Raw genomic sequence first — 72,089 nt, 5'->3', positions numbered from 1 at the left:
ACAGAAGAGACAAAGATGTCCCCCCAAAAGCTCCTCTCCCACCAGCTTTTAAAGACAAAGTGTGGTGTGATCACCCATGAGACTCTCATGCATTGTGAGAATGTAAAGCTTTCAAGTGCACTCTGTTAGGGCAGGTGGGTCTGCTCCTATCTGTGAAGGAAGCATCTGGTTCCAGGAGACAAGGCTGCACCCTCCTATTCAGACTCCATTTCAGTCTCTGCCACCTTCATGCTCCCTCATTGGCTGATCAACCCCCATACCTGCTCCTTCTCTGAGGCTGTCTGCTCCACAGGAAGGTCAGAAAGGAGAGCCAGCCTCCCCGCTCCCCCTTCCAAAGTGTCCCCCCCTCTCCTCCAGCCCATGTTCCACCATTCAGCCTCCTTCTGTTTCTTTCTTCTCCTGTGTCAAAGCCTGCCAATCCAAGTCCAAGCCTGACAGTAATGTGGATCTCAAGACGCAAGGAAGCCTAACTGCTTGCAAAGGACACAGAGAGCATATACACAAATCATAACCAAAAGACTGAGTTTGTTAGTGACCTAAAAGAGTGTGGGTGGGTAGGTGCTAAATGGAAAGTGAAGAGTGGTGTGCAAATTATCTCATAGGAAAGCTTTCTCACCATTACCGAATGTTAAGGAACCCAGAGGCAGAAGCAGTTTTTTGAGTGGAGAGGAGCCACTGCACAAACTTCCCGGCAGGTGTTGTCACTGTTGCTTACCAGAAAGAAGAGGGGAAGAATGAGATGGTGGGGGAGTCAGCATGGTGCAAACAACAACAGAGCCAATCTGAGGCACCTGCTCATGTGTTTGCACCATGCTGTCCTCCTCACCCCCTTGCTCTTTCCCTTTTTTCTCCTGGTAAGCAACAACAACCCACCTGCCGGGAAGCTAACATAGCAGCTCTTCCCCACCCCATGACCACTTCTGCCCAGGAGTCACCAGAACTACTGATCAAACAAATCTGCAGTTGATTTACTTCACCCAATATAGCCTGGTCTGCCAGGCAGTTGCTCTCCAATATCTCCGGCAAAAGTATTTCCCAATCCTGTTGCCTGATGAAGGTGAAGGGATGTTGTGGGGCTCTCAGTATAGTGGTATCTTGGTTCTCGAACTTAAACCATTCTGGGAGTGTGTAGGCTTATGGCCTGATAGGAGCAACAAAGCTGCATTCTGTTTGATTCAGTTTGGTACAGTTAACTGGCTGCCACAGCACAGAAATAGGCAAACTGGACTTGCAGGATGAATATCTCACAAGGTGAGAGATTGAGAGATGACAGGAAGGCTCCCAGGTGAGAGCTGGGAGGGTCTGTCATTTTCTGTGGTGGCCGGGATTAAGAGCTACTTTTGGATAGAGAGAAGATCCTGCATTTGTGCACTGTTCTGTATTTTAGATATCCAGCTGCTGATTTTTCTCCTCCTTTATTTTTTGTATGCTGTCCCTGCTATGAGAATCTGTATTTTATTATGTACTTACTGTATTTATATAACTGTTTTGATTTTTACATTGTATAGATATTGTGTTATGTATTGGCACTTATGTTCTATGTTGCAAGCCCACCCTGCGATCAGTATACCTGAAGGAGTGTCTCCACCCCCATTGTTCTGCCCGGACACTGAGGTCCAGCACCGAGGGCCTTCTCACGGTTCCCTCATTGCAAGAAGCCAAGTTACGGGTAACCAGGCAGAGGGCCTTCTCGGTAGTGGCGCCCACCCTGTGGAACGCCCTCCCACCAGATATCAAAGAGAAAAACAACTACCAGACTTTTAGAAGACATCTGAAGGCAGCCCTGTTTAGGGAAGTTTTAATGTTTAATGGACTATTGAATTTTAATATTCTGTTGGAAGCCACCCAGAGTGGCTGGGGAAACCCAGCCAGATGGGTGGGGTATTATTATTATTATTATTATTATTATTATTATGGGCAGAATGACCGCTCCCCACATTAAATGGGAGTGGGTGGGCGCCCTTTGTGTGGTTGCGTGCAGCCCCCGGGACCCTATGCGGCACCATTAACACAGGCTTGGCTTGGCCTTCCCCAGGTGGGATACCTGGAGGCCTCCGCCTACCTCAGCCAGTTGCCCAATCCCACCAGGGAGGTGTTGCCAAGGTAATCAGGCCAGGTAGGGGGAGGGACCACCCTGCCCACAAATAAATAAACCCAATAGGAGATGCCAGGGATCAAACACAGGACACTCTCTATGCAAAACATGAGCCTCATGTGCCATGAATGATGCAAACTGCCACTCTAATCTTAGATTCATTTTTCACATCCTAAAAACCATTGTAAATACGACATACAAAATGACTTAGTTTCACCATCCTCTTGCAGTGCCCTGGAAGGTCGCACTCTGCTTTCATGTGAAGCTTCTAGTGGAAAGTTCTCAGGCGGCTCCACAGAGTCAACATAGTTTGGTATTGCAACAAAGGGTGTGAATCTGTGTGTGAGAAGGCGGTGGGTGGGACTTCAGAGGGCCTGAACACCTCAGTCCTTCCATCAGTTTTTATGCAGATCAATATCCTTTCAATACAATATTTTCACATTACTTTAAGACAGGGTTCACCAACCCTTTGGAATATGTGGGCATATTAGTAAACCAGGGAAAGTGTTGAACACATGCACATAATGCAACTAAGCACACACCACAATGTATTAAAAACTTGCTCAAATAGAATGTTTCTTTTGAGCCTAATTTCAGCATGGGAAGCAACTCAGAAACTCAGATCAAAGCACAGAGGGACTGAGAAACAAGTCCTTAAAAAAATAGAAAGAAGCACAGATCCAATGTTAAACTTGGAGCATCAGGACCCCTATTACATATATTAACAGAGACTATGTTGCTTTAGAAGCAGCTTTGATTGTGTGCACCCAGTGTGGAATAATGGACTCCAACTTATCTTTTGGAACAGCTAAGAAAAGCATTGGATAGAGTAAAAAGAAGAAACGTAACTATAAGCAAACAAATTGTCAGGCTTCAGGGAATTGGCTTCCTCTCCCCGTGGCAGTAGATAAGAAGATCAAATGAAAGGAACGTCTTACCAGTTAGAATCTTTAATAATCACAGTGAAAGAGCAAAGAACACGTCTCTTAGAAATGGCGGTGCTCCCAATTAAGGGTCACTCCCCCTACCATCCCTATTAATCTACATCACTCTTACATCTTGTAGACTGAGTTTGTACCCTCTGCGCTTTCTGTTCTAACACTTTCTGAGCTCTCCGTGTTTTTGGAGGAGGGGAGTGAATGCTGTCCAGAGACTGTGAATCTGTTAACTCTCTCTTCTAGTGTTTCTTTTCCTAGCTGTTCCCCATCCAGATTTCCCAGCTTCTGCCTTCTGAACTCTGTCCCTCTGCAAACCACTCTTCCAAATCTATGCTGCCCTCCTGCTCCTGGGAAGATTTAGGATCAGGATCAGAGGGAGGGGGTGGCTCCCACTCTTCTTCCTCAGTGCAGCCCTCCTCAGCATGGTCCCTGATACAAACATATCACACAAAGATTAGGAGTAAATATGAATACACTAATCATCAAAAGGCCTATTACTGCTGGGAGAATTTTATTTATTAACTTTATACCCTTTTATAAGATTTTGTGGTGTGCACTACTTAAGAAACTTTTGATTATGTGGCATGTACACTTGTATAACAGCAACAACATATTTTGCTATTTTAGGGTTTTGTGTGTGAGTTATTTTGTTTTTTGTTTTAAGACAATGGAACATAAAAGTACACATACAAAACAACATGTACTTTTATTTATTTTCATTTTCTTGAAAATAGAAAAAATCTGATTGGTTTCAATAGGACATACTTCCATGTACATACATGCTTAGGAATGCAAAATGAGGCAGCATACCTGTATAGAATTAATCTGTTTGGGATTTCAGCAGACTAACCTTGCACAGGATTCATCCCATGGCTAAGATCTAACACCACAGCAATGAACACTATAGGACTTCCCCTTTTTTCTCTCCTTCCTGTACCCACCTCTACTACAAAGGATCCCACAACCCTCCAGAGCAGATTTTGAAGGAAATGGGATAGGAAAAGAAAGGACGGATATGCCCAGTTTTAAACCTGGGACTCAGCTTTTTGGTAAAGAAAACGCATTTTATATTTACTGGATATGCATTATAACATTGTGACACCAGATGGTGCTGTGGAGTTCAGTTTTTGCCAACCTGATTTCTCATACAAAGTTTACAATGCGTTTAACTGAAATGTTTCTTTGATGTGTCTAGATCCAGCCCTGGATGTCAGTTGTGCAATGTGGGGCTCTGCAATTGGATATCACCCCATGACTATAAAGGGTGTTTAAAAGTCAGGCAATAATGTAAACTTGAAACCAGAAGCTCTAAAGAAGGCATGTTTGATGTCTGCAAACTCACTTTTGAAAAGTCAAAAGAAGGGGTGGGGGAAACTACCCTATTGAAAACCAGGGAATGATTGGTGCCTAAATTCACCATTTCTTTGAAAATCCACTAGTAAAGTTGGGAATTGGTGATTGTGCTAAAATTAAACTGGTGGTTCCTATATTTGCAGGGTGAACAGGAGACAGACTATTGTGTAAAGAGACTGGGAAATTTTACAACGCCTGTCATGCTCCTTGAAATAACTCGTCATCAGTGTTCTTTGTTTTATATAACTGCTTTAAGCAATCCCCTAGAATTCCACAGTAACATATCAACGTGCCTCTTTCTCTCATGCCTTTTCATTCTTTGCTGTCTACTAAGACATCTATATCTAGAAATTTGGTATATCAAATTCCATGTCTTGAAAGGTAACACAAGAATTCCCTATTATTCATCTTCTTAAAGTAATATGTCAAGCAATCTATTTAAAATGAGTTGGCCTCTCTAACGATGACTAATATTTTCCAATAGCAATACCCTTTGCATTTAGACACCATCAGTGGGATTTTTCTCTCTTAGCAAACACAAAATTGTTTTTCCTGGGAACTGGATTTTGTATATGTATGTCAAGCAAATAAATATGACTCATATTGATGTTTGTGTGTACATTCCAAGTGACTCTAGAAAGGCAAGTTGTGGTGTCTCCCTTTTCATAATCATGACCTATGAGCAATTTGGCCAATACGCTCTTTCTTTCCTGTGTCCATCTGCAGTCTTGAAGATCAGTGTTCAGTATGCAAAAGCTTTCCCAGGTTCAAACCATAAAAATATGTAGAAAGACTTTCTCGGTGAATGCTCTCTAATAACTCTGCAACTCAATGGCTCCACTCCTGCTTTAACTAGGTACAACCGCTAGTGGCCCTAAATGGAGATGCCCATTTCTGCCCACATCTAAATCCAGCAGGTTTAATGAGGTTCAGATGAGCAGAATGATGCAAATACACCCGTGTCCGTATCGACTGGGTACATCGATCTCTCTTGCTCAATGGGGATGTTGATTTTCCTGTATCATCATGTTCACCAGATTCAGAGCAATAGGGCGATAGAAGGTCCTGTTTATTTGGGCAAAGTAAGGATTTATTGTAGTGTTAGCTGTAGTTACTCTGTGTGTGTGTGTGTGTGTGTGTGTGTGTGTGTGTGTGAGAGAGAGAGAGAGAGAGAGAGAGAGAGAGAGAGAGAGAGAGAGAACACACATAGTTCACACATCTGCCCCAGACCAATACTACTTACATCAACTGGCTGCCACATTCAGTTTAATAAGCAGGAAAGGAATGTTTAGGAAATTTTTAATGTTTGATGTTCTATTGTGATTTTAATTCTGTCAGAAGCCATCCAGAGTGACTGGGGAAACCTAGCCAGATGGGTGGGGTATAGATAAATTTATTATTATTATTATTATTATTATTATTACATGGATCTGAATAGTGGAGCCACTGCATACATGCACGTTCCTTGTCTGCATCAGAGCTATCTGAGATGCAGGGCAGTGGAGTGGGCTGTCTGTTGGGTGTCTTCAAGCTGTGCCTCCACCTATGCTCAGTCTGTATATCTCTAAACAAACCTCAAATATCTAGGTAAAGTATTTGAAATAATTTCCCCATAATAGTGTGTTATTTAGCTAAGAGAAACTGTAAGCTAGAAGAAGCATAGTCAAAATTCATTGGTTTTGCATACAGTAATATTTATATTTATAGAAACAAGCTGGGAGACGGCTTGAACGCAAGTGGAGGAAAGATCCGAATGAATGCAACTGAACACTGGTGAAGGCTCATTATCGAGCCTACCTAGTGGCAGTGAAGGCAGCAAAGAAGGCATACTTTGCTGCCTCCATTGCATCCTCATTATGTCATCCAGCAGAGCTTTGCTGGGTTGTACAGGGCCTTTTGCAGGCTGGCCCAAAGGAGGTGACAGAACCATCAGGAGCTCGCTTTGACTTGTTTGCAAAGCATTTTGAGGACAAAATCGCTCGCATCCACCAAAACCTTGACTCTGCTGTTATAGCAGATGAATCTCATGGGGTGTCCAGAGCACAGTCTAGTCCTGTTGTGTTGGATGAGTTTCAGTTGGTAAGGCTTGAGGATGTGGACAAGGTGCTTGGATCAGTCAGGGCGACCACCTGCACTCTAGGCCCTTACCACTCTTGGCTGTTAAAAACCAACAGGGAGGGAACAGCTGGCTGGGCCAGGGAGGTGATCAATGCCTCTTTACGAGAGGGAGTGGTCTCTGCCTGTTTGAAGGAAGCAGTGGGGTTTTTTGGGGGGAGGGTTATTGGGTTGTTGTTTTTAATTTTGATTATATATTTTGTGGCTTTATATTTTGATTTTATTATGTGAACCACCATGAGCTCTCTGGGTAATATATTAATAGTAGTAGTAGTAGTAGTAGTATATCAGCAATACTTTTCTAGCAAGGGGCTTTCCTCATTCTTGGTTTGTAAAAAGTTCATGGTAGCATTCAACAGTGTCACTGGGGTTCTCCCTCTCTTATTTCCTGGTGAAAAATTCCGTAAAGACAAAATGGCATTTTAAAGTGTTACTCAGACAGTAAAACAAAAGAAAAGGGATAGTCACATACTTATATTTTCGAATAGCACATTTGAATGAGTAGTTTTGATTTCCCAAAGACTGTTTAGTTAAAAAGCAAACAAACCTGACCCACTGATTCCCAGAAAGAAGCATGCAAAGAAAGACCTAAGAATAAAGTTATGCAGAAAACTGTTTTGATGTTTTAGATAGCTATCTTTTATGTTCACATTTAGAACTCATGTAACAATGATGGTTCAGGGTCTCAAATGTAAACCAGGAAGTCCCCTCTTGAAACGTTGCTTCTGACACAATATGTCACTAGGGTTTCAGTGCTAGACTTCCTGTACATACCTGGAGGCAAGTCCTAAGTAGATATGCCTAGGATTACACTGTTTATAGCCCTAGATGAGCCCTTCATTCTCAGCTCCACCCCACCCTCCACCCACGGCCATGTTGAGATAATAGTACTGATCAACATCGTTGGGTTGATCTAAAGATTACTGAGGTGAAGTGCTGTGAATATTCTAAGGCTGCATGCTTTTGTGTACTTACTTGGGAGTAAGGTCCATTCAGCTTAATAAAACTTACTTCCAGGTATGCACAGGATTGCAAAATGCTATATAAATGTTAAATATTTTTATTTGTAAGGAGAAATTCAGCAGCCTGTACTGAATGGAACCCAATTATAATTTGCATGTGGCTTTTCCAGCACACTTACTTTTGCAGAATTAATACTGATTTCCGTGCTGATAGAGATGCTGGCCTCATTCACATGACACAGTAAGCCAAACTATGATCAAACCTTGGCTACAGCTTTTGGTTTGAGAGGAGAAAGCTTAACCACGAGCCAAGGTTTCGATGTTATGCTAAGCCAAACCTTGGCTAAGCTCAGCTGTGGAAGAGCAAAGCAGCTACAAGCTGCTCTCTGGGAGCCCACATATTTGCATGGTCCCAGTAAGCCCAAATTTGGCCTACTGTGCCATGAAAACCAGGTCTCTGTGATGTTAACAGTTGTGTAACAAGCAACAGTTTGACAGGTGCAGGTGTCCATGAAGAGCATAGGAAGCTGCCTCATGTAAAATCAGGCCATTGGTCCAGATCAGTATCTTCTACCCTAACTTTGGCTTCTTGAAATATGGCAACCCTACCTCCCAGTGGCTAGAGTATCACAAAATAGCGCACGATCATGTCATTGCACTTCATTAAAAGCACGAAGTGTGAGGATCAGTGTAGACCAGGTGTGAAATTGGCATATCTGGTTGTATGCTTCTTCTTTGGTATAAGAGCAAAAGAACAGAGAACACAGAGATTTCAAGGTTACAGATAGGTAGCCGTGTTGGTCTGCCATAGTCAAAATTTAAAAAATCCTTCCAGTAGCACCTTTAAGACCAACTAAGTTAGTTCTTGGTATGAGCTTTCATGTGCAAGCACACTTCTTCAGATACACTGAAACAGAAGTTGCCAGATACTTCTATATAGTGAGAAGGTGGGGAGGGGTATTACTCAGAAGGGTGGTGGGAATGGGAGATTGGCAGATAGCTGAGATGAGCCTGCTGACGACTCTTAACGACTGTAATAGGTCTTACAGGAAAAGGCAAGGGGTGAGAAGGTGAGAAATGGCTTAGTCATGTATAATGGGATAAGAATCCAATGTCTTTGTTCAAACCAGGTCTCTCCATGGTTTTAAGTTTGGTAATGAGTTGCAATTCAGCAGCTTCTCTTTCCAGGGTAAGACTATGAACACTCTTCCATTTACTCTGCATTCAGTGCATTCCCATTGCTGTTCTGGGAAACAGTGTACACATGACATTAGTCACAATTCACAGCTGTCCCATGTTTGTCCTGTCATATCTTACAAAATACCACATTTTGACGCACTCCCTGCCACCCACAACCAGCTTTTATTCAAATTGAGAAAAAGAACAACCTAGTGATGTTTCAACCCAGTAAATGTGTATACAGGGATGCGGGTGGTGCTGTGGTCTAAACCACTGAGCCTCTTGGGCTTGCCGATCAGAAGGTTGGCGGTTCGAATCCCTGTGATGGAGTGAGCTCCCATTGCTCTGTCCCAGCTCCTGCCAACCTAGCAGTTTGAAAGCACACCAGTGCAAGTAGATAAATAGGTACCACTGTGGCAGGAAGGTAAACGGCGTTTCCGTGCACTCTGGTTTCCGTCACAGTGTTCCGTAGCACCAGAAGCCGTTTAGTCATGCTGGCCACATGACCTGGAAAGCTGTCTGTGGACAAAAACCGGCTCTCTTGGCCTGAAAGTGAGATGAGCGCCGCAACCCCATAGTCACCTTTGACTGGACTTAACCGTCCAGGGGTCCTTTACCTTACCTTTACCTTTTATACAGTCTAAGCCAAAGGACACAACTTGCTTTGCCCACATCATGGTGGGACGGGTTGATTTAAATTTATGCTGTGTCCACAGCTATCAGCCACAGTCCCATCAGCTGAAGTCAGTGCACCCAATGGTCAAGGATGCTGGAAGTTGCAGTCCAACCAAATTTGATTAGGCTGTTCTTTGCAGAAGAGAGTGGGGGACTCACATCCCGTCATCTTTATTCCCTGCTCTTCCCACCATCTCAGGCCGAACAAGAGACCTTTAAAAAAATACCTTACCCAGCCTTAGACTCTGAACAAGGACTAGGAAATCAATATGCTAGGAGCTCATTTGAGAGGCTTGTGAGGGATGCAGAGGGTGGGGGAGAGGAAAGTGACTACAAGATGATAATAATAATAATAATAATAATAATAATAATAATAATAATAATAAATTTTATTTATATCCCGCCTTCCCCAGCCGAAGCCGGGCTCAGGGCGGTTAACAACAATCAAACAATCAAACATTGTAAAAACATTTCATTCTAAAAATTAATTAAAATCAAATTGATGGCATGTGTGACTGTTCCTACAGCCAGATCCCATGCATTTTCTTGGTGGTGTGGCCATGTGTCCTACATTATGGAGGGCGGTCCTCTATTTGTAGACATCCTCTCTTTAAGGGTTATCCAGTTTATGTCTGGTGCAAAGCTAAAGAACCATAAAAAGGGAGAAATTGCCCACCAACAGGTAGCAGTGCCTGGTCAGCAGACTGAGCAAGCATACAAGGCACCTGATGTCTTCTCCGCTATGGTGAGATGTACTAGGTGCTATTGAACTAAGTTTTACTCACCTATTGAACTTATTGTATTTTAATATTTTGTTGGAAACCACACAGAGTGGCTGAGGAAACCCAGCCAAATGGGTGGGGTATAAATAAATTATTATTATTATTATTTCATTTATTTATTTAAACAACCCATACAAATAAAGAGCCATTAATCTCAATGGGTCTACTCTGAGTAAAACTTAGTTGAATGCCACTCACTGTCTTGTTCACATTCACAGGACTTTTGGAGTTTGGGTGGGGAGTATATGATTGAGCAATCCTTGTTTGCATAATGCTTTCATGAACAGAAGTTCATGCATTTGCTTCAAAAGGTTGACCAGAATCTATGGCTTAGAGAACATTAGGTCACAAGCAGCCGTTAGCATCAATTTGACCTCAAGAACATAACTGATGCACACACTGTTATATGATCTTTGAGCTCCAGTGGGTTTATTTCTTTTTTGATAATTTTTTTAATTAGTTTTCAATTACAATCCAATATGAGCCTCATTGTAACAATACCAATATATAATACAATTACTAATACCAATCATTCAAATACCAAATTATATAATTCTAGAATTGATGGTTTGATGATTTTCTTTATTTCTGCATTCCAAAGTCTTATTAATTTCAATTACATTCCGGTCATAATAATAACTCCTTATACAGCAATTGCAATTTTAATAACTTCTATTTGTGTTGGCACATTAAATGATTTATTTACAAGTGAAGCACTCAAACTTTATCCAGTGGGTTTATTTCTTAAACCCACAGATTTATACCCACGGTTGTCCATTCCCCCCCACATGCCCTGCACAACTTTGTTGCAACAGAAAAATTAAGATCTGCTTTGCTTTAACTAGTTCCTGCCTCCATCCTTTCTTCTCTGACCAATAATAGACTTAGAGGACACTGGTAGGGAGTTGGGCTGCAAAAGCCAACCCCAAATTTTTCACATAAGCAAGACATATGTTCCCATAATATATACAAGCAGACCAGGACAGTCTAGGCAGTTTCTGTGCTTCCCCAATTGTCCCCTCCCTCCAAAAATATTTTTTTGTTTGCACTTCTACAGACTTTGGTGACCTCACAGATCTGCTGATACCCACTCTTTTGAGTGTGTGCATGGTGTTGTTTTAGCTACATAAGCAACAGTGCTCCAAGAATCCCTGTATTGTATAAATATAAGTTCGTAGGGAGGTAAAAAGAAATTATATAAGAAATATGTAACTGTGCGGTATAAAGTAATGGATAGATAAAGTACAGTGAGATTAATTGGAAGTCAGTTTTCAATTTCTTCTCTATAAGTTTTATAATTGTGTTCAGTAGCAGGAGTATATATGATGATAATTATATTGATCTTCTTGTATCTTATAGTGTGGTGGTTTGTTTGATTTTTCTGTTATTTGTTTGTTTGATTGTATGTTTGTTTACTTGTATGTGCGTCAGTTTTCTCATAAATGTATTTATTTTAAATTAAGAAAGATATATTTAAAAAAGAGAGAGAATGACTTCAAAAAGCATTAGATTCATGAAGAATGGGGTGGTGTACACACTCCTGTTTAATCTGCATCCAGTGTGCTCCCACTGCTGGTTTGGGAAGCTGTGCACATATGACATTAGCCCCAATCCATATCCGCCCTGTTGTTTCCTATGAAATACTGCACCTTGACGTGCTTTCCCCCAAATCAGCTTTGATCCAAATTGACAAAAAGAACCTAACAGCATAGGAGAGACAATATGCTGTGGTGGTTAGAGCATCGGACAAGGACCTGGGAGATTAGGGTTGAAATCTCCACTCAGTCATGAAGGGTGACCAATTCATAGTCTCTCAGCTTAATTTACCTGACAGGGTTGTTTGTGGGATTAAATGACAGGGAAGAACCATGCACACCACCTTGAGCTCCTCAGAGAAAAAAGTTGGAAATAAATGCTATAAATAAATAAATAAATAAATAAATAAATAAAGCTGGTGATGTGTTCACAGCCTCAGTCTATGGTAGCTAAATGGAACCTAGCTTTTCAGAGGAAGTATACCTTGAAATCCAGATCATGCCGGGAGAAACAGGACTGGGATATTGCTTTCATGCCTTGCTTGGAGATTTCCCCAACACATCTGACTGGAACACAGTGAATACACCAGTCCCTCAGGCCTCGTTCCTATTGAGTAATCTTCTTCTGCACCTGTGGCTTGAGATGGCTGACAGATGATGTAATTCTGAGAGTGCTTGTAACAACATGTGACCTTCCCATAATTTTAAATGCACTGTATTGCTATTTCATGCAAATGTGATTTACAAGGGGGCTCCCTCTTGTTTGATGTGAGGGGATTTTATGGGGTTGCCCAAAATGCACTTACCTTTTGCATTTGCTTTCACACACATGACATGGTATAAGAAGAGGTGTGTTATTTATACCTGCCCAAGGCTCTGCCTAATGAACTGAGTCATAAGGCAGGCAAGCCAGAAGCGTGTTTGTTTTGGGCCAGCTCAAACCTTAAGTACAAGGATTTGCAGGTGGTATGAGAGGCTGCGATGGTATAACATGAGAGGCTATGATTAATGGTCTTCATTGGCAAGTATCTAACAGGATTCTTATCACTAATTTTATGTAATACATCATTATAAATCAATGCCGCGCATTTGAAGAGTTTGCCAAAACAAAGTAGTTGTCTCCAGTGTGGTACATAACATTTTTATTATGACTATTGAGCATCTATGAGTACACTCCACGATTCCAGATGAAGCTTTTCTTAAGGCTGCTTAGATCACAGCATGAGTGCTAAACATTCGTTTAAACCTCTCCCACCAAAACCAATAGGCATTTAAAATACTTAACCAACTGAAGGGAAGGAGCGCTCGTCTCTCTTTTCAGATGACATTGCTGACGCATGGGGTGGGAGGTCATGGACTCAACTACATTAGTAAAGAAACGACGATTTGAATGTGCTATAAACATGCAACACTAGATGGTGCCAGAGAGCAAGACATTTTTATATGTGTTTTTCCATAGGGATTTTTGTGTGTGTGTGTGTGTGTTAAAATGATCTAATTTCTGACTTATTTATAGCGTCGTCCCCTCCGCCCTGTGTGTAGATCCACCCCATGTTTGCTGAGTGGCTAGCTTCAAAGTTAACAACAAAAGCATGTCCAAGAGAACATGCTTTGCATGCAAAAGGTCACAGATTCAGTCCTGGAATATCCAAGCAGGGCTGGGAAAGACTTCTGTCATGCCTAGTCCTGACCTATTGCCAGACACTAACTCCTCAGAAGATGAACCAGACACTCCACAGGTTGAAGACCTTATGGAGCACACAGAGTCTCCTGGAATCAGTACTGAGGATCCCCTCTAGTGACAGACAGCTGAAGAACCCTTGAAGAGCTATGAAATAGCATGTGTTAACAGACCTGAAGTCATTGTGTGGCTCATGAGTAAGGTTGTTTACTTGTGCGCAAGCAATCTCTGGAACTCCTTTGCTTCCAGTGGATGTGGTTAGGGCATTGTCTAGGAAGCCAAAGCATTTCCACTTGTTGCAAACAACACAGGTCTCTGGCTTCTTTTCTTTTTTTAAAACAAAAACAACATTTATTAGTAATTTCAACATCACATTTTATCAAAAAACATAACATCCTTAAATTTCCCCCTCTGTTTTTCCCCTCCCCTCTCCCAAAACATAACCCACCCTCCCCTCCCCCCCAGACTTCCCTCAGCTCCTCTCTTGTCAGCATATGTTATTTTCTGCATGTTACAAAACTGTACAGACCCTCAATTTATCTATCTGAATGTTATCAATATAAAAAGTTTGTGAATGCTTATTCAAAGCCTGCCAAGGAGTCCAGTTTGTTTTGTTGTTTCTTTAAATACTTTGTAAAGGGTTCCCATTCATCTTTAAAATCACAGTAATCCTTGTCATGTAGTTTGTGTGTCAATTTTGCCAATTCTGCATAGTCCATCAATTTTTCTTGCCATAGTTCTTTAGTTGGGATTTCCTCGTTCTTCCATCCTTGTGCTATTAAGACTCTTGCTGCCGTTGTCGCATACATAAAGATATTTTTCAATTTCCTTGGCAGGTCTTTTCCTACAATCCCTAACAAAAAAAGCTTCAGGTTTTTAAACAAATGTTAATTGGAACATTTTCTTCAGTTCATTATATATCATTTCCCAAAACTTTTTAATTTCATTACAATCCCACCACATATGATAAAAGATGCCTTCTTTTTGTTTACACTTCCAACACATATTTGAACTGGTTTTGTACATTCTTCCTAGTTGCACTGGTGTTATATATCATCTATACATCATCTTCATATAATTTTCTTTCAGCAAGGAGCAATCTGTAAATTTTAAATCACTTTTCCATAACGTTTCCCAATCTTCCAGCATAATATTATGACCTATATCTTGTGACCATTTAATCATAACTGATTTCACATCTTTGTCTTTCGTCTCCCATTCTAGCAGGATGCTATATGTACCCTTCAATAATTTGACTTTCCCTTCTACCACTTCCCTTTGAAACCTGGATATCGTGTAACTGAATCCTTCTTATTGTCTTCTTTGTATGTTTCATGTAATTGTCAATAGTGCAACCAACTCTGAAAGTGATCTTTTATCTCATCATAATCTCTTAGTTTCCATTTTCCATTTTTGTCCAGGTCTCTGGCTACTTAGACACCCACCTGGCTGTACATTGCCTGAACAGACTGTAGTATTGATTTTTGACCACAGGTCTTCAACTGGTGTGTTGGGACGCATGTTTGGGTCATGACGTAATCCAAGGTAAGTCGCAACAGGAGCACTACTACCATGCAAATATATGGCAAAAGATTAAGAAATGGGTCCCCAAATGCATGTTTGTGTAAAAAGTGAGTCCTGGGTCTGCAAAGGTTGAAGATACCTGCTTTTGAGTGTTGCCTGAGCTAGACTTTTTGAAACTATGCTGCTCTGGAACCCCACTATCTGCAGTAATAATAATAATAATAATAATAATAATAATAATAATAATTTATTTATTTATTTATTTATTTATATCCCACCCTCCCCAGCCGAAGCCGGGCTCAGAGCAGCTAACAATAAAAGTAACACAGCATTCTAAAATCAATTCATTCTAAAATCAGTTCAAAATCAAATTAATGCCAACCATTGGGCTAGAGTTTGATGAGGATTACCAAAGGAGGGGGTCAAACTGTGCCTTGGCCAAAGGCCTGGTGGAACAACTCTGTCTTGCAGGCCCTGCGGAAAGATGTCAGGTCCCGCAGGGCCCTAGTCTCTTGTGACAGAGTGTTCCACCAGATCGGGGCCACAGCCAAAAATGCCCTGGATCTGGTTGAGGCCAGCCTAACCCCCCTGTGGCCCGGGACCTCCAAGATGTTTTTGTTTAAAGACCGTAAGGTCCTCTGTGGGACATAACAGGAGAGGCAGTCATGTAGGTACGTGGGTCCTAGGCCTTATAGGGTTTTAAGGGTTAAAACCAGCACCTTAAACCTGATCCTGTGCTCCACGGGAAGCCAGTGCAGCTAGTATAGCTGGTAAGTGTGGCCCAAGGGCACCCCTGAAGCATAATAGTCTGAAGCTTTGGAGACCTTTGGTGGTAGATGTGTCCCTATGGTGGTGGAACTAGAGCTAGTGCTTGGTATCTGACTCTGTGGTATAACAAAAACATCAGAAGAACCCTGCAGGATCTGGCCAAAGCCCATCTAGTCCAGCATCTTGTTTATACTGTGGCCAGCCAGGTGCCTTTAGCTTGCAAGGAGAACCTGAATATAATATCTCTCATTCTACCACTAACCATTCTCTTAAACAAATATATCTTTCACCAAGTACTCGCAAATAAGCCTTCCTTTCAAAACCATCTTGAGAAGTTTGAAAGCCTGGGATTTGAAGCATTGTAACTTAAAAAAAAATAAAAATCAATTCTGAGCTTTACGGGCACAAAGTGTATCTTACTCCATTCTTTGTAAGATACAAAGTGTATCTTACTCCATTCTAGTTGCTTTAATACCTGAATCTTCTCCTCCCAATTCAGTGGGTTTTGAGTTCCTCCCTCCAAGAAAGGAGGTGGAGGTACTCATGACAACCTAACATGGACAATGCAATTCTACTTGGTACATCTACTCAGAAGTTGTTGTGTGGTATGGTGTGGTGGTTAAAGTGCTGGACAAGGAGCTGGGAGATCAGGGTTCATATCCCTACTCAGTCAGAAAACATTATCCTCCCTATGTGCTATGCTTCCTAGCTTAGTGTTGGCTTATACCAGGTGCAGGTACCAATAACATTCTGAAGAAAACAATACTTCAATTAGAAAGATGAATTACAACTCACAAGCAATTACTGAAAGTATAAGTTTCAATTTTGGTGGCTGCCTGCCTTTATGAATGGCCAACAGACTGATTCATTTGTTCTTGATTCAGATTACAAAAGCTAAGGGGGGGGGGACCTATGAACAGGTAGTTTCTGTCTGCTTAGTATAATGAGGGGTCAGCCTGTTGAGCAAGTTTTGAATCATTAATGTACTTTGAGGCTGACATGTGGGAAGAGATGCTGTGGTTTTGGACTTTGCTTTTTACTGGTAGGAAGGAGCCATAGAAATGAGTAATGAGGTCCTAAAAGTCGAAATGGTTATCTTGGTCTATTCATTCCTATAACTGTTTTGTTGTTCTTTTTTGCAACGACACACACGCAAACAATATCAGCAGCATTCTTAATTTACAAAAATGCTACTGCTTGGTATGCCAATTTTTACAAGTTCACAACAAACAAATACATTGTGCAAATTATATGATCCACAATGAACCAATGGTAAATTATCATTCAGAAAATCAAGTTGATGTACCAGAAAAGTGGTTTTAATGCATTTAAGACAGCAGCACATGAGTTAGGTTAAAAAAAAAGAAAAAGAAATGGACTCAGGGACGGAGAATTATAAAGTGTCAATATCAAGATGTGGAAAATATGGAAACAACAAGGAGAGGCAGGACTGAGATGTGGAGATATGCTTCAGAGATCCAGACTGTGGGGAGCTCTGAAAAATTAATAAAAATAATTTGGACTATAATTTACTCTTTTTAATTTTAGTTTTTTATTTTAATTGGAGTATTATGATTGGATATATTAATTGGATGTTTTTTATTGGAAAATCAATAAAAATGATGAAAGAAAGAAAGAAAGAAAGAAAGAAAGAAAGAAAGAGAAAGAGCTGCCTGGCCCTTAAAGACTCACAAATTTATTGTCACAGACTCTGTAGACTAGAGCCCATATCATCAAATGCAACTAGGAAATGTCTTAGCAGTAAAATATTGTAGAGGAGAATGAAGATTAGAGCTCAAAGATGATTGCAGAACTTGATATGCCCATAAAGCTTCCATTTAGCAGGTTTGCACATTCATTTCAATGGAGAGGGCAGCTCTGCAGTCTAGAGCCAGCACTCTAGGGAAATAGAAGGTGGGGAAATTCTGAGTCTGCATCAGAGCCCTTGTATCTGCAAGAAGATTGAAGTCACTGCTACTATAAGCCAACTTCTTCGTTTGTCATGGATTGCCTTCCTTGCTCTTACTCTTCTTTCCTCTCGGTCAAGTTTCCAGATAGTAGTATATATACAAGCACATAGAAGGGATTTTGTGGAGAGGAACAAGCTGGTCACCAGCATTTCCCCACTCTCAAGCACTGCCTTGATTTGCTAGTTGTTCTTCCAACTAGAAAAAAATGCTTTGTTAACTTTAGTCGGCTCTATCTCAACTGGTAATACTAAACACACTGATATTGGATTTGTATTTAGCTATGACTAACCTAATTCCCACCAGGTCTGAGCATGACCAAGCCTGGATCCAATCTATTATGTATTGCATTATGATGTTATGAAAACATTGCAGTTGACTTAATGGTATGGTGTTTGCAGCTGTAACGTAGCAGCATAGATTTCTGATGCATTTTTTAAAAATACCAAAGTTTGATGGTATTTCAGAATTCTGTAAAAATCATTTTTGGGGCACTAAGAACACTTCTTCAGTCAGTTTCTTTGTGGTGAGCTTTAGAGTGCAAAAGAACAAGACTGAAAAGAAGTTATTATTATTATCATTATTATTATTACCCAGCATTCACCCTAAGGTCACAGGGTGGGTTACTACAATTTAAAATACACTGAAAACAGTTTTTAAAATTTGCAGTTACAAAATAATACTAATACTACTACTAATAATAATTTTATTATTTATACCCCGCTCATCTGGTTGGGTTTTCCCAGCCACTCTGAGTGGCTTACAGCACACACAAAAAAATGTAAAACATTAGACATTAAAAATTTCCCAATACAAGGTTGCCTTCAGATGTCTTCTAAAAGTCGGATATAGTATTTGATTATTTCCTTGACATGTGATAGGTGGGCATTCCCTGTAACCTCACTTCTCACAGGGATGGAACCACCAGAAGGACCCTCAGTGTCCTGGTTGAACGATGGGGGTGGAGACACTCCTTCAGGTATACTGAGCTGAGGCCTTTAGGGCTTTAAGGGGCAAGGATCAAGGAGACAGTGGTCGGTTTCACTCGTCCAAGCAGCCTGTCCACATCCTCGGAGGTAACAGATTGTAATTGATCCCATGCAACTTGACTAGACAGGAATCTAGCACTCTCCCATTCTGACCCTACTACCATGGTGGAGTCTACCTCTTTCTGAAACTTTATCTGCAAAAAAATTTGCAAAATCATTGTAGGAGATATTGGGGTCTTCACCAGGCCCTGATGGTGGAGGTGGTTCCGTTAGATTGCAAACCACCTGAAAGAGTCTCCTGCTGCTGTTTTCTGCAGAAGCAACAGAGGCGGCGAAGAAGGTCCTCTTCACCGTCGCTGTCACCACTTGTTAGACTCAACGTTGAGCTCTAACCCCTGTCTGGTCTGATTCAGAATGAGTTTTCTGCCACCAGCACTCTAGCCGTCTCAGTGACTGTTTCATCGCCCACAGCTCTAGGGGAAACCATGGGACTGTCCAGGTTCCATGCAATTGGAGAGGGCACTTCAGAGCCAGACAGTCGATAGCCCTGGTTAACTCCGCATTCCAGCAGGTCACCAAGGAATCAGCTGAAATGCAGTCACAGAAATCAGGATAGATCCTGATAATATACAGCTCCTTCAATTCATTTTAGTTGCCCTTTCTGCAATTCATCACTAGCCTATCAAACACATACTGCCAATTTTTGCTAGCAGACTTTCGTTCTCATGATCAGTCATAGGAGCCAAATTGTTAAGTTGCTGTTTGAAAGCTTTTTGTGAGTAAGATTCATATTACAAATCGAAAACTGTTTGCAAGTAAGATTTGTCTTCACTGAAGAACTACAGCTATGCTTGGGCTTTCTCAGAGTATCTGAAAATAGCCTTGGATGTGTGTAGAGAAATGTACACTGTTGCAGTAATAAGCCAGTATTACTCTGTAGTCCCATTGCTCTAAGAAGGACTCATTGCACTGGAAATCACTAGTGCAGCTATTTAGTTGAATTCAGCCCACTACGTCTGCCAGGTCCCCTTAAATAATCAAAGGCTTGAATATTATTTCTTGTGGTTTTGGTTTTGTTCCTGAAAACTCTTGATTGAGCCATCTTGAAGAGGCATCCTCATACTACAGGAAGCAGCTAATCAAGATGCTGGTCATATTAAGCAGCCCTTTCTCACATTCCTTGTGACTGCTTCCATGGAGACTTCCATGCTTCCATAGGGTGAATGGGGAGCTGCCGAACCAACCTCAAGTCTGCCCTCAGCCAGCTTCCCTTTGCCATGCCTTCTTACTTAAAAGCAGTCCAGGGGGTGGCATTACCTGTCAACTTCCTTCTCCACAGTCTCAGTATTGTCATTGTAGAGCTCTACAGAGAGGAAAATGGAAAGAAACTAGAACTCATTGGCTGTGACCCTCATCATCTCCGACTCTATCTACTGCTGACTTCGGTGATGTCTACCCTATCAGTCCTCATGGGAAACCACCAACACTGGACCGCTTAAGAAAGACCCCTGTGACCTGTTAGAAGGTAGAAGCAAGCTACCCCAAGCTTGTGCCATCTACTCAAGTCAGCCTGTTCTGTACTTTATACCATTTACTTGCATGAGACTTAAGAGTCTTGGTTTCCCTCAGGCCCTCTAACAGAAATGTATTTTTATTCCTTTTTTAAATGTCCAACTTGCAACCACTTTCATGGGACCTCTTTGTCCTTTTCTGTTGTTCCTAGAAAAAGTGTTGCTTTAGTGTCCCCAATTGTTCCAAGGATCAAAAATAACATTTGCTCACTTTTATTTGTTTTTGTACAGTGTTACTGCTGAAACATCAAATCACCATATCAAAAGGATAAAAAAAGCAATGAAAGCGTAAATATGTTGAGTTGTACTGAAACTAAGGTGCTGTTCTGCAAAGGAAAGGTGTTGCCTATTCACAGCTATTGCATATCTCACATACAATGTTGTATCAGAGAAGTGAAATTAAATCCAAGGATATTCTTCCATTTTGACAAATGGACGACAGAGATTAGCTGCAGAACTGCCTGCTATAACATAACATCTTCCATTACCGCTTACAGAAGCATTTGCAGAATATCACAGAGGTTATTTGAACCCAGTGCTCTCAAATGTAGTTGCTGTGGGAGCACTCACCATTGACAATATTGGTAATGGGTTTAGTCAACACTTTTGCACACAGTCAAAGGCCTCTCTCTTCTTTTTTATCACTTTCAATTACTGTCTCACTGTGCTGCTTTTAACCAGATGTTGCAAAAAGTGAGTTATATAAAAATTGTTGCAAAATTTTAAAATGCACCGAAAATGACAGTTGCAGCCTTTGGAAAACTCCCAGAACATTGTCTTGATGTTCTTGTGAAATGTTTTAAAGAAGAAGGGGGGGGGGGATGGCCACCTGATTTCTTAAACTAGCAGAAGTTCACTGAACTCTTTAAAACAGGGTGGACAAAGTAGGCCTCATTCCACTTTTATGCATGACATTTGGGTAACTGAATCTAATCGTCTTCTTCCCATGCTTTCTTGAGTTAAGGCTATGATTTGAGTGAATTCTGTGGCCTTGTTTCAAACCCTTAACACCATTCAGGCAAAGCTAGGAGAAAATGCAGTGTCTCCTACTACCAATTATGCAACGGCATCTGCTAACAGTCCACTGCTATGCTTTTGCCATCTGATATAACAGAAAACTAATGTGTTTTTGGCTTGCTTTTCTGTTATGTCAGATGCGAAAGGCAAGATAAGACTGATTCTTCTCCGAAGTGCTCAGATTAGATTTGGCATCGTTTTAATTGCAGCAATACAGCTATCGGCTAAAGCCTATTTGTAGGATCAGATTGCCTATTACTTGGACAGCAAACAAATGGCATATGGTCTAGAGTGAAATTCTGGATTGGTTTAATCAACAACAAGCTCCTTGCTGCCTTCAGTGGGGCTAAATTTCAGCTGTACTATTGAATCTGGATTTGGCCTACAATGTTCCTAACTTTGAGGTGCACCTTGAAGAGGAGAGGGCAAAACAGCAACAACAAACCCCAACTGAATGTGTCTGGAGAAGAAATCCTTTATTTTGTTGCATTGCTTTTATTGAGCGGGGCTTCACACTTTCCTGTTCATTACATATATACAGGGGCAGCTATTTCTTGCAAGCAGAGAGTGCTGCAGGCTTATAGCATGTCTATATATTTAGCAAATATACATGTTGACCATGGAGGAGCAGACAAGAACCCAGAGAGTCACTGCTTTTCTATAAAGCAGTCCCATTGCTTCCAAAAGCATGGCCTATAAACACATGCCCCTGTTGTTGTTGTTTAGTCATGTCCGACTCTTCTTGACCCCATGGACCAGAGCACGCCAGGCATTGTCTTTCTCTGCCTCCCACAGTTTGGTCAAACTCATGCTGGTAGCTTCGAGAACACTGTCCGACCATCTTGTTCTCTCCTTCTCTTCTTCTCCTTGTGCCCTCAATCTTTCCCAACATCAGGGTCTTTTCCAGGGAGTCTTCTCTTCTCATGAGGTGGCCAAAGTATTGGAGTCTCAGCTTCAGGATCTGTCCTTCCAGTGAGCACTCCCATTGCTTCCAAAAGCATGGCCTATAAACACATGCCCCTACCTACCACAAAACTCAAGACTTGTGTTTGCAGTTGCCACTCATAAGTGCTTTTTCCAACCCAACCAGAGCATCTGGGGAGTAATCAGTACTCATTTGCAAGTAATCAAGTCAAAAGACACCTGGGTCTTCACTTATAAAAACATAATAAAATTTGCCATTACAATATAGTTTTAAGGTCAACAATCTGTTGTTTCTATCTTCCAAGCTTGTGCAAAAAGCTAAACATCTCTTTTCTGATAGCAATGGGAACTCACAGTGAAAGATCGCTCCTGACTTTCAAAGTCTGTGGTTGCGGTTAGAACGTGACTACAAAGATTGCATACTCAATCTATACCACCTTCCAGCTTGTTTTGAGTCATAGCTGCATGATTTTCTGAGAAACAAATATAGCTTTTTCTACCACAAAAAAGGACCGGATGAACAAACTATGATTTTATTGCTTTGATCATCAATTTTTTGCAATTTAAGCATCTTCTACCATTTCTTGAAGTTTGCCAACATGTGACTATGCCAAGCAAAAGAAACAGAACTTTCTGAAAGATAGCATTTAATAACTACTTGGATATTTCATTCTTTACTAAGGCAAGATATATCTGTAATAAAGTAAACAAAACTAGCAAAAGAAATCTAAATAGTTTTTCATGCTACAGAAGAAATTGCAAGTGAAGCAAAATACATTATGTTTCAAAGAATATGCTGTGTTGTAAGACCTATTAGGGTGGCCTAGTCATTCCAAATGTATACCTGCATTACTTCACTGCCACATTTGACTCATTTAAGATTAACGACTTATTAATAGGATTAATAAGTCGTCACTATATGGAAATAGAAGTACTGTTTAAGCAGCCTCACAGTTTCAGCTTGAATTTAGCTCAACAAGGAATGAAACTGCTGGAGAAATAAATCCTATTAATCAATCCACTAGAGTTATATATACACCTGTGCAAAAATGTATGAGATACCGTAACGTTTGAGGATCTACAGCAAAGAAAAGAAAAATCATTCAATGCATATTATAACTAAATTATATTAACTCAAAGAAAACTGTAGTGATCAACTCAAATGGAAAAGTGAAACAGTTTGCTCCTAGAAAAGGTTCCCCCTGCTTTGGCAATCTTTTGGGATTGCTATTAAATATAGGTGTAAATGTTTAATTTCTTTAAAGTAACACCTGCCATCAGTATAGGAAGTCATTTGTTGTTATGCATGTCAGATTTTGGCATGTGGAAGGGGAAGGACTGAGTCCCACATATCTCAGTGTTTTATATTTTGATATACACTATGCTTGGTTATGTGGAAGGAGTTCTTATTTCTTTATAAGTGGACTGGAGAACCAGCTTTTATTTATCACTGCTGATTCGCCTCCTAACCGCTGTCACCAAATATCTGTACTGTGCTGTTTACCAACACATTTATATTCCAGTAGGTATTGGCTAGATGTGGTACAAAATCAATCAGCCAAACGTCTTTTTATTAACAAAAGTGACAATATATTCTTTATAAATTACAAAGATATGATTTGGTGAATACTATATTGCTTCTTTAAGACTAGCTTATATTTGCTGAAATAAGGTTACTATATCATTAAATGATAGCTAAGGGAGCTTCCTGATAAAACTTACTTCCTAACCGTATTTAACAATTGCTAATTACCTTTATTCCCTCTTCCACAGTCAGTCGCCCCACTAGGCACTATACACGTCAGTTGGTTTCCACCTCAGTCTACTTCATGAACGGGTGCTTCGTTATGGATGGTGTGTCTTCTAGAAAAGAAGTGTAGACTGCCAAGGTCCCAAGCAGAACTGGAAATACTTCCGAGCAGGTAAAGGCATGACATAGGGGGATACTGCTCTCTACCCTGCCGTCCAACCCACCTAAACAACAAAAGAGTTACTGTTGTTGAATAGTAGAATGACAGGCAGCAGTGGCTTCTGTAGTAGTAGGAATGATCACATAGGTTCTTTCCATTGTCTACTCCCAACCCCAGTTCACTGCGCAGGCAGTTCAACCCTCCAGCCCATGGGTAGGTAAACTAAGGCCCAGGGGCCAGATCCGGCCAATTGCCTTCTAAATCCGGCCTACAGACGGCCCGGGAATCAGCGTGTTTTTACATGAGTAGAATGTGTCCTTTTCTTTAAAATGCATCTCTGGGTTATTTGTGGGGCATAGGAATTTGTTCTCCCCCCCCCCAAAAAAAATAATATAGTCTGGCCCCCCACAAGGTCTGAGGGACAGTGGACCAACTCCCTGCTGAAAACGTTTGCTGACCCCTGCTCCAGCCCATTTATTTTCTTTCTTTCTTTCTTTCTTTCTTTCTTTCTTTCTTTCTTTCTTTCTTTCTTTCTTTCTTCTTCCTTTCATGCTCACTGCTCATGTATCTATTGCTAACCAAAAAGTAACAAAGTAAAACAGGAAAGAGAAGAAGGTAAATGGGGACAAATACAAAAAAAGAGAAGAGGTGGGGAAAAGAAGAGTAGGGAAGGAAAACAAGAAAAAAAGAAAAGAAAGCCCTCTTCATGTGCTACTCACAGGTAGAAGGTGTGTTGAATGGGGGCTTGGGGCCATGCATATAGCCTCGCCCCCAAAATTATTCCACTCCTCCTTCCCCCATATTTGCTATATATGAAGGCTTCCCACGTGATTCAGAATGCTGCAGCCTTGAGCCTCCATTCAACATATGTACCCTTTACATGCAAGTAACACGTGAAGAGTGCTCTGGCAGTTTTATTTTCAGTACCTTTCCTTACGATTCCTAACATGGAATTCACCCTTTTCAGCTATAAAAGAGGGGGTAGGAGTTAATTCTAAGAGGAGCGTATGGGGAAGCTCACTCCCCTGACCCTACACATTACTTTCCCTTGCTCCACTGCTTTAACACAATTTCCCCCATTTCCGGTACTGGAGCCAAGCTGGAGAAGAGAAAAGATACGAAGATTGAAAGGAAACAGTTCTCATCCTTAGTTCAATTTCCCTTTATCTTCTCTCCAACCCCCATGCTATTTCATTTTAAGAGAAAGCAAACTCCTTATTACACTCCATATAGACCCAGTGGCACCAAAACTTTGTTCCTGTGGCATAAAACTCCCCCCCTCCCCACTTTTCTAAGTGTGTCCGGCTGCATGTTAGAACAGACCCTGGCACCCGGGTCAAATAGAGGAATGCCAAGCAAATTGTAGCAAGTATGCAGACAGCAGGCTGTGAAGTAGATTGCTTGCTTGATCACTGCCACTTCAGATGGCTTTGGGGGAGGCTCCTGCATGCAGCACACATTCCAAAACAGTGGCTTGTCACGTTGATTAAGAAATTTTCCCATTGCCATTGCAATCCGCAAACCTAGACAAAAAACCAAAACAAACCACTGTGGGGTGTTATTGTTTTTCTTTTTGTTTAAAAGAAATCCCCACTGCATGGAAATAGCTTGTCACATAGAAAATACTGTCAAGGGTGTGTCTTGTCAACTGCCTAAGCTCCACACAGGTATTTGTAACACAACCGCATTCTCAACAGAGTTGTGTATAGTTCACCAACAGGGCTCTTAAACACAAGGCCACAGCGGTGTTTCTCCTAAGACCACGGATGGGGGATCTGTGGCTCTCCAGGTGATGTTAGACTGGACCCCAAATCCTCCCTGATTGTTGGCCATGATGGCTGGGACTGAAGGGAGTTGTGGAGCACTGTTACTTTCCCTTTAACAGCAACCTGATAAAGCAATAAGTGCCAGGATTAGACTAACTAATTGAAACAAATCACAATCAAGAAATTAAGCAGGGAAAAATACTTCATATCGCTCTTTCTCAATGTTAAAAACCCCTGCTCCTTTTTAATTTCTTCCTGTTGATCTGCTGTTTGAGGCACAGGAGCAAGGCCAGGGAAAAAAAGGCAGGAATCCCGGGGCCATTGCATGAAATGTGAACACAAATACATTCTAGTCAGTAGCACTATTTACATAGTAAAGAAATGCCTGTGGAAAGAGGGCATGTGTGCTAGCTTGCCTCTCCCCAAGTCAACATCCGTATCCCTGCCAGCTCTACCTTCATTGAGCAACAAGGTATGATGGGGAATTATTGACACATTTGGCTTAGAATCTTCCTCATGAGCAGGATTCCTGATTCATTGGGTTCTTGATCATGAGGAAGATTCTAAGGGCATCTAGGAGATCATGCAAAGAATTCCCCTATAGTAGTGGCTGGTAAGGGGATGCGGGTGGTGCTGTGGTTTAAACCACTGAGCCTCTTGGGCTTGCCGATCAGAAGGACAGCGGTTTGAATCCCCGCAACGGGGTGAGCTCCCATTGCTCGGTCCCTGCTTCTGCCAACCTAGCAGTTTGAAAGCACACTAAAAAGTGCAAGTAGATAAATAGGTAAACGGCGTTTCCGTCCGCTGCTCTGGTTTCGCCAGAAGCAGCTTAGTCATGCTGGCCACATGACCCGGAAACACTGTCTGCGGACAAATGCTAGCTCCCTTGGCCTGTAAAGCGAGATGAGCACTGCAACCTCTGAGTCATCTGTGACTGGGCTTAACTGACAGGGGTCCTTTACCTTTACCTTTTATTTTATTTTTATTTTTTTAAAAAAATTCATTTTTCATTTTTGTTCATTATATACATCTCAAATTCTTAACATTTGCTATATATTCCTCCCTCCCTCCCTCCAAGACTTCCCCCAACTTGCGTTTCTGGTTTGTTTCTATTTTCACCCGCTTTGCTATCTCTCAACAGAAAAAGTTATTAATAACATAACATCAAACCTTAAAAACATAAAAATAAAATTAAATACACCATCTTATTTCACTATCTTCCAAACATTTTCTGATGCTAATAATGTGAATGTTTATTTAAATTACCTTTACCGTTTAGTAGTAAGGTGGGGCAACGTTGCATACCTGGCTGCATGCCTGATGGAGGTTGAGGCAGGTAACTGAGAGATTGAAAGGCAAGGTGGTTGATGCAGTGCAGGCGAAGCTGTGGAAACAGCAGATTGGCTATGTGCTGTGCCATTCACGACCTACAGACTTTTGGCCTCAGTACATGAAGACTGGGCACTACAGAGTGATGTGTGCAGCCCCATACCCTGAGCTACTCTTTAGGAAGCTGCCTTATGCAAGTAAGACCACTGGTCCATCCAGCCCAGTACTGTCAGCTCCACTGACTAGCAGTGAATCTCCACAGTTTTAAAAGAACATAAGAAGTGGCTGCTGGATCAGGCCAATGCCCCATCTAGCCCAGCTTCTTGTTCTCAAAGTGGCCAAATGGATGCCTGTGAGAAACCAGCAAGCGGAATTTGATGCCCCTAGAAGGGACCCAACCCATTGACTCTACTTGGGCATTCAAAGAACGTACAACTAAGCTACAGTCTTTGAATGCCCAAACAGAGTCAGTGGGTCCCTTCTGGGGGCACCAAATTTAATTCTGCACTGACAAAGACAGATACAGCTATTGTAAGAAGGTACAGCTATTGTAAGACCAATGGCCATTAGCTGCTCTGGACAACTGGTATGAGACTGCAAAGAGCAGGCTAGCAATAGACCTGAGCACATCTTTTCTACGTTCCTGCCTATGATACTGGAATTTCCAGTAAGGACTTAACAGGTCCATAACCTAGGAGACCAGTTCAGCAGCAGGAGTACAATCGTCTTCAGTTTTATATGTTATGTCATATCTAGCAGAAACTCTTGCACCAAATAAATAAGAGAGTTTGCTTCCCTCTAGTGTTACAAAATGGAGTTGGTAGTAGTAACAGGCAAAACTTTCTCACTCCCCTCTCTCTTTCACACACCTGTAAGTTTTGTCCCAGGCTATATTCAGAGGGGCCCTCACTATGATAATGTGTGTGTTTGTTGTTTGCTCTACTATTACAGCATAAAGGCCCTCAAGACAGCCAACAAACTCAATTAAAACAATATTAAAAACCAATGATACATCAACAATACCAATAATACAAAAGAAGAAGAAGAAAGCAGTTGCTACAATCTTCAACAGCATTCAAATATCAACCAATGAGGTCAGACTTGGCCAGGTCTCTAAAAAACAACAATGATGGCGCCTGAAGAATATGTCTAAGATTGAATGTTAAGAATATGTGTTGAATGATCAGTGTGCGGGTTTTGCCAGTAAAGCAGGGCTGCATTATTAACCGTGGGAGAAAGAGATTCTGGAAGTGGTTGCCATAGGAAGATTTTCCCTCTATCATGAGTACAGTAATAAAAATATAGGGAACCACACAGACCATATTTTGATAAGATAAAAAACTAATGTAGATTCTGCATAAAAGATCCATGAGCAGAACCCAGCATGAATCAGGTATCCTGTTTGTGATCTTTTCTTCTGCAGCCTGTAGAGCCTAAAGATGGTGGGGTACCTATGAAACCAGAGAAACACTGCTGAAATAAAATATATATAATCAGGAAGATTTGAATGAAAGCATGGATTTTTTTTTGCAGAGAAAGGGAGTCCACGTGGAAGAGTTTAATTTCTGCATAGTGTTTTTTATAGTATTCATACCACTGTATACTGTTTTGATAATATAGTACAAACTTATTACTAAAGTGATTATTTGTTTTTTATAGGCACATGTGATACATGCCAGTGTTTTTGAGAATCTGTACACTGAATCCAAACAGGAATCTACTCTGAGTCTGAGCCGTTGGAGGTGATTTTTTTGAACCAATTAAAAATATGTTTGTATGTGTTAGCTAATTACATGGCAGAGAATGAAGAAATCCTAAAGAATATACATTATATTATTTGTCAGGTGGGTGGGAAGGTACAACACATGAATGTGGGGAATCTTTCCTTGAGTACAGCTTTGCAGTGCAGAATTTGTACAGTAGTAAGCAATACCTCCAAATTTCCATCACTTATCATTCGCACATTTCTTTCTGTGAAAAGCACCTGGGACAGAACAAATCTCTATAAATCTGCTTATTTTTGACATGGAGTGCTTCTTCCTCAAGCTTCTGTAGGCAACTACATTTACAAAGCCATACAGAGCTTTCTGTCTGTAAACTCAAACGAGTTATCCCAAAAAGCAAAGCGATCTGTCTATAACTTTTCTGTAGAAGTGGAGGAAATTTGCAGACACAGTAGCTCATTCTGAGGTGTTGAATCCTACCAAGTTCCAAAAGGATAATGGCAGCATTTTTTGTTTTTGTTGTTTTGGAAGAGCAGTCTTTGCAGCAGGAATGGAGAAGTAGATTTGGATGGTTGGCTGGATTCTTACCTCCCCCAACTCCTGTGACCTCTTTGTCAGGTGGGTGGGTCAACAGGTCACAATGTCCAAGGAGCTCCCTCAGCTACATCTTGACTTGCCCCACACCTGGCATCACATATGATGTCAGGCATACGACAGGTGGGCATGCTTTGGGGAAAGCAACCTTATGGGCCTATTTAGGACTCCCATTGAGCCTGATTGGGCCAGAGGTTATATGCCACTGTTTTACAGTTTGGCGTTGATTTTTTAAAGGGATTTACTTAATATTCTCTATTCTTTTGTGGATAATTGGATAAAAATAGCACATGAGAACGGTCCTGCTAGCTAAGAAACTTTCCAATTACAAACAAATAGGTCTAGGGTCTTTTTCCTCTTCTTTTTATCTAGGCGTGTTTAAAATTGATTTTGTTTTTTAGAAGATGGGAAAGTTCTGAAGAGTATTTGCTCCCATCCTTAGGGCTTTGTGGACAATGATTTTAGGAAATGGATAACTGACCTCACTGTTAAAAATCTATCTGCCCCTCCATTACAATAGACACACACACACACACACACACACACACGTGTGTGTGTGTATACTTCCTGTTGATTGATTTTTATTTTTTGCTGGACTTTAACCTTCTACTTCTGTTCACCTGTAGGTTATAATAATAAGTGAGTATAATGTCTGTTGTCATCATTTTCTTCTTCTTCTTCTTCTTGAAAAACTGTTGGGGAATTTTGGGGAGATGGACAAATATAACAATTCGGTGGGAAATGTACTGTATTTTGCTTCCTTTGGTGTTTCCCCAACATGCACCAGCTGGAAACTCAGGGAAATTTGTGTTGCATTTTTACAAATTTTTAACGCCAAACATTGCTGAAGGCCTTTAGATACATAACTTTTCAGCAATGTATTGAGAACGAACCACACCCTGGCACTGTTAAAATGTAGCTTCCTTGTTACAGTTGCTTTATAACTGCCCCACTAATCTAAGCAGTGCAAATTTCTGCACTATGCAAATTATTTATTAATTGGCCACCCTGGGCTTCAGCATGAGGCAAAAGACTTTTCAAGAAGGTCTTTAATGTTAGAATTCTAAATGAAGATTATTGGAACAGCATACAGCAGAGACATTACGGAAGAAAGGGCAACAGGCCAATTTATACCCTCAAACTCTCCTTCCTGTGTTCCTTCATAAAATGCAAACGTTCTCACTGTGTTTTAGTTCTTCAGGTGTCAAACATATTAGTTTGCCATGCAGTGGTCTGATTCTATTGAAGGGAAGGGAGCAGTTTGGTGTCCCGCTGAGTACCAGATAGTCTGACGTTTTCACTCATGGTGCTTCAAAAGCCTGTTAAAAAAAAATAATTATTAAAGATTTCTTAGTTTACAAAAATATGTGCATTGCCTCTTTTTTCAAGTTGCATTTTCTGCAGCATTTGTAAACAGCCTTCTTTGACACACAGTTTCCATCTTCCTTGCAGGCAGAGCAGCAGCTGAAGTGATGCAAGAAGGAAATTCTCAGGTGGATCAATCAATCTTTTAAGAGAAGGGCATTTCCAGAAGGTAGGCTGCCTAAGGAACAAAACGGGTGGCATAATCCAAAAGAATGCCTCTTGTAGGAACCCCCTTTTCTCATGCACATCTCTTCCTGGAGGTACTCTCTCCTCCACTTTAGCTCCACAATGCTAAATAGACCATGATGGGAAGTGCCAGCAGAACACAGCCTACTATGTTTGATACCATGTACATGAAATGCTGTTTTGCACTAGACCAAGCAAAGTAATCTAGAAGAACTGCAAATCCCTAGTGCTGCCTGGCCCCATACTCTATACCAGATGACCCTCGCGGTCCCTTCCAACTTTACAATTCTATGATCTCACACATAATTAAAAAGACAATAACCACACACACACACACACACACACACACACACACACACTGTTTTAAGGCCATAGATTGGTTAACAGCTGAAGGCCTGGTTTAAGAAGAATGTTCTTGCCTAACATCTAAAGATATATAATGAAGGCACCCTGGGGAGAGCATCCACAAATGGGCTCTCTAACTGCCCATGCAGTGGGCACACAAAGAAGTGCCTCAGATGACGATTGCAGGGTCTAAATCTAGGTCTGTTCATATGGGGAGAGGCGGTTCTTGAGGTATTGGGGTCCTGAGCTGCAGAAAGTTTTATAGATCAAAACCAGCACTTCAAATTGACCTTGGAAACTAGTTGGCAGCCAATGCAGTTGGGCCATGACTGGTGTTATATTGGGTAGGTAGAATTCTGTTTTGCCAGTGTTGGTTACAACCCTCTGCTCCTGAGACAAAAGCAATGGCAGATATAGGATTTTGGAATTCATTGCCAATGTATACCTGCTAGCTGATAGATAAGGCAAAAGGGACAGCTACGTGAAGCTCAACCTTTCACCTTGGATCGAATCAGTACAAGGAAACTCCAAAATTCCCACTCCCAAATAAAGGAAAACTATGTGGAAATGGAGTACTGAGAAAAGGACACATGGAAAAAACCTCAAAGACTGATTTCCGCTCTTTACCTCTATAAAGCCATCAGACATTTTCAGATTCATCATCAAATCAAGAGGCAAGCATCTACACATCAAAGCCTAGGGTAAGACACTATCCAAGATGTATATCTATGCATTTGGCTTACTTTTCGGTAATTACAACATGCCTCCCTGCTTATATGCATATGCAGTTATAACATACAGGCATTTATATCTAGTTGATCTTGTTTGAAAGTTATTTTGCATCAGCAGCAATATGCTTCAACTGAGTGATGAGTATGCATGAAAAAATCCAGGTAGCTGCTGTAAACTTACAGTGTTTTTTGACAGGCCAGAATAAAGGACTGACTTTCCAGAATTAGGATTGGAACTAACTACATGAGAGACTAATTTCTGAGTCAGGAATGCTATGAGATTATGCTACAGTGGAATTGGTTTCTGTATCTATTTTCACAATTTATAAACCAGTTAAATACTATCTGAATGTGCACATCAAACTATAAAAATAGTGATCTCTATGCTCTGATATCTAAAATTTTAGTTTTCACTAAATAGGATTATGCTATACTTGGGTATTACTAGTTCTAACTTCACAAATTCATCCAAATCTTCAAAAATGATCTAATGCTAGTAAAAAAACAACAACCCAATTTTCTGTTCCTTTTAATTCTGTACCATAAGGTCAATAATTACTTCTTTTGGAGTAAAATGAAATTATATCTTTATTAATTCATTCTTACAGTGTAGCAACAAAATATTTTCCTCTTAATCTTTTAATCCATCTTTTTTATTTATTAATGATTACATTTATCAACCACATTTTAGTCAAGATTGGCTTTCAATAAAATTTTCAATTATTTAAATCCAATATAACATAAGATGTTTCAGATACATGGATGGGTGTATGGCAGTTTCTGCAATACAAGGATGAGGAGTCAGTGGCCCTTCATATGTTGTTGGACTCCAACTCCCATCATCCCCAGCCAGCATGATCAATAGTAAGGGATGGTAGGATCTGGAGTCCAGCAACATCTGGAAGGGCTGGGGGTCTCCAATCCCTGTTCAAGTCCCTAGAAGTTGGTGACATGGTCCTGGACGCAGGTTCCTCCTTCAAAAGAAGGGTGAGGAGGGAGCTGCAGGTGGCAATTTACTAGTTTTATCAAGTGACAGAAGTGGTTCTCTTTTGTTTTGCTGAGTATCTGGTTAACTGAAAGGTGCCCGGGTGGAGGGGAGCCCATTCTTCCTCTGTTTTTTCAATGGAAGATCACCTGTCTTCTTGATCATTTCCCATACCTTAAAGTGGACCAATCAGAATTGTAGTGGGTAATTGTCAATTAATATAAAGGTGCTACAGTTTTTCACCTCTAATCCTCTACTAATATTTCCTAACACTGAGTCCTGAAGCTGTGTTCAATACACACCCACCTGAAAATAAGCCCCACTGAGAGTAGACACTCTAAGACACTATGTCACTGAGCTGCTGGCTCCAGGGACTTTCTACTATGAACTCAGTTTTTTATCTTGTAAAGTTAAAGTCAAGTTTGCAACCTATTCCTGTATATATGTGTGGTAAGGCCAGTGATTCATAAAATCACAGAATCATAGACTTGGAAGGGATGCCAAGGATCATCTAGTCCAATCCCCTGCAATGCAGAAATCTCAACAAGGCATCCACAACAGCAAATATTTGTAAATATAAACTAACTAACCAACCAGCCAACCCTAACAGGCTTCACTTTGCACTTACTTACTTACTTACTTACTTAATAAAATGTATATACTGCTTGACTGTAGAAAAAAATCTCAAAGCAGTTATCAGCAGCAATTGCATATTCATTGGTTTTCAACCTACCCAGCCATTTTTTCCCTGCTATTGGATATCTTATTTCTGTTCCAGAGTTCTGTCCAGAAAGCACTACTATCGCACTGTAAAATATAAAGGGAGAATATAAAGGGAGAAGTTGCAGATAGCACATGGTGAAAATAATAAAACAATACAAGAAGTTGCATGTCTGGATCAGATTAACATCTGACCCACCTGTGACCAGTCATGTTAAAAAAAAAATGATGATGATGATGATGATGATTAGCACTTCACAGATAATGCATGAAGCATAATGCAGAGGCAAAATAATTCAAAAACATTTCCCCTCTTAACAGGAACACACTTTAGCCACCCAGAGGTTCTTCATTCTCCAGACTATGCAAGTCTTTTTCAGCCTCTTTCTCTATCTCCTGCTGCCGCCTGTTTTGGGGGACAGGTTTTTCCAGTTTGGACCTTGCAGCATTTCAATGAATATTCATGAAATCCGGGAATGCTTTGGTACAATTAAAAAGGTCATTGTAAGTATTGTTCTTTTCTCCTTCTATCATAAGAGCCAATCTCTTGGAAACTCAGTGCAGAGGACATATGGAAGCCAACACAATAATGGTTTGCCTGCATTACTCCTTGAGTTGAGCATTTACAATTCACAATGGTCCAAAAGTCTTGATAGCTGTGGGAGAAGGGATGACTTTTAAGAGCAAGAAATTGGAGGAAAGATTGGCAGCTCTGAGTGTATTCAGTAGCTTTGTGTCAAATATTCTCTTTGTCAGTATTTATGTCAAATGTAGCGCTCATGGCACAGCTGAATGGGTTGTGGCAAAATAAATCCTCACTTTGCCAAATACCAGAATCATTTCATTGCTTCTTTGGCATCATTTTATTCACTTGGCACATGCTTATAGTTCTTGGCAATATTTTCTTTCTTCCTCGTTTCCTCCACAGCTTTCATTGACCCACCTTCCTGTTAAATCCAATTGATTTTGTTTACAAATTTCTACAGTGGTATTGCATTAGATATCATCATCAATTTCACCAATAGGATTAAATGACAATGTATGCAAATGAGAGTGAGGACTGTGAGGAAAAAGAAGAAATTGTGAACATTAAGTATAGCATTAATAGGGCTGTCATACGTCCTGGATATTACCAGGAGTTCAAAGGTGGAATTGATGCCTGGGGGGGATTTTTGAAAGGCTGTGCTCAACTTTCGGGGTGTCCTGGTTTATACTTTTTGGAATATGGCAACCCTAGCATTAAGAGAACATGGGTGTGTTTGCAAAAAATGCCAAAGCATGAGGAAAATAAGGGGTGCTTTTCAACCCTTGTGAAAAAGAAAACAAAGCATGGCTGTTTTGGTATAGCCACATTTAATTCAGCATAGAGAAAACTTCTAAGTTGTGTGTAGGCTAGTGTGGCGTTCGTACGGAGGCCCCGGTCGTCTCACGGACTATTGACCCGTACACCACTAATCCGCTGCCACCAACCAGGTCCTCCCTGGTAAAATCACTTCAGTCTCAGTCAGCTTTTCAATTCATAAAGAAGAGTGTATTTTATTTCAGACTTAAAACAAAACTATTACAGCATTCCAAACAGTGTTCCTCTTTACTTTCTTAGTCTTATGTTCCTCTCTCTATCTCTGCTACCACCCCACACTCAAGGACCAACTGCCCTAACTGTCTCTCTATTACCAACTGCCTTTCCCAGCCAGCCAACCCACTCAAAAACCAACCAACTACCCACCCACAACTCCCAACGAACTAACTCCCAGAACTCCTCTCAGAACTCCTTTATAGACCCACTGACTTCACCCCCCTGGATCCTGTCGGTACAACCTATTTAACTATTTCCCCTCCAGCACTCTCTCATATATGGTAACGTCACAGCTAGTAATATCCATATATTTAAAAGACAATCACCAGAAAGATAACAAGTGATTGTTCTATTTTGTCACTGAAGACAGGACAAGAAGCAACACCAGCAAACACAATTACTGCAAATGTTTAATTGCTAAACTGATCCATTAGCTGATTTGGAAAATTGAATTGTGGGTGCAGGTTGAATGGGTTTAAACTAAATTAGATTGCTCAAAAAAAAAAAATTAGCTGGCTGTCCTAAATTTACCTAGAAGAAACTAATGGGACCTTCATATGAGTATATGTGCTTAAAGTTATGTTGTAAGAAACATTTCCCCCTGCAGAATTTCTTCAAATTGCTTGAAGAAAGTGGAGTCTCTCAACATTTAAAAAGTCAATGTAAGAAGTTTCAGTAGAATTACTCTCACTATTGTGCAGTGTGGGGAAAGAAAAGGGTGTTGAATTTAAAGAATTGATTTGAAGTTTTTCATCTTTAAGCATACTAGTTTGAAATTTACAGCAAACCCAGATGACCGTTACCTCCATACATTCTTGATTGGGAGCTTGTTTGCTAGATCAGAAATGTTTCGTTTCAATCAATTCAGAAACTCAACTTTAACAATAACATTTTATCAGTTCTCATAAATCTTTCCACTCCAAAAGCTGTTTCATTAACATTTTTAGCAATACTATCCAATGCAGTCTTAGCTCCAAGAAACGTACTTAGACCCAGTGACAATATAAATCTGGCTGATCTGAAAGTACAGTTGTTTTCTCCTCCAGATATCATTTGATTTGTTACCTGTTTTCAAGCTGAAGCCTACAGTTATATTAAACTATATTTATGTGCTGTTGGGCTGTAGTTGTTTAATGATCGGTGTGGCAAAAAGCACATAATCAGACTGGATCATCTCTCTTCCCTATTTAGCAAGCCAGAGATCCTATCAGAACAGCAAGCATTTTGCACCCACATTCTCTGCATAACTTTCAAGTAAGTGCTACTAGTTAGAATATCTCTTTGCAATTTCTGTAGCAAAATGATATCACTATTAATATATTTGAATCAACTTGTGGAAAGCAAGCAGATTTTGATTTAAGAGAACATTAACGATCACACGGTTCATCCTACTTTGAACAGTTCAGTCTACTTTTGTCTGAAACTCCCTTGCCATCTCTGTTGCCCTTGGCTGGTTGGTTTTAGATATCTGTTGTAAGTCTGCATGAGCATTTTATTTAAAAAGGATTTTAGAAAGAGAGTACATTTCTTGAATGGTATGGCTTTAAGATGGGTTGAAATGCCATGCTGAATGTTAAGTTGCTATTCTGTGCAGAGTGTTGCTGTATATGTCTTCTAAACAAATAAGGCAGTTCTATGCATTTACACTGAGAAGTAAGCCCTATTGGCTTTACTTCCAGATAAACTTATTTGGAATGCTTGTAGCCCCAGGTCCATGTAACGGTATAAGACCTACTGCTGATGTGTAAACCATGTTTAAGGCTATTTTAGGATTGGTCAGCTTTTGGAGGGGGGCAAAAAAACCTTGTAAATGATGCAGGTGGGTTTTGTCTTGCTGATATGCCAGCATTCCCAACCAAGAAATGCATCAATTGGAAAATGATGTGTTGCTGGAGGCACTGGTTTTGGAAAGTGGCCTTAGATGTAGATCTGATCTGCTTCCCACAACAGCATGATTTTTTTTTAACATTTAATTAATTAGTTCAACCTGCATTAATCTGGCAGTTCCAGTGGTACAGGACTCTCCACTGGCTGATGGCTGCATTAATGCAACAACAAATGCTTTAAAATAATGTTTGCATCCACTCAGAGTACACCCACTGAAAACAATGCGTTTGACTAAGTTAAGTCTATTGGATTTAGTTGGTCTACTCTGCATATGACTAAGCTGAATACAACCCATTGTGATATGATACAAGTTCACCTGCTGCGGGGCTGGGATGGTGGGAGCAGGATATAAGCTTTTATCAGTTTTCCTTGCTGGTGTGTGGGAAGCCTTTTCTCAATGCAAATTTGCCAAAAGGTTCTGAAAAAACTACAACTGCCATTGTCTGGAAGCTTTGTCTTACAGTGTTTAATAAATCCAAACTCTCTCCCTGGAGACTTTAGACAGCTGTTGCCTTGCTCGTAGCATCTTAAAATTTTACCTGGACAAAGTCTTCAGGCACTGTGAGACAGGAAGTCTTTACATCAATCGGAAAATCAGTGGCATAGCCAACTCCTTCCTCAGCATAGAGAAGAAATTCAGAGTGTGTGTAAGTCACATGTTGGTTTTGTGGAAATTATCATATTTTCATTGCCCTGAATGTTTATTAGGAAGGGTTGTAAATTAATCTGATTAATCTTCAGATTTGTTCATTACGATACTGTTGCCTTCTTTAAGTTATAGAATGTGAACCACTTGAAAGGGTCAGTTTTCTTCGGAGGAGATACTGCCAGAGAACTGAGTGGTATTTTGTGATATATTTTAAAGATATTATGCAATAGATAATGCCTAATGTAGAGAATTAGCAGGAATGTGCAGAGAAGTACACAAGCAGGCAGTTCTGGCCCCAAAGTCGAACAACTACCACAGAGCATTACTGAAATAAAGATAACAATTGAGGCCCTCCGCAGAATATTTTAGTGTAACTGCCATACTCACAAGAGCTGTTCATTCAGGGTTGCAGCTGGCCATTACACACAAGCAGGGCAAACTCCTTACCCTCTACCTCAGTTTTCTGATTTTTTCTTTTCCATTAAAAGGTGAATCTAACTTACATTTACAATATATGAACTGAAACACAGCCATCCTTTGAATTTTGCACTGAAGAAGTGTGCATGCACACAAAAGCTCATACCAATAACAAACTTAGTTGGTCTCTAAGGTGCTACTAGAAGGAATTTTTTTTATTTTGTTTAGACTTCTCCAAAGTTTGCATTGTAGTTCTCTTGTCAAGTAACATATATAAAAATGCACACACAGTGGTAAAGTTTCCATTAAAATGATGATGATGATGAGTTAAAACAAATTATTTATATCCCGCCCTCCCTGGCCAGGACTGGGCTCAATATGGTGAAAATATGGTACCAAATGCATTATTTTAGGAGGAAATGTTCTGCAAAATTGTGTATATTAAGCAAAATTGCATACAAACATATCAGGAGAAATTTGCACAATCTAATGAATTTTCACAAGCACTTCTTTTTCAAAAAAAGAATACAAGCTGATATAGAGATCTGAATTTAAGAATAGAAAGATTTTTTTCCATAGCCCCACTTTGGTTTTGTTTCCATCAGCCACCCAAGTCCACTATTAGTGGTAGTGATGGATTCACTGTATGTAGTACAGTCTGATAAAACGCAGCTGACGAAACTGGTATGTCCCAAACCTCTACTGAATTTTATTATGCCAATGGGTATTCTTACTATAATTTCCCAGCAGGATGAAAATATGTGCACCTGTGGGGAAGAGGCAACAAACAAATATCAGCAGATCATCAGAAACTATGAGCAGGTAAACTGATTGGACTGCAACCTGAACTTTAAAGTGCAATAGAAATGGTTATTGATTATGATATTAATCTTAACAACAAAAATAAAGGCAGCAGGTGACTAAAGGGGAATGTTTACATCCCACCCCAAAATGCTAATGTACCACCCCCAAATGCTTTTGTTATTGACCAAGTTTTCATGTTAATTAACTTCCAGATGGATGTTACACTTGCTGCTATGAAAGCCCTTGGAGAACTGGATATCCTGCTAAATTGGCTGGAGGCATATTAGAATCAGAATCAGTATTCTGTGTTGCATAGTCCATTCTAGAGAATTAAGGAGATAAAAGTGGGCACTTCCCTAGTGGGCACTAGATGGGAGGCTTTGAAAAACACCTGGGTGCCCATTAGACTGCCACGTGGTTGAGCAGGCACACGTCAATAGACCAATTCCCCCCAATGCTTTAAGGTGCAAAGCCCTCTTGTGCCTTAAAGAACTGCATAGGGTGCTGGGCTTGAAGGATGCACACACACAGCCCCTGTACTTGAACAGGAAGGGTTTGACTTTAGCAGCAGGACTGCTATGGGTCTTCCAAAGTTCAGTTCTACGGAGTTAGCTTTGGGGACAGCACCTCTGCTCCAGTCAGGTAGCACTTTCCTACATTCTCTTTGCTCATCTGCGACTCAATTGCACCACCTCTTGAATCATGCAAGACTTTCTACAATTACGTGAGCAGCAAAACCAAATCAAAACACATCTTATTTTAAAGCAAATGTGCTCTTGTCTTGGGCAGCTCCCATTTCTTTCCACAAGACCTAGGCAGGAGTTGTACTGAGTAGATTGCCAGTGCACCCATCCATTGTTAAATGAGGAGGAGTCAGGCAAAACATATTGTTAAAAACAAAGCATTTCAAGCTACATTATGGATAGTTTTTCTCTTCCAGTGAGCTTACATCGAAAACAGCAGCAAGAACCCAACCCTGAATAGGTATTGCTGTCTACATATTTCCCCCCCACATGTTTATCTCTATCAAAATTATTTAAAAACACTCTCATGGATATCAACAAGTATTATGCTGGAAGCACATTCATTTTGTTAAACTTTAACTATTCCTAAAGCAGGTTTCAAAATATCTATGATTTGATGACAAAAGTTATGCATATGAAGACAAGGTTCCAGAACAGAACACTCCCAACACAAAAGCAACCAGCTCATGTAGGGACCCCTGGCACGCGTTGTAGTGGCTTATATATGTGGAAGGGGCTTTGATTCAGAGAGCTGAAAAGGCAGTAATAGCTCTTCCTTGAGATTTCATGAAATTTTTCCCCACACCCTTCCTTCTACTGGAGAAGAAGGCTATCCAGGTATCACATTTCTGCCGGTTTGCAAAGGACAGTGGGGGGAAAAATCAAGGCAATTGTTTGGATTTCAGGACTGTTGCAAGAGTTCAGTTTGTTCAAAACATGTCTGCTCTTGAACACCTTTCACTCATTTCAAGAAGTGTGTATATATGTTCTTGGAAGGCTGCATGTGTTCATGGTTAGACAAGTCCAGGCCACAACTCCCTATCATTTTGTTTTTATTAATTTGTGCATTATTGTCCCTTGCCATCCTGGAACTAGTATTTTTCACATGTTTGCTGTATATATATATCTCTTTCAGTGAGCATTAGGATGTGGGATTCTAAAACCCAAAAACAAATATAGCCATGAACCCCAATTACTTTGAGATAATATGCAGGAAAGGAAAGGAAAGGAAAGGAAAGGAAAGGAAAATATTTGTAGGATGGTGGCATAGCTCAATTTATGGTAAGTCAGAAACAGAAGATTGGAGAAATATCTATAGTGAATGGGTGGATATGTGCAAAATCAGCTTAATTTTGTAAATGAGAACAACTCTGGCAAAGAAAGGAAAAGAGGGACAATTATGCTAGATGAGGGGAATTGAAAGATATTTTTGTCCTATATGAAATACCTTGGGAAGGCTGCTACCAGTTCAATAACGCACCAACTTTTATATGAAGAAATTTGGAAATGCTAATTGGGGCATGTCACATAATTAATTGCATATAACACAAACTATCCATTGTATCTCCACATGCAACACACTAAAAGAAATCATGTCCATAGAAAATGGAGCAAATAGGTAAACTGATTGTAGGAACCAAATATAAGCTATTACTGGTAAATCTTGAAATATTAATATTTAGACTAGACTAGTTCACCATGGAACAGGCTTTGATCCAGCAGATGCTCCCAGCAGAAGAAAAGAGGTGCTAATGTTCCCTCTTCCTGCCCACCACCATTTCCCACACTGTTTTGAAGAGTGCCCTAGTCCTCCGGAGCAGCTTTTCAGATGGCATAGGGACTGCACTAGGAAGCAGGAAGCAGTGAAAATTGCCTGTATAACTCTTCCTTCCTGTAGGAGTGTCTTATGAGCAGAGATCTGCTCCTGGGAATTCTGTATCCCAAGCTTATAAATTTAAGGCTGCTATCACTAAGCAGTGCATACTTCGAAGAAAATATGCTAAGGTTTGAATGTGAGGGATGTAGCCCTATCACCAAGAGCCTAGAGTAAGTTCCACTGAAGTAAGGTAGACTTGCTTTTGAGTAAACATGCATAGGACTGTGCTGTAAATATATTAAAGACTGTGAGTTTTCATATACTACAAAGCTGAGACTACAAAGCTGAGACAAGGAAGTCTCTTAATAAGATCAACTTCAGTTGGGACAAAAACAAAACATCTGATGGACCAATTCCACCTGTTAATTATACAGTACTTATACAGTAGAATTTTCTGCATATAATTTATATAACTATAAATTATATATTGTTTCACTACTGCCATTCATGAAAGCAAGGTGGTGTACAAGGTCTACTTTGAAGTGCAGCTGTGCTCAGTAGGGCTTTCTCCCTAGTAAATGTGTTTAGGATTACAGCCATAATTACACAATGCATTTGATTTTAATGCAATTAAATGCTATACATTACTGTACTTGTCTTGAAATAATACCTTCTGTATTACTCTTTGTATTGCTAAATGGATGATTATGTGTGAGAAACACATTTTTTTGTGTAATCTACTCAAACAATATATTTCCAAAATGTTTCACATTCAGAAAACATTTAGTATTGACCTGAGCTTCCCTGAATTCTCTTGTTGTGGCAGGAGATACAGCAATAAATTTGCATCTAGCACTAATGCTTTGGTGAGATTTACTTTTTTTGTTTTGCAACTTAATACCATACATTTTACACAAATTTCTCTGTTGCATCTTATGGAGGTCTATGTGATATTTGTATAATGAAGTATATAAAAAGGGGAATCCTTTGCACTCCAACACAGTTCTCCAAAGGTTTCCTTCATCAGGTTATGCCAGTTGGGGGCTCTGAGACAACACAGCTTTCTTAGAACTGGGAAAGACAACTTCTCAGGATAACAAGCACTGGCAAAGACAGCTTTTGTCAGTGACTGAAAGGAGCAGGTTTTACAACCAACCCTACACTTCAAAGAATATGATCATACTAAACACCACATAGCCACACACAAAATGTATTCAATCACTTCAGAACTCCTCACAACATGTTACAACTCTGTCCTACGGGTGAGGTTAAATATGTGTATAAGAAATAAAATGAGGGAATGAAGCTTTCACCCTAGCAGTCCCCTGCCTCGCAGTCTTACAGAATCAGAAACAAAATGTATAAAGATGAAACCAGCCTCTCCCCCAGTCTTCTGCATCAAAACCTATCGCAAAACAACACAATGCTTTTTTTTAACTTAGAAGTAAACCCTACTGTCTTAAATGGGGCTTACTCCTGGGTAAGTGGGTATCAGTATGAGTTTCAAGTCCTTTAGAAGATTGGACACCATAATATCCCCTGCAAGAAGCCCACCAAAAACTCCTTATAATGCAAGCTGCTTTTATGCTGAGGTGAAGCTACCTTGCTGATCCTTTTGGCTGGAAAGGCAGGAGGATATGAACATGCTCAATAAATAAATATTTATTAATAAATAATGTCAACACCAACACTACAACATATCATGAAATACTACAAACTGCAAGTGCAATAGCCATGAACATTGGCTGATAATTATTTAGTACTGTGCTGGATCATTTATGGGGTTAGCAGTGGAATGTTCTGCTTGTAGAAATGCCAATTTTCATCCATTCCTTCTCCCCCGTGCTGTCCGAAATATAAACCCTGGAGAGTTGAGGGACTCTCTGGGACATTTTTTAGTTAGTGATTTACTAACTAAATCACTGTGCTAGATCAAATGAACTTTGTACATACCTGGGTCTGACACATAAATCATGTTAAGAAGAATAAATGTTCGCTTGTACCCAATGTAGCACCAAGTAACTGTCCCAACAGTGCGAGGATTTATGACTCCACAATGGGACTCCCTCCCTCTTTCCCTTGCAAGTGCCCCAAGGCCTCAGAGCAGACCAAATTTGCTCTGAAGGGTTGAGGGGAAACCCAGAACAGATTTAGGGATGCATGAAAGGAGGAAATGCGGGAAGTTGAATTGCACATGAGATGGTTACATAGTACTACAAGTTATTGCCAGGTGTCAAATATAGATATCCAATATCAGATATTGGAGCATTTGGCAGATATTCAACATCAGTGCTAGTGGATGAAGCTTTTGGGGTTTCACAAAATTAAATTCATTTCATCTCCTCTGTGTGGCCCATTCTCGTGTCCAGCCTTTTCCTAGTCTGTCTTATCGATCCAATCCAGTAGGATGTCGAGCTCCCCAAGGGCTTTAACTGCTGCAGAGTGTGAGTCCATCTGAAAAGGAACAGGAAAAGATAAACTTCCAAACAACCAGTGTGAATACTGGATAACAAATGACATATCTCTGGTGTCTCCTGCATTACTTCTGTAGCTGCTTGTACAGCAAGGTGTAACAGAAAATTATGTAAGTATGGGTACCTTAACAGGGTAAACAGCAGCTTCTGCAGGATTGGGGACAATTTATATCAGTGCAAGGGGGAAATTTTACATTCTCAATCCAAAGTGTCCTCCTTCCTTGCTGACTTGCTTTTATTTTCTTTAAGACACAGAAGATCCAATTATGGCTCTCTTCATCTGGTTCTGCCATGGTTCAGCTTAGCATGAGCCAACAGTGTGATGCACCAGCAAAAAAAGCTAATGCTATTCTAGACTGCATCAACAGAAGTACAGTGTCCAGACAGATCCAGGGAAGTCAAAATACTTCTCTATTCTATCTTGGCCAGGCCACACCTGGAATACTGTGTCCAGCTCTGGGTGCCAGTTTAAGAAGAATATTGACAAGCTGGAACGTGTGCAGAAGAGGGCGACCAAGATGATCAAGGGTTTGGAAACCAAGGAATGGTTAAGGGAGTTGGGTATGTTTAGCCTGGAAAAGAAGAGACTGAGATATGATAGCCAACTTCAAATATCTAAAGTGCTCTCACATGGAAGATGGAGAAAGCTTCTTCTCTCCTGCTCTGGAGGGTATGACCTGAACCAATGGATTCAAGTTACAAGAAAGGAGATTCCAACTAAATGTTGGGAAGAACTTTTGGACAGTAAGAGCTGTTTGACAGTGGACTCTTGTGGTGGACTCTTCTTCCTTGGAGGTTTCTAAGCAGAGGTTGGATGGCCATCTGTGATGGGTGCTTTAGTTGAGATTCCTGCATTTGCAGGGAACTAGATTACGCTTGAGACTCCTTCCAACTCTACAATTCTATGGTTCTATGAAAGATCCTAGGTTGCCAGCTAGGCTTGGGAAATGCTGTGCTTGTTTTTCTGAGCAAGCCATGAAGACAGTTTCTGGAGTGACACGAAAGGGTTCCAGTCAGGCTGGTCTCATGCCAAAAGTCAGTTCAACACCAGACTCCTGCAACCCGCTTAAGAGAGCACCTGCATTCCATTAGCTAATTTGCAAAGTGAAAACACATTTACCCTCTGAAACTGATTCAGGATTTGTTCATATCTTTGATTGGCTTCCTTCCCACAGGAGCATGTTGTGACAGTATCCTGAAGGAAAATAATGTATTAAATAAATTATGTTTAGACATATTTCTTCATGTACATTGTGTTCAAACATATATCTTCAAGAGGAACAAGATCCACAGTACTGCTGAACTGAATGCAAAAACAAATGCTGAATTACTAAATTATCGTGTTTGGTATGGGAGCACATCTATTCTCTACTTGTGAAAAATATGTTGTGAGATCCATGTAATAAAATATGGAAAAGAGGGTCTGCAGAAGCAGTTTCTTCCTAGTCTGCTGTAACCACTCATGCATGTAAGTGCTGTACAAAGCTAATTGGTCATCAAATGCCACGTCAGGCAAAGGAAGAAGAAAATGTAGCAATGAGAACATCAAAGAGCTATATTATTTGACACTACTACAAAGGCTAATGAAGAAATGGAAGCTTTTGGCACTTTACTGAAGACCAATTTTAAATTACAAATCTGAATTTAGGTTTACTGAATGCATGTTATTAAGACACAAAACCCATTTTAATATATATCCTGGAATCATTCTTGCAGATGGAGTTGATATCCATGTACCTATGGGCAACATAACTGCATTGACAAGGGACTGGCATCTGACACGTTATCTGAAGTTTTTCAGAGTTAAAGCCATTTTATCAACTGTGCTACATCTGTGTATGTAATTATTTTGTTTTTGCTTGTTACATCCACTGCTTATGACAATTCTATGAGGGTGGCAAGTTTTCTGCATGGAGCTTGCACTTATTTCAACATTTCTCTAACACTTTGAAAGCAGGGTTTCCTTCTAAACATACTTTCCCCCCTGCCCCAGAACCAAGCTCAGTCCATTTGTTCAAACTTGCAGAGATGCTCATGTGCAGCCATTTGTGGCCTCATGTCAAGACCTGTATATTAGGGTGAAGGAATATTAGAGGGCTTTATAATGTAGGAACACTCCCCCTTCCTCCCCCCCCCCATGCATGTATAGGGTTGACATACGTCCAGAATTTCCCGAACATATCCAGAATACTGTAGGCAGCAGCAGTGTCTGGGCAGAAATCTTTAAAATGTCCAGGAAAATTTGGACGTATGGCAAACTAGTGGCTTTTTTTTGTTTTTTGCTTATTTTCCATAAAAATAGCTTGAAAACTTAATTATTTTTTTTTCAATTTTCCAGAAAAAGCACAACAACTTTTCCATCCGGATTTCCCCTGTTTGAAATATGGCAACCCTTTGCATGTATTTTATTCCTCAGCAGCAATTTTGCCCATTCATCTCTTTTATTAGCTTACTCTGGAATAAGTTCCACTGAGTTCAGTATTCAGTGAATACTGCTCAAGGATGGTCTGTCATTTACTCTCTTCTCTCAAGGGCCCTCCCTACAGTTTGAAAACCAAAGCCTTAACCCACGTGATAACCCACGTGATTGCTCTGGGCGGAGAGAGAGAAATTCTGGTTATCTAGTAACCCACTAGGTCTGATGTACTTGTGGAAAGCTCTCTGATCACTGCTGTTCTTACAGATCTGCTGAGTTTTTCTTCCTTCCTTTTTAAAACCATGCATCATTGCTGATTTCAGGCCCACAAAAAGCATCTGAGATGCACTGGAAACCTCAAGGAAGCTTTGTAGCAGTGGTACTGCCATAATGAAAACATCCGCCAATTTGGAGAGTTATATATTTAACAATGAGCTGAAATGGAGAGAGAGGGAGAGGGGGAGAGAGAGAGAGAGAGAGAGAGAGAGAGAGAGAGAGAGAGAGATTTCACGAACATTTTCCTCACTCCAAAAACACATGCTGCCTTGACCGATGGAAGCGAAAGCTCTGAAAAGGCTCAATATGGAGGCCAAATGGCCGAAATATTGGGAAATTTTGGAACAAGAAGGAGACAAATTGAAATTGCAGAGTTTCGAGAAACTAAAAAACAAAGTGAGAGATTGGCTTCATTATTATCAGATAATGGAGGCATATAATTTAGATAAGAAAATTGGCTTCCAGGTGGAAAAATCAAAATTAGAAACAGAACTGTTAGAACCCAAAACTACGAATTTGTCAAGAATGTATAACTTGCTGTTGAAATGGAATACTCAGGATGAAACAGTGAAATCTGCTATGATTAAATGGGCACAAGATGTTGGACATAATATTATGTTTGCTGACTGGGAACAGTTATGGACCACAGGTATGAAGTTTACGGCATGTAATGCCTTAAGAGAGAATATTATGAAAATGATATACAGGTGGTACATGACCCCAGTCAAGCTTGCAAAAATCTATCATTTGCCCGATAATAAATGTTGGAAATGTAAAGAAACTGAAGGTACATTCTTTCACCTTTGGTGGACGTGCCCAAGGATTAAGGCTTTCTGGGAGATGATTTATAATGAAATAAAAAAGGTATTTAAATATACCTTTCTGAAGAAACCAGAGGCCTTTCTTCTGGGCATTGTCAGACAATTGGTGCCAAAGAAGGACAGAACTTTTTTTATGTATGCTACAACAGCAGCAAGAATACTCATTGCAAAGTATTGGAAGACACAAGATCTACCCACTCTGGAAGAATGGCAGATGAAGGTGATTGACTACATGGAATTGGCAGAAATGACTGGCAGAATCCGAGACCAGGGAGAAGAGTCGGTGAAAGAAGACTGGAAGAAATTTAAAGACTATTTACAGAAATATTGTAAAATTAAGGAATCTTAGAAGGATGTTGGATAGGAACTAAGTGGTTTCCAGCTGTAATGCTTTAAGAGATACAAAAAAAGGTTTACAAATGGGTAAAAGCTTAATGGTAAGGATTTGCTGAACTAACAAACTGAACTGGAATACAAAAAAGGGAGGTACGAGGAGGTCCGGGGAAATAAGTGTAAGGAAGTTAGGCTATGGAAAATTAATGTGTTTTTTAACTGTTTTTATTTTGTATGGTTTTTTTTTGTTTTTTTGTTATATCTCAAAAACTTTATTCTTTTTTCTGTATTTTGTATTTTCTTGTATTTTCACTTTTTGTTTTTGTGTAACTCTTGTACTTTTTGAAACTTTAATAAATATCATTTTAAAAAACAAAAAAAAACAAAAACACATGCTGCCTTGTTGACAATTTTTGCACCCCTTTGTGGAAAAAAATATGGAACTGTTCATAAGGGGAAACTATGAGGATTTGTGCCCATTGATGAGAGAGTATTTGTGCTCATTGATTAATTTTCACAGTTGTGCATGATTGGAGCAGAATGTGGACTGGGGCACACATCCAGTTTTGAGCCTGAACGCCAGTTCGACTGAAATGAATGCATCATGATTTGCCTCTGGATTCACATCTGGTAATGAATGCTATCCATTCGTCCAGCATTATTTTCAACGGGATGCAAATTCAAACGTGCATCTGACTGTTCATATCATTCCATCTGAAGGCTGTGGAACTTAAACTAGGTGGTAAGAACATGTTCCCTTTTTCCTTCCCATCCCCAAGTAGATTTAGCATAGTCAAAAACGCTTCCTGCCTTTCACGATGCTCATTTGTCTTTCTCCCTTCAATGATATATCCATATCTTATGGGATACATGTCATTGTGACTACATGATCCTGAATTGGCTAGGAATAAATAAAAATTGGGGATCCCCCCCCCTTTGCAAACAATTGTTTTACAAACAAGTGTAAAAAATATCTGGTAGTCTGGAATGTGGAGTTTTCCCCTCCTGTAAATTTCACATATCAAACCTTATTAAAATTTGGCACAGTCCTGCAACCTACTTCTTTATGAACTTTTGAAAAACTGCACTGCTTTGCAAATTTTTAGAAAAAGCTTCCCAGCTAAATCCTACATTCCTTTACAGTAAGCCCCATTGAACTCAATAGGATTTTATATCTGAGTAGGCATGCATAGGACTGTCTACTCAGATTGTTAGTTCCCATAAAACGAAAACAAAAAACCCAGAGGAAATTTACAAGATATGTATTTAAAAGCAGGCACCAATGTTCTGGGCACTTTTCTTGTCTTGGCTGACCCCAGAGGGGGAGAACTGAAACCCATTATGACCAATTAGAAAGCCCATAGACTTATTCCAAGGTTGTATGAGTTGTAATTTGGTTAGCTGTTTTCAGTGCATGCATGATTTTACTGGTATTATGTACTAAAGCTACTACAAGTATGCCCATTACTGCTATAGGATTGTTCATTGCTGCAACTTACACAGAGTGTCAGTTCCTTCTTAATACTGAGGAAGTTGTTGGCAATCCTGCTGACTCTCCTTTGATGAAAGTTGTTTCCTTCTGTGCATTGATTGAAGACATTAACCAGGTAGAATTTCAACAAGTAATGAAAAAAGCAACACCTGTCTTCAGACTAAAGCAAATCAGGATAACTTATTAGAATAGGCAACATTTCATTGAATAATGCATTACAGTTCAAATCAGAGGCTTATTGACAATTCACAATCATTTTGATTTTATCAGTTATCATATATGAAACATCTTAAACAGTTATCTCCTTAAATTTCATATCACCTTTCAAATACTGCATATAACAAATACTGCAAGTAACAAATACTATTAATACTAAACTCCACTGAATGTCAGTCATGACCTGTCAAAAATCTAATCCTGAAATCTAATTTAAATATTAAATGCAATTATAAAATAAAATACCAATATAAAATAAAGCAAATATTGGAATGCATATATTCAAAGAATATGCAACTAATAATCAGTGTGAAAATTCACAGGACAGAATCTTAGAAATCAAACCCTTTTTGGAGTCTAATCAAGCAGCAATCCTTGAGTCCCTGATTACATATACAGTGGTACCTCAGGTTACATAAACTTCAGATTACAGTTGCTTCAGGTTACAGACTCCGCTAATCCAGAAATAGTACCTCGGGTTAAGAACTTTGCTTCAGGATGAGAACAGAAATCGTGCTCCAGTGGCGCGGTGGCAGCAGGAGGCCCCATTAGCTAAAGTGGTGCTTCAGGTTAAGAACAGTTTCAGGTTAAGAATGGACCTCCAGAACGAATTAGGTACTTAACCTGAGGTACCACGGTATGACTTTGTTAGCTTTGATTACAGAACTATTGCCAACTTTGGCACTATTGTGTAAATGGGACAATGATATATTAGAATCCATATGTGTGAACATATGAGATAAATATACGTCATCACCAACAAAAGACATAGATATTAGGGCACACAAAGGAGACACATTCTGAATAAAGAAAGATTTTCAGTCCAATTGTATCCATCTACTGAGTTCAACAGGAGTTATTTTCACCTCTATTTTTTAAGATTAATATTTTGTTGGAATATGAGCACTTCTCCAAATAAGAGAACAGAATGTGCAAGGGACAGAAAGCTTATACCAACAAGTTTTCAAGGACAAAGATTTACAATAAAATCTGAAAAGTCTGCCAAATCTCTCTCTCTCTCTCTCTCTCTCTCTCTCTCTCTCACACACACACACACACACACACACACACACGTCTTCTTCCTCCCACCCCCAATTTAATCACTGAATGGCTATGGGGAGATACCTTTGTATTTTGAAGAGAATGTGATCCATGTAAGAGGCGGATGCTTGTGTGCTGATCTTGAGACTGCTGAAGAAGAAGAAACCCAAAAGGTTCAGTTATACAAATTGATGTATCAAGATTTGTCTCTGTGACTAAGCTTCCAGCACGAAATTCACTGCAGTTCCAAACACGTATGAAACCTCCTTCCACCAATACTCACAGTCATTTCCTTGATGTCTCCAAATCCCTTCCGCATTTCATACATATCCACAGATACCATGCAGTGCCCAAAGTGGAGTTGTTTGAGGCTGCTGGTAGGGATCAAACACAGCAGAAAGGCTGTGTGCAGAAGAAAGAGAATGTAGCCACCCTCCATTTCAGCACTGGGTAGGAAACATTCACTATTCAGCCAGGAGAGCTATTAATGGGAAATAAAAGACCTGTGAGGCAGCCCTACTTGTACAGGTACATGCTGGTCTTTTAACAGGTCTGCAAGATGCTTGTTGGACAATGGGGCTCATCTACATAATTCTGTTCAGTAGTATGTATACACCAACCTTTTCTATATGATGAGCCGGAATGTATGGTAAATAGCTTTCAACACCTGTATATTTCCCCATCTCTTGTTCCAGTACATGCATCTCTCTCGCTTGAAAGCCATTCAGACCCAAGCCCTGCTCAGCCACATAGCGTACTGCTAGATGACGAGTCACCATCTAGCCTACCTCTCAGGGTTGCTGTGAGGATAAGAAGTGGGTTGTGCTTAAGTGAATCAGAGGAGTCTGGAATGATTCAGCAATAGAGAAGCTATATGGCTTCCTTTTTACAAGATTCCTCATTCTGTAAGCAGTTAATAAAGTTTATTTTATGTTTAAGGACCTCCTGGATTATTACAGCACAACCTCCTCTGAGCTGCTTGCAATAAGGGTTTCAGGTCTCAAAAGCAGAAAGAAATACAAACAGGAAACGTGAAAAACAGTATCAAGTTTTTTTCAGAGGTAAAGAAAAGGAAAGATAATATAAAAAGGGTCCCACTGAAATGAACCAGTTGGTAGTTCTCAATAAACATATTAATGTTTAGCATCTTCATGCACATCAATGTCCATTTTCCAGTCAAATTTGGATGAAGCTCTCAACACACACCACAACACCACACTTTTCATGGTGATTGTGTTTGCCACAGGTACCCTGGTAGTGTACCAGTGTTTCCTATGGCAAGTTTGTCCAGTGTGAAGGACAAGCGAACATGCTTATACAAGTTAAGATACATGTCAGGGAGCTGCAGCCTAAATAGGGGTCCCTAATGTACATAATAGTGTTCACTGCATGGAACGTCTCTTCACCATTTTAGTATCTGATATTTTTTGAAAGTATACAAAAGAAAAGACAAAAATGGACATAGAAGATGAATTTCTTTTTTTCTTTTTTTGGTGGGGGGAGAATGCTCTTAAATTTTGAAGAATTAAAATCACTTTATAAAATGACCCTTTACAGTGAATAATCTAATTAACATACAACAAGATGCATATATTTCAGATAGCTATCTATCATCTATCTGTCTGTCTGTCTGTCTGTCATCTATCTAAATGCTGTATCGGATACTGTCTTTCTATCTAATATATCTATTATCTTGTAGAGTGGATAAATTCACACTTACAAGTATTGTGAAAGTACATGAAAACAGATCATAGAAATATCTTACCGTGTTTTGAGATGCCTTCCCTGTTTATTGGTAATCATTGTGTACCTGTCCTTGAGATTGTCCTTCCACTTATATACTGATAAGTGAAGATAATGAAATGCTTAGTAATCCCCTTTGGATTTCTCGCCTGATTATGTACAAGCTTACTCAGCCAAAACAGATCTCCTAGAACAGTGCACACATTTCTCACTGAGATGACTGGCATATAGTAAAGATGCCACCCCCACACAGATGTAGAAAATACATCAAGTACTCTTGATACGTGCCTTTCAGCAGAATATTTGTTTACACTGCCAACTTTATTTCCAGATTAGCTTGACACAGGACTACTAGCCTTATATATCCATGATAAATGTGTGCCAAAATGGCAATTTCAGTGGGCCCATCTGCAAATGCTACATATTTTATGGAGTAACCTCTCATCTATATCTCATGTTTTTTGTGGGGGAAGAGATATGAGGTTAGAGAATGCACATAATATGAAGTCAGCCCTGTGGGAAAACAATCTGTTTTCAGTTCTGTGAAAATGGTCCAGGCGTTCAGAACATCTAACTCAGGAACGGGGAACCTGAGGTCCTCCAACTCCCATCAGCCCCAGCCAGCGTGGCCAATGGTCAGGGGTGATAGGAATAATGTCTGGAGAGCCACAGGTTCCTCATCCCTGATCTAAGTGATAGATTTAGATATTCACCACAACATGGTCCAATTAGCAAAGATGTCAAAAACCTTGAGGTTGAGGTTATTTTTAAAAAATTATGAAAAGACTCTGGTGCTTAGGAATCAAGGTAGAGTGTTCTTCAGAGGATTTGAATGCCTTTCACCCATATTTAGTCCTGTTTGGATAGCACACTTGTGTTGACTGAACGCAGATCCACGCCATATATTTAATGTGCACATCCACTGCACATTAAAAGTGCATTTACTTTCCCCAATGAATCTGGGAAACTATAGTTTCCTAAGGGTGATGGGAATTATAGCTCGGGGAGGGGCTGTTGTTCCTAAGTTTCTTTGAGGGAAGTTGTGTGCTTCAAGTGTGCATTAGATGTGCTTTAAATGTATAGTGTTTATTTGCCCTGAGTGTGCATGGGGTATTTCATGCTGTATAGTCATCATAGCTTCCAAACAGGACTTGTGCATATGCACATTCCCTTTGAATATTATGGAGGAGGGCCCACCATTCCAGTTTCCCTTATTTCTTTCCTTCTCTTACAGTCAAAACAAATATGTTGTCTGAACAGGACTGAACATCTATGTGTGTTTGATATGTCCCTTTTTAAAGGTTCAATCCATTAATAACAGTCCCTAGTGGGCCTAATCAAAATGTGAAGGTTTCTTACACGACAATCCACAAACCAGTTAAGGCAAAGTACTTAGATTTAAGTTAAACTGTGCCACTGAAGCTATTGCACTAACACTTCTAGCCCCCAAACTTCTAGCACCTGTACTGGGGCCTGTGTATGTATTTTTTGGATGAGGCTGGTGTTGCATGATTTTATCTTTTAAAGACTAGGCTCTGATTTACTGTGCTATCCCATCTATGCTAGCCCATTGGGCTAACAGACCTTCCAAGTGTCCCCATTTTCCAAGAACATCCCTGATTTGTTGAAGCTGTCCCGGTTTCTGATTTGATCCCAAAATATCCCGCTTTTCCTTAGGATGTCCCTATTTTCATTGGAGAAATGTTGGAGGGTATGGAGTTACCTGAACCCTGAGCCGTCTGAAGGCAATCCTCTATAGGGAAGTTTTTTAAATGTTTAATGTTTTATTATGTTTTTATATAAGTTGGAAGCTGCCCAGAGTAGCTGGGAGAACCCAATAAGATGTTTGGGGTATAAATAGTAAAATTATCATTATGGAATGGGATGTCCCTATTTTCATTGGAGAAATGTTGGAGGGTATGGGCTAAGCGGAAGAAGGAAAGAAAGGGGGGGGGGGAGAATTTTGCCAGATTCTCAGTAGTCTTGGTGTCATTAGATACTTTAATCTCTGAGTTAAACGGCCGTGGGAAGAGGCTCTTGAGATAGAAGTAAGTGTTTTGTCAGTGTAGTAAACCAAACCTTCTGCATTTGGGAGCTATCCTGCTCAGTTTGCTGAGTGGGACCCTGTATGTCTGCCCTAAAGTCCTATGCTAACACTGAGTTTCCTTTCTTAGCTTTCCTTTCTTTCTCCCCAAAAAGAAACACAGAGGGCTTGATGCACATAGGGACTTAAGAATCGCAACAGGCAACACTTATTTAGTTTCTATGTCTGCTACATGTTGTCACCATCCCTATTGTAAGGCAGCTCAGACAACTATCTCCCATCCCTGCTATGTTTATGCCCATGCTTTCATGTTATCATTGTATCTCTGCCCTGTGATCATAAAGTCCTCAGTAGTGATATATTTATATGATAAAGTTTTACAACATCCGAAATTAGTAACACCCTGATTTGATTTGTGTTACCTTTATCTTGTAACGAGCTTTTTGGTCGAACCCTGCAGTTGCCTCCCAGCTATATGCTGCAGGCTGTAATAAAGAAATGAACTACCGAGAAAAGAAATTAAGTATTTGGCTGTACTCAGCCTTCTTGCAACGAGACACACAGATAGAATGAGTTCTTGGCTTGAGATGTCACCGACTTTTGGCACTGTTCCTAATGCTATGTCTTTAAGAAATGCATGGGAGGCAGAAATTTAATAGAAGGGGGTCCAGCCCCCCCAAAGCTATTGGGAAAGCTTCACCAGCTACATTTCTGCCTGTCATGCAGCTGGAAAAAAGGGGGGTTAACCTAGTCTTGGAAAATCTTATGACTAATATTATATCAATCAGTGCCAATGGTGTACAAACACAACAGCAGCAGATTGTAAATCATAAGTCATTGATAAGCCCTTCACTCCCTGCTTAGTGGTATTGAGTACTTTGAAAATGAATCAATATAACAGCGAACTCAGGGCCCCAATCCTGATAGAAACAGAACCAATATGGTGCTACTGAGAAACAAGAGCAAGTTATTAGCCTGCTTGGGAAAATCCCAGGGTTTGCAGAAGAATAAATATTATTTTAAAGCCACCAAAACAGGTCACCACCCCCACACACAAACAAACCAAAAAAGCCCTATAAGCCATGGAATGTAGAATGTTGGTCGGGGAGGAAGGATATAAGAAATGCAGGAAGGAAAGAGGAGCGTGAGTTGACTTCCTTAAGCATCTGACCTTTTATATGACTGGCTGGGTGGATGGATAGATGGCACAGCCTGTCACAGGTCCCACTTTTTAATATATGTTTTTAAAAAATATTGTTCCAGGCTTATCATTGTGGAGTCACCAAATCTTTATCCAATGGATTGGTTTTGAAAAATCTACCAACAGGCTTTAGTAGATAGTACTAGCAAGAGTGGGTACCTTGGATTTTGTGGCTCACTGCAGCCCCCCAGGCCTCTGTCACCAATCCTCAGGACTCTTGCTAGGTCATGCCCCTTCTCAGGCTACAACCCATCTCTCCAGGCCACAGCCCTCCCTAGTTATGCTCTGTGTCCTCCATGAGTGTTTTTGACTGAATGGAATGTGCCCTTGACTGAGATAATGTCTCTTCCTTGCCTGAATGAAGGATGAAGAGATGTGGGTGTGCACTGTGGGCATAAGTAAAAAATAAAATAAAAAAATCCTTGACTTTTGCATGGCTGGAATGCAGCATAAAGTAAGAAGATAAGAGCCACAGCTGTTTCTCTACACACTTTTGTCTCTGGCCCTGCCCACAACTGGTGTGCGGCCTATGGCAGCGTCTCTATGAATGAATGTGGCCCTTGAGGTGGAAAATGTTCTCTATCCCTTTCTGTAGCTTGTTTCTTTCCTTGACCCTGGACATGAAAGGGAACCAAGGCTCTTGAGAAAACCATTCCCAAATAAACCATTCGTAGGAATGGCTGCACACTCTGGGATATGTGTTTTCTCGGATGTGCAGCTCAAACTGCTGATGCACTTTTAATTGCTTAATCACCTTTCTTTTAACTAATAACCCAATGAATTAATTGGCTAAATTTAAATACTTTTGCAAATACCAAAACCTCAGGTTTGACTAGAATGTAGAGAGACAACCTTGCCTAGCAATTAAGAGCTTTGCTCTCACAGAAGGACGAATCGTCATCCTACAAAGAAGGCGATGGTGAAAGCATTATGGAGCTGCCACTGAGGAAATGCTGAATTTTATGACATGAATTTTACCTTCCCACCTTTGACAAATGAAAATAATTGCTATGTTAGGTAGAAATTTTACTGGATGAGTTCATTTGAAAACAGGCTGACAATGCAAAAAAATAATAATTCCTGACATGGAGAGAAGTGGTGAGGAAAACTTTGATTCCTTAATCCCTTGTGTCTATCAACCTTCTGAAAACACACTGTTATAAGGTCTGAGACATTTGGCTTCTCTCAAGAGTGACTCTGGAAATGTTATCTACAATTTTATTTTATTTTATTATTTGGGGTTGCCATATTTTGTTTCTGGCTGGGTTCTGTGCTTTTAACAGCAGCATATCAAGCAGAAGTTCAGCATATGACACTTTTCCTACTATAGCAGTTGTGGAGAACCTGTACCTGCCACATATTGTGGACAACTTGCATCATCCCACCCCGAGGCTGATGGGAATTGGAGTCCAACAGTATCAAGAGGGCCAAAGGTTAGCAACCCCTGCACTACAGCATATGCATGCCAGGAAAAGCTTCATCTGTTGAATTTCTGCTTGTACTCAACACACATATTGTTGTCAAAGGTACAGGATCCCTCTCAAGCAACACCTTGACAGCTCTTATTCTCTCATCACCAAATGTGCAGATGCATCTTTACATATAGACATTGATAACCCATAACTTTAATAGTGTGTCGTGTAAATCTAGTGCTGAATACTGAAATCTGGTGATTGCAAGGAGGAAGGAAGATATTTATGCTAACTCTCAGGAAAACTACACTTTCCAGTGGCTATAATTATTTATTTTTATTATTATTTATTCAACTTATACACCGCCCTATACCCAGAGGTCTCAGGGCAGTTCACAACAAGACTACAACATATAAAATCAAACCAAAAGCAGAAACCCAATAACCTCCACCACCCCCCAAAAGCCACATTCTAAAAGGGTGTCAATAAGATCAACCAAAGGCCTGGTTAAAAAGGAACGTGCTTGCCTGGCGCCTAAAGGTATATGATGGAATTAATTATTCCTGCTTGCCATCACAATAACAGCATACAAGTGATTGGCCATCTGGGTGGCAAGGAGGAGGTTGGAGGATTGTTGGTGGGTCAGGGTTTGTGGGTGGGGTGGGTAGGAAAGGGAAAGGCCATTGCAATGCTCATTTTGTATTGGAGGTGCATATTACAAGCTCCCAGGGCTCAGAGTTCCAAACCTGGAAAAACAAGTCCTAGCGATATTTCAGGTTTTGTGATGTAGGAACTGACAGCTGACTCCATGGGGAGGTAGAAATGGGAATACCATTTCTCTTTCCTTTTATTTCTGGCCCTGCTTCTCACAGCAACTGGGGATGCAGACACTTCAGATGCCACTCTGCCAACTGTGATCTCAATGCCAGAAACAGCTTCAACGTGCTAAATGTCTTTGGCAGGCAGCAACTGAAGGCAACACAGCCAAGTCAGAAAAGTTGGCAACCCTTAGCAGAAATCGAGACAAATTTATTGGTGAAGCAGATTTCAGGCTTGAAAGGGGGGTGGGGGAAGCAGCCGTTGTGGTGAAATCATAATCCCATTAAGTTTTTGTTCTGACAGTTTACATAATGGCACATCCAGAATAAACAGTAGCAGAGTGAAACTTCAAATTGCTCAAAATGTGATTGATTGAGGCTTTGCAACATACTTTAATTGTGCTGGCTCTGAGAGCTAGGGACAACTGCACCCCATGTAATACGTAGCAGATGAAATCAATATTGCTTTGTGCTATTTATTTGTACTGCCATGAGAGTAAGTGTAGGAGTTTATAGCTGCAGGGTTTAAGCAGTACTGGGAAATGTATGTGGCTTAGGATCATGTACTTTATTTATTGCTGCCTTGCAGAATTCCTGTGAAACTCTGCCTTGCACATTCTCACATACACATAACCATAAGGTTTGAACATATTGATGGTATCAGATATCACACCATTCACTCTAGCTATACAACCCAGGCCTTCAGGGACGGGGTTGGGGGGGTTGGGGGGGGTGTTATCATGAGTGCTTATAAGCCTTTCATGGTAAAAACTTCCAGAGGGGACAACTGTCATAGGAAATTGTCCAGGGGTCTCATAGCACCTTCAAGACTAAAGCTGCAGTCCTAATCCCATATAACCTATTTATGAAAAGACACGGCTAGAAGTGCATCCTATCACATTTGATGTGGCTTACTGCTTTCATGAACTAGAGTCCACTTCTTTATACAATGCTTCATGCATCAGAAGAAAGGGATTCCAGTCCACAAAAGCTTGTGCCATAATTTATGACATAGTAAGTGTGTCAGCATTGAATGTGCTGCAGGACTCGTTGTTTTTTTCTCACATCAACATCCAAAGAGCTACTTTGGTATATACAAGGGGAAAAGTGAAAAATGGTGTGCCCGTCCTGGGCCCATTGTTGTTCAACATCTTTATAAATGACTTGGACAAAGGAATTGAAGGGGTGCTCATCAAATTAGCAGATGACACCAAACTTGGAGGGGGAGCTAAAGCCACAGAAGACAGAATTGGGATTCAAAATGACCTTAGCAGATTGGAGAGCTGAGCCCAAACTAACAAAATGAATTTCAATAGGGACCAACATAAGGTGCTACACTTAGGCAGGAATAACCAGCTGTACAAATATAGGATGGGGAACACCTGGCTTGTCAGTAGTACATGTGAAAAGGATCTAGGGGTCTTAGTAGACTACAAATTTAACCTGATTCAACAGTGTGACACAGCAGCAAAAAAAAAAAAAAAAAGACTAATGCTGTTTTAGGCTGCATGAACAGAAGGATAGTGTCCAATTCAAGGGAAGTAATAAGGTAAAGGGACCCCTGACCATTAGGTCCAGTCGTGACCGACTCTGGGGTTGCGGCGCTCATCTCACTTTATTGGCTGAGGGAGCTGGCGTACAGCTTCCGGGTCATGTGGCCAGCATGACTAAGCCGCTTCTAGCGAACCAGAGCAGCACATGGAAATGCCGTTTACCTTCCCGCCAGAGCGGTACCTATTTATCTACTTGCACTTTGATGTGCTTTCGAACTGCTAGGTTGGCAGGAGCAGGGACCGAGCAATGGGAGCTCACCCCGTCACAGGGATTTGAACCGCTGACCTTCTGATCAGCAAGTCCTAGGCTCTGTGGCTTAACCCACAGCGCCACCTGCATCCCTTTCAAGGGAAGTAATAGTCCTGCTCTATTCTGCCTTGGTCAGACCACACCTGGATTATTGTGTCCAGTTCCGGGTGTCACAATGTAAGAGGGAATATGTAAAGCTAGAACATGTTCAGAGGGGGGCTACCATGATGGTCAAGGGTCTAAAGGGCTGCCACACAGAAGATGGAACAAGCTTTTTTTCTCCTGCTCTGGAGGGTAGGACTTGAACCGACACATTCAAGTTACAAGAAAGGAGATTCCAACTAACTTTCTGACAGTAAGACTGTTTGATAGTGGAACGGTCTCCCTCGGGAGGTTGCAGACTCTCCTTCCTTGAAGGTTTTAAAGCAGAGGTTGGATGGCCACTTGTGATGGATGCTTTAGCTGAGATTCATACATTGCAGAAGGTTAGACTAGATGACCCTCAGGATCCCTTCCAAACTCTACAATTCCATGATTCTTTGATTCTGAGGGGGGTTTACCCAGTGGGAATGTTGAGCGTACACACACCAGCTGACCCTCATGCTATGCTAGAAATTGCTTTTCAAACTTTCCTCAGTTACAAAAATTAATTTTGCATAGTTCTTTGAATACAAACAGTTGTCTTTAACCAGAAATGCCAGTACTGAAACCTTCCTAGAAACCATATCTGAGCAGTCAAGGGACAGAATGCAAAGACTACTTTATTGGGTTTTTTAATAGTATTACACACTATGCCAGTCTCTAAGTTGTGTGAGATTCCAGTGATACCAGGCATGCTTATCAGAGTCTGTGTTTCCTTTTGGACAATGAGGCACAGCAGAGACTGTGGTGTCTTTTTAATATATGGTTTATTTACACATATATACCACCTGAGTCTAGATCAGTTTTTCCCAGGCTTGGGTCTCCAGCTGTCTTTGGTCCACAACTCCCATCATGCCTAGCTAGCAGTACCAGTGGTCAGGGATGGTGGGAATTGTAGTCCAAAAACAGTTGGAGACCCAAGTTTGGGAAACACTGGTCTAGATGGATTGGTTCTGCAGCATCACTTCCTGTCCTTCTCATGACGGCAGCCTTGCAGCCCAGCAGCAAATCAGTCTTGTCACTCTAACCCCTAACTTCCTCCTGCCAGCTTGCAGCACACTGTTCCCTCAGCTTTCATTGTCTCTGCCTTTTCTAACTCAGGAAGAGGCCCCATCCTTTTGATGTGCTAATGTCTCATTATTCCCAGGCCATTACCTCAAAGGAAATTAGTCTGACTCCATTACCTTTCAACTAGGATTAAGAGGTACCCAATATACAATTTAAGAAGTCTGTCCAGAATAATTAGCTTTCACACCTGCTAATTAAATGACTAGAAGTATCTGGTAGACAGGTTAAAAACATGCATAGATCTATCTTAAACACACATAAACACACATCTTAAACACACATAAATTCTAACCTTAACCAAACCCAGGCATGTAGCACTCACAAACAATATACTGTGCTGCTGAAAGTGAGAATTCAAATCATGAAGGGTTTTCACAAATATTTTGGCCCCTGATGGCACTGCACTTACACTGAAATTAGAAATGGTTGAACATTCAGCACAGTCCCAATTCACGCATGACAGTGTAAGTTCCTGGTGTATTCAAGGTGTAGCTAGCTGGATGGGAGAGAGAAAACCCTTCAGCTTTAACAGAAATGTCACCATGGCTGGCATCCTTGTTATCCTTAAATTGAGAATCAACCACGCGCTGCAGTGACCTATGGCAGATGATAAGCATCTCCCAAATGGAATAGACCTATTTATTCCTGAATTTCACAAAGGTACAGCTGTTTTGGGTAATGGCTCTCTCATGTCCCAGGATAAGCAGTAGTGACAGGTGTCTATTTGGGCTGGTGGGGCCATGGGTAGGGCAGCTAGTGAAAAGTGGAGCCCAAGGGGTGTCAAAAAATTGCTAAAATTTTAATAGCCAAATTTGCAGAAGCACATTTTTGATAGGCTACTAAGAAAGACACACTGTATGTAGCAGCCCAACAGAAAAAAACACACATTTCAGAGCAACCAATGGCATAAATAGTGAGCCAGAATGAAGAAGAAATCAGATTTTGTTTGCATTTAAATGAGAAACCACCTAATTCACACTTTTCAAACCAATATGCAAACCAGAATGCAGCTATCATTAAAAATTCACAGTTCTCTGAATTTTGTGATGAAATTCTCTGACCAAATGCATATACTGGAAGAAATGTTCAAAAAAATACATATTAATGAAAACAGCACTAAACATCTTTCTAGTAGAGAAAAAGCACTTACAAAAATGTGTGTACTATTTATAACCAACACAAAAATGTGTTTATGGGGAGAATTGTACTCTAGAGTTTTGATGAATTTTCTTGAGGATTCCATGCCCCCCCCATGACAAATTGTAAATGTGAAGAATGGAATTTGACTGGGGAATGTGAACATGAGAGAAAGCACAATTGTCAGATTTATCTATCCCTAGTAGTAAGTCAATGGGACTTACTCTCAGACAGGTGAAACCTGGCAAAACACATTGTTTGCTGACTAAATTCATATGTGTACAGACTTGCAGCCGACTGACAAGAAGAGATAGAGGACTTGTCCTCATCTGAGTATTATCATTATCATTATCATTATTTATGAAATCTGTATACCACTCTTAATCCAAAGATCACAGTGTGGTTCACAACATAAAAATACAAACTGAGAACACAAAATACATAATAAAACAAAAATGAACCAATAAGTCTCCTCCCACAAATACATTTAAAAGGCCACCAAATGTTAATCAGCCCATGAGAAGTAATGTTAACCAAAAATTTATTCAAAAATGGGACATGTTCAAGAACTACTTAAAGAAATATAGCAGTGGGGTGACTTCTGGGACAGCACTTGAATGATTTCTGTATATATGAATGAAAAGGTTCTAAAAATTACTAGGAAACTTTAAGATAGTATAATTAGTATAATGTTAAGTTTTGTACAACAGGAAAATAGAAAAGGTAAAAGCACTGGGGGCGGGTGGGAAGTCTTATCTGTATATATGTGTATATATGTAGGAGTGTATGGTGAATTGTATTGTATTTTGAATTGACATTGTTTTGTAATCTTTCCCCCCCCCCCAAAAGACCACATATCATGTTATGATATTAAGTACATTCAATAAAAAATAAATAAAAAATAAAAATTAATCAGCCCAAGGCCTGGTTACAGAGATACATTTTCACCTGAAACCTAAAGGTATGTAATGAAGGTGCCAGGTGAGCCTCCCTGGGGAGAGCATTCCACAAGTAGGGAGCCACCACATGCAGTGGAAGTCCCCAATTCACCAAGGGTTTTAGACCCCTGGGCTACCCCCACCTGGTTTAGCCGGCCAGCTAAAGCCATTCCTGGGGTGTGGCTGCTGTTGCTTGTTGACAGCTTCTAGGAGCCACAGGTGAGAGCTCCAAAGGTGGAGAAACTACCCCAGAAGAAACACAATGTGTCCCCCACCAGAGGTCCTACCCCTCCCCTAACACCCCACACATCCCAGGAATGTAGCAGAAAGTGTGATAATTGATCCACCCGCCACAAACAAATCACCTGTGATTGGGAATCGTTCATCTGCACAAACCAGTGCCTCAGGCGGGTGTCTTCTGGGGTGATTCTAATGAGCCTTTGCTAATCATCTGAATAAAACTCTATAGGCATGTCTAGCACAGAGTTGCAACATACCTGCTGGAAGAGAGCTCCTGTTCACAGCCATTTCTTCACCCCACCCCACAATTGTAACTAATTTCCTGTCTGTGTTTTCTTGGAAGCAGGTATGATTGAGCTGAGAAGACTGGAGCATTAGAGAACCTCTCTGCAGTGAATGAAAGGGAGTGTTTTTCTAGTAAGCCCTTGGAAAAACAAAGGCAGGAGAGCCAATCACCTTTCTTTTCAGCAGACGGGAGGAAAGTCCACAGCCCACCAGAGAATTTTCAATTACCACTGGACCAGTGGGCATGTTTTGAATATTGAGAAAGTGCTGTGGGCACCAATCACAAAATGACTGCCACGGGTGTGGGTGTGTATGGCATAACACAAAAATCAAATACAGTCATTGCTACTTTTCCCCACCCCCCTGGACAACCTCAGGCTTACCACGGGAAGTCAGCTGTGTCCTGATGGTCCTGATCATGGAGATCTCACAATATATTTTTTTAAAATATATATATTTATTCAGGTTCAGTATTAACATAGATACAGACTTATATCTGAAGAAGAAAGCAAATTATAAGAATAAACACACACACAACTAGTAGTGAAAGGTGTCTGGGTGTCAGTTTCTTTCAGGAAATTATCATTTTGCAGCAATCTATATTTTTAGAATGAAAAGTAGAATCTGCAGTACTCCTAGAGTAATTGATAAAGACTGGGGTCATAGATTTGCATATTATATGTGCTGCCCAATGTGGAAAGGATTGGTTGCAAAACATACAATGGCAACTTGGAAATAGGGGGGGGGGAAGGCAAGTATGTCACTGCCCATTTATCCCTTTAAGTCTTGGGAATGCTTTGCCTGTCAAAACTGGTAATGCAAATATATTAGAAGTTGGTAAAGGCAGCACAAATCAGATTTTTATAAAAGCAGTCGGCAAACACAGAAAATGCTAGTGTGGAACAGGCTAGCAACATAAACTTCCCGATGCACTATACCAAGTGAGTGATAAATACTCTAGGGGAAAGGAGAAGTATCTGAAGAAGTGTGCATGCACACAAAAGCTCATACCAATAGCAAACTTAGTTGGTCTCTAAGTTGCTACTGGAAGGATTTTTTTTATTTTGTTTTGACTACAGCAGACCAACACGGCTGCCTACCTGTAACTAGATCTAGGGGAAAGAGTTAGTGTGGAAGCAAACCATTCACCCCTTGGCTACTATTTGGTTTATCTATGACTCCATTCACACCATGCATTTAAAAATCACCCCGTTTGAAAACCTGGCAACTGTAGTTTGTTAATATTGCTGGAATTGTAGCTTTGTGGTCAGGAAAACTACAGTTCCCAGCTATTTTGGGCTGGCTATGACTGTTAAATTATCATTGATACAACATTGACTATATAGTAAGAAGTATCTTTAACAACAAACCACAAGCTCCTTATGATCCTTCTTTCACCTGATGGACAACACACATGCATGATCCACAATAGAAACTGAACTAGATGTTTTGCTTTCATTTTTTTCAGAGTTAGCAGGACCCCTGAAAATATTCCTAACACATTATGACATATTCTGTATGACATATTCAGTAGTCAAGAAATTAGTTTCTTGACTTCCATTCATGTAAAGTTTACATAATTAGCAGCATATTCTTCGGTTCACATAATGGTTCGGTGGATACTGGACCATTCAATGAGTGATTTTTTAATAGCAAAAACCATAAAAAACTGGCTGGTTTTCTAATAGAATATATTGTTGTATTTGCTATATCAGAGCTTTGGTGAAAGAAAGAAAGAAAGAAAGAAAGAAAGAAAGAAAGAAAGAAAGAAAGCCTAATTTGTACTGGTTTCAAATTTAACTGTGATTTCAGTTTTTTTTCCAGAGCCAGTTGGACTCTTATGGTGAGAATATTGGGAGAGGGAGTATCACAGGCTGCAGAGAGCATGTTGCAAGAGCGCTTGTCTTTGATGTTTCTGGTAACTGTCCAGTTTTAATGTTCATGGGATTAAAAAATCTTCACGTTTTTCTTATTCAGGATGGAACTGTGCTGGAGAGCTCCAACGTGAATGCAAAAGCAAACACGGCTAATGGTGACTCCAAACTAGGAAGGTTTTTGTTTGGTTGCTTTCTAGCTTGTTACCGACAGGAATAGTATGCACAAACCCAGAATCTGTCACTGTTTAGCACAGGAAGAAGGAACTCATGGCACCTCAAAAATACTGAAAGAGAAGGGAGTCCAAAATGGAGGGGGGTTTCCTAAAGGTGAAATATTGAAGGTACAAAGGCAGACAACTCCAACAAGAAAGAAGATTGGGAGACATCAAAATCACATAGGAAGAATCAGTTGCAGGGAGAAGGTGAGGCAGGCCAAAGTTCAGAAGGAGCTCAGGCTTGCCAGAGAGGTTTTAAAAAAGGTTTTTTTTGGCTATGTTCAAAGCGAGAGGAAGAAGAACAAGCAAATAGTAGGTCCTCTGCATGGAGAAGATGGAGAAATGCTATTGGGTGACAGAGAGAAGGCAGAACTGCTTAACACCTATTTTGCCTCTCTCTTCACCCAAAACAAAAGCCCAACCTGGAGATAGCAGAATAAATGGAGGGAGCTGCAATCCAAGATAGGGAAAGAGATGGTAAGACCTAGCTACGTTAAATGAATTCAAATCTCCAGAGCCTGATGAGCTGCACCCAAGGGTACGAAAAAAGCTGAGGACGTAGCCTCATAACTTCTGCCAATAATCTTCAAGAACTCTTGGAGAACAAGTGAGGTCCCTGCAGGCTGGAGGTGGGCAAATGTTCTCCCCATCTTCAAAAAGGGAGGGGAGAAGAAAACCCAAGTAACTACCAACCAGTCAGCTTGACAATGATATCAGGAGAGGTACTAGAACAGATAATTAAACAGTCAGCTCCTCAGTTCCTGCTTGCTTTCCCCAGTAATTATTTCAAAAGCTGCTGTGGCACCTTCTTGAAAGTGCCAACAGTCTGGCTCCATTCTGGTTTAAGTGGAGCCACTCCCATTTCAAAAGGACCAGCTTGTCCAAAACATTCCCCAGCATGGTTAGAAATCAGGTGCACAGCAGACCAAACAGCTTTGCACACGTAGCAAAGAGCAAACGGCTTACAATGTAAATGTACGGTATGTAAAAACTTGTCCTGAAAGAGAGTGCCAGCATTGTGCATGCTGTTAACAAATAGTTAAACAAGTTTCAGAGAAAGGGACAAAAAATGCATAAAGGAAATTGCACTTCAATAAGAAGTAATCATTTCCAATATGCTTGTTGACTTCGCCATTTATTAAGAAAGGAATTAAGAGTTTTGTTTTCCTTCAACAACATTCACTTATTCCTCCTTACACGACAGGTGGGCAACTCCAGATTTTTCGCTTCAGGCTTCTTGAATAATAAGGTGTTTGCCAGTTTACTTGAAAAGTGGTTTTCAGAGTCTCCTCCCTGCAGGAAGAATAGGTGGGAAAAGATCTTATCGATAACAGTCTATTGCTCCAAGATTGTGTAAGTCAAGGCCATGGTAGAGAACATATTGAACAAGGAAGTGTCAAATGTTTCCAAAAGGAGAATTGCTCAATGCTCAAGATTTCATCACTGTGAGTATGCCTTAAAGAGATACAGACTACCTGCATCTCATCAACTTTGAAATTATATCTGGAAGCACCTGAGAGAGAAAGCTGCTTTGGGGGAAAATCTTGTAGGGGGAAATGATCAGTGGGGAAGAGTTATCCATTTTACTCCTTCTGCTCAAAATTACAGCCTCCTGGGGCCTCTATTTATTAAAATACTGCTAGGGCTTTATTACATGCATTGGTGTGCAATATCGAATTTCCCCTGTGGAATGATGGTCTGGGTCATTTCATATATTTTTGATAAAGTTCGTTAATATGAATAAAGTTCATTGTAAAACTTTCATGGCTCCCAACTGAGATACCTTTAGGGTGTCCTGTAGCAAATGTTGTGATTCCTTTGAAATCGCAACTCTTGAAGTTCTGTGAAAGGAGGAAACAGTTTGATAACCAGGGAAAACCTGTTTGCTCAATAGGATGCTGTCCACTCCACACACACCCCAGTGCTGTGTCTACTTTAATTTGTTTCTCCTTTTTGCTGCCACTGCCAAAAATTGTGAGGGGAGGAGTCTTGGGAGGGCAAGAAAAAATTACGGGGTGAGGGTGTAGATTAGTCACTGCTGGGGGTTAGCTACTGCTGCTATGGTGTTATAGGAACTAAGTGGCTGAGTCAAAGGCTTCAGGGAAAAGACAGGTTCTGAGGAGAGATTAATATGTACAACAAGCATATAGTATTTTGTCATCATTTGGCAAAACGATGTTTACGAGGTTGCCATTTACGAGGGGGACCCGCAAGACAGAAAACTCAGGAGAAGAAGGGAGGATTCCTCCAGATGTAGGAAAACATCTTATTTATTTAACTTGTAAACTGCTTTGATTAAAAAAAACCTTCAGTGGTGTACTAAAGAGTAAAAAAATAAATAAATACAGTACATAAGAAACCAATCAAAAACAGCACCAGAAACAACTCTACAGCTTCGTAGTGACCAGCAGCATATATGACCATTATCACTGCTCTGAATGTACTTGGGTAACAAAAGGCATTTTGCATACACCAAAGCCTTAAAATCATTGGTGTGTGCCTTATTTCCAAATGGGGAAGACGGTGAAGGTCCTGTGTGAGTGTCTGGAGGCGGTTGGAGGATGGATGGCGGCTAACAGATTGAGGTTGAATCCTGACAAGACAGAAGCACTGTTTTGGGGGGACAGGAGGCGGGTGGGTGTGGGGGATTCCCTGTTCCTGAATGGGGTAACTGTGCCCCTGAAGGACCAGGTGCGCAGCCTAGAGTCATTTTGGATTCACAGCTGTCCATGGAGGCGCAGGTTAATTCTGTGTCCAGGGCAGCTATCTACCAGCTCCACCTGGGACGCAGGCTAAGACTCTACCTGCCCGCGGACTGTCTCGCCAGAGTGGTGCATGCTCTAGTTATCTCCTGCTTGGACTACTGCAATGAGCTCTATGTGGAGCTACCTTTGAAGGTGACCCGGAAACTGCAATTAATCCAGAATGCGGCAGCTAGACTGGTGACTGGGAGTGGCCACCGGGACCACATAACACCGGTCCTGAGAGATCTGCATTGGCTCCCAGTACATTTCCGAGCACAATTCAAAGTGTTGGTGCTGACCTTTAAAGCCCTAAACGGCCTCGGTCCTGTATACCTGAAGGAGCGTCTCCACCCCCATCGTTCAGCTCGGACACTGAGATCCAGCACTGAGGGCCTTGTGGCAGTTCCCTCATTGTGAGAAGTGAGGTTACAGGGAACCAGACAGAGGGCCTTCTCGGTAGTGGCGCCCGCCCTGTGGAACGCCCTCCCATCAGATGTGAAGGAAATAAGCAGCTATCCTATCTTTAAAAGACATCTGCAGGCAGCCCTGTTTAGGGAAGTTTTTAATATTTAATGCTGTACTGTTTTTAACACTTGATTGGCGCCACCCAGAGTGGCTGGGAAAACTCAGCTAGATGGGCAGAGTATAAATAATAAATCATTATTATTATTATTATTCCACGTGGCAAGTTCTGCCATATTAAAGACCCTACTCCAAGAGGGATTTCATGAGAATGCAGCACCACTAGGAGGCACTCTTCAAGTGATGTCAGCGACAGGGCATGTTTTTAAGGAAGAAAATGCTCTCTTCAGTAACCTTGTCCCAAATTTAGGGCTTTATATACTCAGTGCTTTTTTCTGGGGGGACGCAGGGGTACACATCCCCCTAAACATTTTGTGAATCTAAGTTTGCCCTCATTAAGGGGCAGTATTTCAATATGAGTAGGAAAATGAGAGTACCCCTAAACATTTTTGTAGAAAAAAGCACTTTATATACTAATAACCAGGCCTTTTTCCCCCAGCCAGAAATGGCCAGAACTCAATTCTGGCACCTCTCAGGTGTGCTCCATTGCCATTATAAGAGAACAAGGGTGAATTCTGGCACCTCTTTTTCTAGAAAAAATAGCACTACTAATAACAAAATTTTAAACCTGGCTCAGTGGTATATCAGTAGCCAATGCATGTCCTTTAACAGGGATGCTACATGGTGGCAATAGGTTGCTTTGCTCATAAACTTACATTCTGCACCAGCTGCAGCTTACAGACCAGCTTTAAAGGATGTCCCACACAGAGCATTGCAGTAATCAATTTCAAGGGCTCAAGTGGCTAGCAATTGTGGCCAAGTTAACCCTGTCCTGGAACAGTTGAAGCTGATACACTTGCTGAAGCTGGTAAAATTCTCCCCAGCAGCTAATACCAGTTCGACCTACAAGGACAAAGATGGATCCAGGAGTTCAGAGGGAGTACAATTCCATCTAGAACAAGAAACTGATCTAGATCCTAGGTTCAGGAACCAGGCACACAGGACTCAATCTCAGTTTTTTTGGCTACTTATTGAGACCAGCACATTTGAATGTAAACTCTTCTTCAGGGGTACTCTTAGATGCAACCAACTTGGGTCATTGGTCTTCAATTCTGTTTACAGAAATTTTACAGAAAGCCTGACATGCTGGAGTTTCAGAGAAGAGAATGCACTTTAAAAAGGAATGTAAAAACTTGTTCTAGTAGTTGTTATGAACTGCAAAGCTCTTTGAGAAGAAAAACATTCTGGTGCTGATCCTGTCAGAATAAAATATTAACTACAACCAATTTTATTTTATGTAAGTAATAATGTTTTTTTATGTTAAGCACATTAAACACTCAACAGATAATACAGAAAATCACATACAAATAACAATTTTTAAAATTATAGCTTTTTTTGTCTGAATGTTTGGACCAGCTGTACTAAAAAGCAGTCTTGAGAATAAATATATTCATTTAAAAATTATAATAAAGGGCCATATTCATAAATTGCCAATTGCAATTCGTAATTGCAAGACAGGCAGGGTGGAACACCTATTGGGGCATACTACCACCTAGTGGCCATTGCCACTGTTACAAGCATTACTCTCAAAGCTTTGTTTGTTATTATTGGCATCTGTCTCGAGAGATGATGAACTGCGCCCAGGGGTGAACTCACGCTACTGCAGTAGTAGCACCAAAGTGACCTCTCCAGGCCATAAGACTGCACAGTGTGTATGGAGGTCCTGGGCTGCCCAGATGACAAGACCCTCCTCTCAGCTTCACTGATGTGGTCCAAATGAAAGCAGAGCAATGTGTTTGGCACCAGCTTGGCTGCTGGAGTTCCTGGAAGGAGGTGTACAAGGCGCCATCCAACCATCTTAGGGACTCCACTCCTAATTTGTATAGGGGTTACTCCTTAAAGGCCCTTTATTTTCCTGAAGATATCCCACAAGGCAGTGGAGGTTTAGGATCAGAGTTTTCCTTCTCCTAGATGGGCTCCCTTCCCAGGTGGATGAGTCTCATCTGCCCCTCACTTCCCTATACAGCTCATGCAGAAACCGCCTTCTTGACCTTTGAACCCACTATTGGTCTCATCCACTCAATCCACTGAAGCCTGTCTTCTCACGGAGGGGAAGTCCCTAAAACATCAAGGGTTTGAGACCAACCCACACCTGGTTTAGCCGGCCAGCTGAAGCTGCTTCCATGAGGCCGCTGCCGCATGCTGACAGCTACTAGGAGCCACAGGTGAGTGCAGGGTGGCTATCAAAAGTGGATCAAAAGTGTGCCCCACCAGAGGTGCAATCCTCCCCTGACACCCCATACACCCTAAAAAAGTAGTAGATAAATAAATAAAATCTGATGTCAGCACTGCTGATGGGACAGCAACCAGCGCCACATCTGAGACCATGGCATTCTTTGCCTCATTTTGGCCGTCTAGCTTTTCCGAATGGTAGCTCTGGGCTGTAAACCTGAAAAGAGAAAAGATTGTGGAACTGACTGTTCTTTCTGACCTCACAGTGACCACCTGTCCCAAAGACCTAACTATAGACAAGTATCACTGCATCTAGGTACAGTATAGTTTTTCTGTTTCTAGTGTCTTCTGACCAGTATCTTTTCCACGACACCTAACATCTTTTTTTGCCCAATCCATATAACCCTATAGAATTATCCCTCCTCCCCTTCTCTGGCAGTAACCCCCCCCCCTTTCCTGTATCCAGTTCTATACTGTAGTTTCCCTGCGTTTATGCTGGGTTTCCAACACCTCTTCAATGCCATTTATGCCTGGCAATTGCACCACTGATTTGAACCCATAGAGAGAAAGTGGAAGGAAGCCTTGTTGTACAGTATTAACAAGTGTGGGTTTCCCCTCACAGGCAAGCAAGCCTTACAGCCCTTTTTCACCTGTGAAGTAAATTTCAAGAAAGTGAAAGGTGACATCTGTAAAGTGAAAGGTGACATTTGGTAAACCTCCCACTTCTCCATGATGCATGACAGCTTCTATGAGGCACACCCCATACACTCTCAAAGTAAGTGTGCCTTGTATCAAGCAGCTTATATATGCACAATGGCATTGCAAGTAGGCTACTTTGCCTGAGTAAGGCAATATCTTTATTGGGCACCCCCCCCTCAATTGACCAGCTTGACCACCTACAATTTTTCATTGGATTGGAGCCATAGTATTTGTAGCTGACACACAAACTAATACAAAAAGTGGAAAACTGAACTTAAGAGTGGGAAAATGAGTAACCGAAATGGATAGATTTGTCCATCTCTAGGTTTCTGGGGTTTGGTACTCGAAGGCAGAGACAGAAGCAAGCAAGCTACCTTAGATGAAATCAGACCATTGGCCCATCTAGCTCAGTATTGTCTACACTGACTGGAAGCGATTTTCCAGGGTTTCAAATGACGGATTTCCCCATGCCTGCCTGGAGGTGGAAGGGATTGAAAC

At 40.7% G+C, this 72,089-nt stretch overlaps 2 protein-coding genes and 1 long non-coding RNA gene across 6 annotated transcripts; 1 reads left to right on the top strand and 2 right to left on the bottom strand.

Moving 5' to 3' along the window:
- The first annotated feature begins 28,739 nt into the window (after positions 1-28,739).
- Positions 28,740-45,004, top strand: LOC308478919 (interleukin-20-like). The gene is made up of 8 exons (XM_081009112.1): positions 28,740-28,822; positions 30,851-30,932; positions 31,932-31,995; positions 34,052-34,234; positions 36,498-36,560; positions 37,688-37,840; positions 39,007-39,081; positions 44,127-45,004. Exons 4-8 carry the CDS (start codon positions 34,094-34,096, stop codon positions 44,397-44,399), a joined length of 705 nt encoding a protein of 234 aa, XP_080865238.1. The 5' UTR covers positions 28,740-28,822; positions 30,851-30,932; positions 31,932-31,995; positions 34,052-34,093; the 3' UTR covers positions 44,400-45,004.
- On the bottom strand, positions 30,452-34,083 carry LOC308478942. Of its 2 annotated transcripts, none has more exons than XR_013987390.1 (3): positions 33,930-34,083; positions 33,655-33,817; positions 30,452-30,862 (listed from the first exon to the last, which is right to left on the bottom strand). It is a non-coding gene; the product is annotated as an uncharacterized lncRNA (long non-coding RNA). The 2 variants fall into 2 exon arrangements; XR_013987391.1 differs by having other exon boundaries at positions 30,452-30,717.
- IL20 (interleukin 20) lies at positions 39,346-52,348 on the bottom strand. Of its 3 annotated transcripts, XM_081009118.1 has the most exons (6): positions 52,238-52,348; positions 50,756-50,953; positions 50,557-50,622; positions 49,223-49,375; positions 44,998-45,072; positions 39,346-43,857 (listed from the first exon to the last, which is right to left on the bottom strand). In XM_081009118.1, the coding sequence occupies exons 2-6, from the start codon at positions 50,909-50,911 to the stop codon at positions 43,780-43,782; spliced, it is 528 nt and encodes a 175-aa protein (XP_080865244.1). In that variant the 5' UTR covers positions 50,912-50,953; positions 52,238-52,348; the 3' UTR covers positions 39,346-43,779. The 3 variants fall into 3 exon arrangements, 2 of the variants coding, with proteins under 2 accessions (XP_080865244.1, XP_080865245.1); XR_013987359.1 differs by lacking the exon at positions 50,756-50,953; XM_081009119.1 differs by lacking the exons at positions 44,998-45,072; positions 52,238-52,348 and having other exon boundaries at positions 50,756-51,247.
- Positions 52,349-72,089: the final 19,741 nt, after the last annotated feature.

The sequence above is a fragment of the Podarcis pityusensis genome (genome assembly GCF_964106645.2).
Source record: "Podarcis pityusensis genome assembly, chromosome: 6".
NCBI lineage: Eukaryota > Metazoa > Chordata > Lepidosauria > Squamata > Lacertidae > Podarcis > Podarcis pityusensis.
This window is presented reverse-complemented; position numbering and strand designations above follow the sequence as displayed.

Coding starts and splice junctions, on each gene's coding strand:
- IL20 (XM_081009118.1), bottom strand. CDS start 50,911: ATGGAGGGTGGCTACATTCTCTTTCTTCTGCACACAGCCTTTCTGCTG. Junction 50,623..50,755: donor GAGACATCAAGGAAATGACT/GTGAGTATTGGT, acceptor CTTCTTCTTCAG/CAGTCTCAAGATCAGCACAC. Junction 43,858..44,997: donor TCCTGAATCAGTTTCAGAGG/GTAAATGTGTTT, acceptor GTTCCTTTTCAG/ATGGACTCACACTCTGCAGC.
- LOC308478919 (XM_081009112.1), top strand. CDS start 34,094: ATGCAAGTCTTTTTCAGCCTCTTTCTCTATCTCCTGCTGCCGCCTGTT. Junction 36,561..37,687: donor ATTCTCTGCATAACTTTCAA/GTAAGTGCTACT, acceptor CTCTCCCTGGAG/ACTTTAGACAGCTGTTGCCT. Junction 39,082..44,126: donor TCATCAGAAACTATGAGCAG/GTAAACTGATTG, acceptor ATTTTCTTTAAG/ACACAGAAGATCCAATTATG.